Source organism: Nannobrachium achirus, assembly GCF_963921795.1.
Source record: "Nannobrachium achirus genome assembly, chromosome: 5".
Taxonomy (NCBI): Eukaryota; Metazoa; Chordata; class Actinopteri; order Myctophiformes; family Myctophidae; genus Nannobrachium; species Nannobrachium achirus.
The window spans coordinates 32,226,516-32,298,604 of NC_137814.1; the positions used below are offsets into that span (position 1 = coordinate 32,226,516).

The following is a 72,089-nucleotide window of genomic DNA, read 5'->3' on the forward strand; positions in this document are numbered from 1 at the left end:
TGTAGTGGAGTAAAAGTAAGTAAGTATTGAAAAATGGAAATACCCCAGTTTTGTACAAAATGTGTAGGCCTATGTACATGGTTACTCTCCACCACTGTTTAGGCCTACTGTAGATTTGGACCACCTATTTTTCTTGAGGACTTTCTTGAGGACTAACTAAATTATGCAACCCTTTGTCACATGGCATTACTTGCTAAAAATGATGTCAGGCCGATTTAACTGTCATCCACTGGTCAGCCAGCTTGTGCCGCAAAACCTTTCCTGCACTCTTGCACATCTTCACTCTTCCATAAGCTGTGGCAGAAGGAGGTCGACTGGTGCCAGTCATAACATGGGATCCCCCCAGCCCCAGCCGCCATCACACATCATCAAATTTAAAACTCTTGAGTCCTGAGATGTGCCTGTGTGGAGCAGATGAAGAGGTGTGTGTGGAAACGTCTGCCAGAGGGACATATTCTGGGCGTTGAGGATGACGAGGAAGATGGAGATCCAATTGGAAACGTTATGACATTGGTTTTGAAAATATCTTTCCGAATATTATTCACATTTTTCTGAATTCATCATCTCAGATCCACCATAACACGTTCACTCTTCCAATGAAGCTCTGCACCAGCAAACCGCGCAATTACTGCATTTGTGCCTTTTATTTTATACTGGAGGTCAACAGTGGAGAGCAGGATAAACTCCATATTTGGTGGTCATTATGATGTCACAGTGTTTCTTCAAACACTACATCATCACTTAAATCAGGATTTGAACGTCATCATAAAAACTGTGAGAAAGGTTGAAGATGTCCTGGATAAGGGAAGGTGAGCTGAACCTTATAGAGAGACTTGCAACCAACATCCTTAAGGCTGGTCCAGTACCTAAGCATGTGGCCTTTATCATGGATGGCAACCGACGCTTTGCCCGTAAGAAACACATGGAACGCCAGGAGGGGCATATGCAGGGCTTTGATAAACTAGCAGAGACACTACGTTGGTGTTTGCATCTGAGCATTCGTGAGGTCACAGTTTATGCCTTCAGCATTGAGAACTTCAAGAGGGCCCAAGATGAGGTGGATGGATTGATGGAGCTGGCCAAGCAGAAGTTTGTCAGGCTGTTAGAAGAGCAGGAGAAACTGGAGAAGCATGGCGTTTGCATCCGGGTATTAGGAGACTTGACACTGCTGCCGCTGGACCTACAACGACTTATCGCCAAAGCTGTGGTCGCAACCAGAGCTCATACCAAATGCTTCCTGAATTTATGCTTTGCCTACACCTCAAGGCATGAAATCACCAATGCAGTCAGGGAAATGGCTTGGGGAGTGGAGCAGGGGCTTATCAAGTCAAGCGACGTGTCTGAGGCCCTGCTGAGTGAGTGTCTGTACAGCAGCAACTCTCCCAACCCGGACCTTCTCATCCGGACCTCGGGAGAAGTGCGTCTCAGTGACTTCCTCCTTTGGCAGACCTCTCACTCGTGCATAGTGTTCCAGACGGTTTTATGGCCAGAGTACTCATTCTGGAATTTGTGTGGAGCTATCCTTCAATATCAGTTCAATTACAGATCGATTCAGAGAGCCAAGGAGCTCCACAGAGAGGAGCAGGCACGACTGCAGCTAGAGGCAGATTGTGCCTGTATAGCGGAGTTCCCGCAGCATCATGGGAATGGGAAGATGGGTGATGCCCATAGGAGACAAGAAGTACTGTTAAACTACACTACCCGACGGGAGGAACGGACTCAGGACTTCCTAGGTGCACTGGCGCATAAGAGAGACACTTTCTTCACTGATTTATCCAGCCAAACTGCCACGGCATAGATACACAACAAAGGAAAGAAATTGACTAATAGGAGGATTCGTGGGCGGCCGGCCGTCTTCAGATATCCAATAGTCCAGAACCGTATATGGGCATATACTGATGACATCAGGATGGATAAAAGGGACACAGACACACAGACAAAGACATCTCCAGATATGGACACAAAAGGGACACAGACGGGTACAACGGGTACTCTGACAAAGCCCCCAACTCTATGACTCAGACATATTGATGATCGGCAGTGTTACATACTAGGTGTTCAGGGCCGCACATAGAGGTCCAAACCTCTAGTGTTGAAATAGGACAAAGCCCTCTCCTTCCACATCACCACTGTGCATTCGGCTTTGCTAAGTATCTTTTAGTGTGTCCAACTGGCCCATGATTGGGGGAGGAAAGCCGGGTGATTTGTCACTACACAGCACTTGACAGCAGGGAGTGTTGGGTGGGAGGTGCTACGTCCTCCCGGTGGGGGCTTCTCGCTGGCAGGTGTGACCAAGTACACTGAGCAAGTACACTGAAGAAACAGTGTGTGTTCAGGTATCACGCTAAGTACAGTAAGATGACGTATGACGATCATTTATACTGTAGACCCCATGATGTCACATGGTGTACATATGGAGGCACCTATTGGAGCGGCTAGCACCGCTCAAAAAAGGAGTAGCAATTAATGCTTAACAATTAATGATGCATTTAATTAATACACTTAACATGCAACATATGACTTGCACTACAGTATGTCATATCATTTAAGTCATCTCCAAATCTGGGCACAGTTTCAGCCTGATCCAAGCCCGATTGACGTTAAAATACGAAATAATAATATTTCAAATAGTATAAAACGTGAGGGAGAGGGGGGAGGGCTATATAGAGGGATACTTGTAGTGGTTACGCGGGTCCTTGGATCCCCAACAAATGAATGATAGTAATAGGAACTAAATGGACTCTTGCAGGTCTGTAACTTGACAGTAAAATGATTTCCAGTGTGCACAGGAACCTTGGTGCTGATTACAGACCTTCTGAGCCTCAGACAGCTATAATATTGTGGTAATAAAATAAATCACACCCAGTGTGAAGTAAACAGTGCTATTTATCCTGCGAAGCTTGGCCAATGTGACCCTGGGGGTACAAACCGACAAAGCCGATGCAGAAGCTTAGCTCCTTCTAGTAACACCGCTAAAAAATCACATAACATTTAAACAATATTCACAGCACAAAATTGGAAGATAGATTTTACCCAAAATAGGCTGGTTGTATACATTATATGAAATAAAGTAACAAAGATGAAAATTAAAGACAAATGTTTGTTTTTGTTTTGTGAACACAATACAGTTTCAATTATCTTTTTATTACTTGCGCTTGCGTTCTGTGATTTTGTATCCGTATCTGTCCTTGCTTACGTCATCGAATGGGTAAACCCTTGAAGAAAAAAGTGTGTTTACGTCATCAAATGGGAAAACCCTTGGAAAAACACAGGTTAAGACCAGCATTCTTCACGACGTCACCATCAACAAGTGCAACCTGATATAAATAACAGGACACGCTCTACTGCGGCAGTAGAGTTTCGTTCGGCAAGGCGCAAGTTGGCACCTCGACAGAGTGCAGTCTAGTTACTTGCGCCAACAGAGCGTGCAAGTACTGCGTTCGGCTACGTATAGGTAGGTACCGTAGCTGTGTGTCTTATGCCTATATGGAGATAGCCTGACTGCAAGCGTCAGACTCTATCACACACTTCGTTACCAACAGGGGGTGGTGTTGTGCAGTCTGGTTTATTAACCAGGCTAATATGGAGATCCCTGCAGAGACAATGCAGTGGTCTATATAAAATAACAGCAAAACAACAAAAACAACACATCTAAAGATAAAATAATAAGTAATAATAATAATAACTAGAGAAATTGCAATTTGGGAAATTGCGAGTGTGGTTGCCTAAAAAGTTACCTTACTCTTACATCACTAAAAGTTACTCACTATATATGGTGTTTCCCATTCAAAGTCAATGGGAAAGGTCAGATACCTAAAAGTTACCTTACTATATATGGTGTTTCCCATTCAAAATCAATGGGAAAGGTCAGATACCTAAAAGTTACTCACTATATATGGAGTTTCCCATTCAAGTCAATGAGACTAAGAGTTGTAAAAACTGCAAAATTCCCCAGAGTAATAATGTGGTTGCCCTGGCAACCACACTAACTAGAAATACTGTTCCTACGAAACAGTGTGGGCACAAAGGTCTACCCTTTGGCTACTCCTCATTGGCTAAGGGCCCCCCCTTTTTTTAGGAGAATAACCTTGGTCTATAAAGTTTTAACATACTGCTCTCGAGCCCATGCGTTGTTATTTATATCAGGTCGCAGTTGTTGTTGGTGATGTCACCAAGAACACTGCTCCTCATTGGCTAAGGGCTCTGCCTTTGTACTGTCGATCACTTTTAAGGAGAATAAACTTGACCTATAAAGATTTGGTATAACATACTGGTCTCGCCTTTCAGCGAGCCCACAATGACGTAGGAAAGAAAGATTGCAAAAGGCAAAAGAGCAAAGAGAATGAAAAAAGCATCCTCAGCTGTACATGTGCATAAAGTTTAGTATATTGTATACACCAATGGCATTATTTTCCCGTAGTAGCTTTTACTTTAACCTTTTTGTAAACAACTTCACAGTGTGTTCTATGTGCAACAGGTTGGTATATTTAAAACTAGACCAGGTCAACCTGGTTGTGCCAGACCCCCTGTCTGTCATCATCATTTATGACATCATGGACATCAAAGGCATGTCATCATCATGTCATCATCATATATACCCTTTATATAGAAAACCCGGACCGACAGACATTTGCTTATGTAGGCCTACCCATTTCATGGGTCTGGCAAACACAGTATATATTTATTTATTTCTAGTTAGTCAGTTGATACCTTCGTGTCCATCTAATGGGAGGGCCGGCTGGTGGACGGGCGGACCTCTGACTCGGCCGTAACCATGTAAGGAATTCCCAATGCAGCTACGCCCAAATATGGAGTGTGTTGTCTAACCTCACTGTGTCGTCATGGCATCAGCCGCAAAGAAACCAGTCAGCTCCATTTACCGGTAAGGTTCGCAAAAGGGGGCATGCAATTTTGGCATGTACCGAGGACATCAGGCATCTCCATATATGAGCATAAAGGCCAAGGGACAAGTACTCAGTAAATGACATGGAGGTTTTGGGCATGGCTGACATCATAGTAACAACAACATAATGATGACGTGAGCTTTGAGCTGAATGAACTCGGCTTAAAACCAGACTGCAGAGTGTGAATGGCAGTCTGCAGACATCGGGGAAGCCTTCATCACCTACAACAGGAACTGGTAATTAATTTTCTCTGTGACCAATCCTGGATTGTAAGGTCACAAATAATTACATTCTTGGACCTTTTCAGCCAATGCATAGCAGCAGCTTTGACCATGGACCCACTGTTCCCACCAACCAGCCAGCAGCAAGGAAACTCAGAGGAATCAAGACCTCACAGTGGTCAACAGTTTACCAGGACTTTAACACCATTGGAAGTAAAGAGACATCGTCTGGCTGACACAGGAAAGAAGACTCACATCTGTAAACAATGTGAAAAGAGTTTCAGTCGCATTTCCCACTTGAAGTCACACCAGCTTGCCCACACGGGAGAGAAACGTTTCCACTGTAAACAATGTGAAAAGAGTTTCAGTCAAATTTCCCAATTGAAGTCACACCAGCCTGTCCACACGGGAGAAAAACCTTTCCACTGTAAACAATGTGACAAGAGTTTCAGAAGAATTTCTCACTTGAAGTCACACCAGCTTGTCCACACGGGAGATAAACCTTTCTATTGTACACAGTGCGACAAGAGTTTTGGTCAGTCAAGTGACCTGAAAAACCACCAGCGTGTCCACACAGGAGAAAGACCTTTCCACTGCAAACAGTGTGACAAAAGTTTCGCTCTTTTAGAGAGCCTGAAGACACACCAGCGTGTCCACACTGGAGAAAAACCTTTCATCTGTAAACAGTGTGGCAAGAGTTTCAGTCATTTAGGGAGCCTGAAGCGACACCAGCTTGTCCACACAGGAGAAAAACCTTACCACTGCAAACAGTGTGACAAGAGTTTCGCTCTTTTAGAGAACCTGAAGACACACCAGCGTGTCCACACTGGAGAAAAACCTTACCACTGCAAACAGTGTGACAAGAGTTTTGCTCTTTTAGAGAACCTGAAGAAACATCAGCGTGTCCACACTGGAGAAAAACCTTTCATCTGTAAACAGTGTGACAAGAGTTTCGGTCATTTAGGGAGCCTGAAGGGACACCAACGTGTCCACACAGGAGAAAAACCTTTCCAGTCTAAGCAGTGTAATAAGAGTTTCAGTGAGTTAGGCAATCTGATCAAACACCGGTGCATCCACACTGGAGAAAAACCTTTGGTAAGCAGTGTGGTCCGCCCGTATGCCGGCCAGCCCTCACATTAGCCAAAGGATGGACATGAAGCATCAACTGACTAATTAAGAATTTTCTCCAAACACAGGCGTTATCAAATGTAACTCAGTTGGTTAGATCACCTGAAAAGACACCAGCTATTTTTATTTTAACAGCATAGTTTTTTTTAAAAGGCTTTAATTGTTACTTCACTGTTACTCGAGACCCCCAAATTCCGGTCCCCAAAAGATTTCCGGAACAGTGTGGGCTCGCATGGAACACCATGTATGGGCACAAATATCTACCCAACAGCCACTCGAAAACATAGGCTACAGTATGCTATGGGCATAAAGATCTGCCCAACGGGCACTCCAACATTACAAAGATTATATAAATATTTGGGAGAACATACTACAATAGATTTCATGTGGGTGTTGTTGTTATTTATATCAGGTCGCACTTGTTGGTGGTGATGTCACCAAGAACGCTGCTCCTTATTGGCTAAAGGCCCTGCCTTTGTACTGTCGGTCATTTTTTTGAGGAGAATGAACTTGGTCTATAAAGATTTGAGAGAACATACTGGTCTCGCCTTTCAGCGAGCCCACAATTAGAAGGTCAGTTTGTGTGTCTGTAAGCAGCCAGTCTATGACACCTGTTGTCTATCTATGACGTATCTGTGATGTATGACTCCATATTTGGACACGGTTTTGGCCTGGTTTCACTACCATTCTCATGGCACAAATGGATACAATAACTGAGAATTGTACTTAACTGTACATATTCACATTGAGAGCATTCCCACACATTTTAAGTACTGTCGAACAAACATCAGTTCATCTAGACAATTAACCCATTTAGACCGGGAAATGCCAGCGCACCTCATGGCGCGCTCTGCTGGCACACAAGTAGGACTTGTGCACGAGGCGCAAGTTGGAACCTCGACAGAGTGTAGTTCTAGTTACTTGCGCAAGCAGAGCATGCAAGGGCATGCAAGTAATGCGATCAGCTGGGAATGCAATGTATGTATGTCAGTGTCCTCTCTTGTTTAAGCCTGTAGCCCAATCAGGGACGAGCATATCTGGCACCGTCATCATTAACAGGCAATGAGGGACCAGCATTCCTGGTGATGCCAGAGGTGATGCGCACCTCATGACGTCTCTACTTCAATCCCAATAGGATTAATTATTGCAACCGATTTGGTTATGTCACCATCAACAGCCAATAAGGGACCATCATTCTTGGTGACGTAACTAAGGTAAAAATCAAGGTTTGTATAAGGTCAATAATGGGTCTAGAGGATTTAGAACAGCGGTTGTACAAGACATTGCCAGCGGTGAGCGCCCTTTCATGGTGTGCTCTGCATACATGGCCTACTTGTGCACGAGAGGCAAGTTGGCACCTCGACAGAGTGCAGTTATGGGGCTTTTAAGCCGTGACATCATTTTGTAGGCAGAGGAGAACTCTGCCCCAGAGCATTTTCTGTCCCTCGCTATTTCAACAGATCCGAGACAAAAATAACAACAAAAGTATAATTCTAACACTTTCTTTTCAACAACAAAGAGAAGAAAAATGTGTAAATAGTAAAAATAGTAAAAAGATTCACGGAAACTGGGGGTAGAAATTCTCTTCTGCCTACAAAATGATGTCATACTTAACAGCCTCATAGTTCTTTCCTGTGCTTAAGGGCTAATTTATACTTTGCTGCACAACCATGTAACACATTAGTCAACAGATTTTCAGTTAGCGACATGCCCATACACTGAAGTAGAGTATGAATTAGGCTTTAAGGAAGTGTTTTAATTATCTGAATTATTTTATTGATGGTCCAATCTGCAAATCCAATATGCTCCCCAGATGTTTACATGTTACATATTTATAATGTCATTGATTTGAAAGAAGACATTTTTCTGAACTTTTTCTCCTAGACAGACAAACAGGACTGGCATTGGTTGTGAGGCTATCAAAGGTTTTACATTTGCAAGGTCTGTAAACACTAGAGTGTGACAGTTCTGTATTTTCAATTATGATGCACAGAGGAAGTTGCCAAAAACATATTTTAAATATCCAAGGAAAAACTTGAAACATAATCATGCAACCATCAAGTCCCGTCTTTCCACAGTAAAGTAAATGGCACCTGCACCAACATACTCACGTGCGCGCACACGAAAGCGCGCGCGCGCACGCACGCACGCACGCACGCACGCACGCACGCCCGCCCGCCCGCCCGCCCGCCCGCCCGCCCGCACACACACACACACACACACACACACACACACACACACACACACACACACACACACACACACACACACACACACACACACACACACACACACACACACACACACACACACACACACACACACACACACACACACACACACACACACACACACATTATGCCACCTTCAAATAAATAAAGACAATGGTGGTAGGTGTACACCCATACGCAGAATAGAAGAAAGTTGGGTTATGTGATGATGTGGAACAGTGCTTCCTGAAAGCAATAACCATTGAAGGTCAGTTTCATACAGTATAAACACTTTGAACATTTGGGATCCTCCAGCAGAACTTTATACCAAGTTTGTACCAACATCATGCATACAGAATGTAAAATGCCAGGATCATGAATGTAATTCAACCACCCATCAGACTGAAGTACGTTTCTGGGCTCACGGTAATCAGCTAGATTCATGGCAATTGTTCTCGATAAGATGATGCTGGAGGGAGGCTGTGGAGGGGGCTGTTGTCTTTATTTCTTGCGTGGGACCTTGTCGCCTAGCGGAACCTCGTGCCTCAATTTCTGAGAAAAGAGAGACAGTAACACAGAGACTTAGTGCTAAATACTACCATCACATTATATTACATAATAATATTCATACGTATGTAATATATACAGTGTGTGTGTGTGTGTGTGTGTGTGTGTGTGTGTGTGTGTGTGTGTGTGTGTGGCCCCAGAATAGAGATGCTAAGGTTCATGGTGTTAATGTACCTCTAGCATTCTGCTGTAGAAGGTGAAGTCATCCTCTGTATTAACTCTTGCGTCATCTACTTGGTATCTCCTGCAGGCCAGTACCAACTCGTTGGCATTGAAGAGGGGTGCTGGGTCAATGGAGTGTCCATTGATCAGACTCACCAGGTACTCCCGGTAGTGCTTCCTAGATTCCCAACATTGCAAATCACATAGTATATTTATAGTACAATATCAAATGACAATGACATTTAATATATTTGATGTTTTTTATGTCTACGGGTGACTTTGAGGAACCATTCTTTCAAGGAATCAGTAGCCATCTTAGCGAGCAGTACTTCCATTTTTAACTGCTGACCTCTTGGTCAGTAGAAAACTGTATTCTTTCTATATTGAAGAAAAACTGTTACCACCTCAGGGCAGTGTCCACTGAAGACCTTTAAAAGAAAGTGCTGACACTGTTTTATCATTACTTTCCTAAGGGGGAGGTAGTGTTTTCAGCAGTCAAGACCCAGGTACCTGACCCTGCACTGTGAAGCAGAGGCAGGTCGTTTTTACCACATAAAGATGACGTTTTTACCACATAAAGATATAACCAAACAGACAGAAAAGCAAACTCAGATAGCAGCAATGAGCCACTGTAAATAGTAACTAGTGGTGTAAAGTAAGTAAGATTTACTTTCAGTAAGTGCAGTACAATTTTTAGGTATTTTGTACTTTACTTCTACTCCACTACATCTCGGATCCAAATATTGTACTTTACTACACAACAATTATTTGAAAACGTTACCTTGCTGATTTTAAAATATACGATCGACAACACGTTGAGATGCGTTGTGAGCTTGTAGATCTGCTATTTTCAAACATTTTGTACTTTAACTTTTGGTACCGGTACTTTAAGTATAGTTTGATGCCAATACTTTTACTCAAGTACATTTTGAATTCCGGACTTTAACTTTTACTTCTACGTAACAGAGTATTTCAATATTGCAGTATAGTACTTTTTCCACCCCTGGTAGTAACGGTCTGCTAGTCTAGCAATGAATTGTGATCACCTCCAAAAATTGTGATCAGACAATAATGTGATAATTGTGACAGGCCTAGGTTGATGCTAGTTGTAATGTCTTAACTTGACAACATCAAAAGAGGTTTGAGCATTTTCTATAGGTCTTCAGTGGACAATGGACATACAGTTTAAAGTGGTGGTTGTTAGTTTAAAATATATATATAATATGTGTATATCACATTCCCTAATGGAAATCACAACATAAAAAACACTGCTTGCATGGAAACACAATAATGTATTTTTCAGATGTAACTAGAACTACTCTAAGTGGTGGATGAATGCGTACTCGCAGAGGCCAGCGTGGCCAGGCTGAGTGTGAGCCCCACAGGCTGAATCTGACTGTTGTCCTCCCTCATCCTTCTGTTCCAGAACTCCACAAAGACCTGCCCATGGATATATGAGAGAGAGAGAGAGAGAGAGAGAGAGAGAGAGAGAGAGAGAGAGAGAGAGCAGAGGACAATCTCCTTAAATTAATTAACTAACTTTAATCCCTATTCGATTCCCTAGCTGTGACAGTTTTATCTGTCTGCTTTAATCTTTTGGTTTCATGGTGTGTGGTAGGCTGCATGCATAAGTGTGTGTCTCTAACTACTATGGTTGTATGTGTGCTTGTTTACAGTAAGTAAGCAGTAAGCATAAGAGTACATGTGTATGTATCTGTGCGTTCATGTGTATTGTGCACTGTACTGTGTGTGTGTGTGTGTGTGTGCGTGTGTGCGTGCGTGCGTGCGTGCGTGCGTGCGTGCGTGCGTGTGTGTGCGTGCGTGCGTGCGTGCGTGCGTGCGTGCGTGCAGCCCTACCTGTCTGTGTCCCAGGTGGAGGGTCCGTATTGAAGGTCACTGCATTATTCTATACAAACACACAGAACAAACACAGCTTTGGTCAGCTTCTGTAGTTCCATATAACCCCTAAAGTTTATACGGCAGCTGACCAATTGGTTGACCAGTCAGTGCCCACTTCACCTAAAACTCTGCATTCGTTTATTCCAGTTGTCCACCTATCCAAACTCTAAAATAGTTTATAGTTGTCTACCTGTCTGCTAATACTGTTTTGTCTGTCCGGCTTTAAGTTGTCTTAAAGTGCATTCAAATGATACAAATGATGTGCGTTGCTTCAATCGTGAGAAATGTGCAGCTGTTTTTCAGCCACTTTAGCTGCTTTGGTAAAGAATTGGTATTTTAAACATGGAGCCATGCCTATTAATTCAATATAGATTTTGTAAATCGACTGCGCTTCATTTGCCAGTCGACAATTAGTTGAGGTTAGATCATTTCACAACCCTAGAAGGAACTCACCACAAACATGGACAAATTAAATTGGGGTAATAAACAAGGCAAGAAATAAGTAAGAAATAAGAAAACGATGCCATATATAAAACAGCCATAACTATGTTTGTGCATGTGTGGTGTAGGCGTGTGTACAGTACCTGCAGCAAAGCCTGCAGTCTTCCAGGCTCCCAGTCTCTGAGATAGAAGAGGCAGTCCCTGGGGTGATGGGCATGCAACCCTGACACACTGCACTGGTCCACTGCACATGTCTGCACAGGAGAGGAGAGGAGAGGAGCATGCACCAGAGAGGAAGGACAGCAGAAATGGAGAACATGAGGAGACAAAACACGAAGGGACAGATTGACAAAGTAGTCAAGCAGAAAGAGTAGGGGGAGAGGTAGAGAGGTAAAGAAGAGGAGAGAAGGAGGGAGGGAGACAGGAGATGGAAGGAAGATATGCAACTTCAAATTCACTATTGGATTCTATGCACTGCCTCTATTGACTGGTAATCAAACAACGCTTTTGTTATCATGTATTTATTTATCTTCCTTTCAGAATTAATAACTAGGATGGAGGAGTTCCAGGGGGTCACTGGTCAAATGACTGATAGTTAGGAATAGGAACCTAATGGACTCTTAATGGTCTGTAACTCTTACAGACAGAGTTACATTAACACTGAGGATTTTACAGTATAGATTGGGGTTGCAGAGATTTAAAAATATCATATCAATTTGGGGTCTATGTGGCCTAATGCCTGTGAAACCGGAGGCTCTTTCAATTAAACTAGACCAGGTCAACCTGGTTGTGCCAGACCCCCTGTCTGTCATCATCATTTATGACATCATGCCTTTTGTAGGCATGTCATCATCATGTCATCATCATATATACCCTTTATATAGAAAACCCGGACAGACCGACATTTGCTTATGTAGGCCTACCCATTTCATGGGTCTGGCAAAAAGATTGACAATCACTGGTCAATGACATAGTATAGAAACTGTGGCTCAGTTCATTGGGTATCATAAACCAGTAAGACGCCCAAAGGGAGAGAAGCGACCTCGCCCTAAAGGGTGAGGCCACGCTGAAACAACAGAGACTGACACAATATGTCCATTATACATGCATGGGCATTCCCAGATATGGGCTTAATATTGACGACAACAGGGATCTCCATATATGGGCATAAAATGGACAAGGACAGAATTCATTTTCAAGTGTGTTGGTTGGTTTTTTAAGTTGGCCAAAATGTGGCCATATTTTCCCAAATATGGAAATGACTGACGTCTGACATCATAGACCACATGAGACTGACACAATATGTCCATATATGGGGCTGAGGCGTAACGCTCACTCACGCACATGAATTGCAGGTTTTCATAATAAACCCGCAAACCCACAAAAAACAACTAACGTCTCAGTACAGATATTGGGACAATATGACCAGTATGCAGACCAGTGCACAGAGTAACCCTCACCGTGTGGAAGGGGTTGTTACAGCCACTGCAGAACTGGTAGCGACACTGGGAGCAGCAGAAATGCATACAGCCCCCTTTAGACAAGGCATACTGGAAACGACAGTTAGGACACGCTATGAGGGAGAGAGAGAGAAGAGAGAGAGAGAGAGAGAGAGAGAGAGAGAGAGAGAGAGAGAGAGAGAGAGAATGTTAGCAATAGCATCATCATAAGCAGTGGTGTAACTATTAGTACTGTGCTTGAGTACAATTCTGAAGTATTTGTACTTTACTTGAGTATTTTAAATGTTCAATACTTTTACTTCTACTCCACTAGATCTCGGATCCAGATATTGTTAATATTGATTATTATTACAAATCATACATTAACCACTTCAGCCCAATATGCAGTTGGCCATTTGAAAATAGCCCATCTACAAGCTCACAAGCAGATCTACAAGCTCATTGTCAAAATATTTTTATACATTTTATACATTTGAAAACGTGTGAAAGTCGACATACTGCATAATGACTACTATGGTATTTTAAGTACATTTTGATACCAATACTTTTGTATGTCAATTTTGAATACAGGACTTGCAACAGAGTATTTCTTTCTGTATTGCAGTATTGATACGTTTACTTAAAGTGCCGCTGACACGCCCCGCTGCGGGGAGCGGGGCGGAAAAAGGTGGCAAGCCCCCCGCTTTTAGAGCCCCACTTCCCGGCGAGAGGCAACATCCCCTCTCGGTGAATTTTAGCGATTCCGCCATTTCAAATATATTGTGGAAATATATTTTTTATATGCACAGATTTATATACATTTTCGTGTCTTTAGCTTTAGCTTTAGTGCTAGCCCAGTAAGCCCTGTGCGAGCAGAGGAAGTTGCTTTCTGTGGGCTGCGAGTGCGACCCTGCGGGCGATGGGAAGAGAATGTACATTGTAGGTACAGTACATTATAACTCTATGGTACAGTACAGGCGCGCCGTGACGTCATCAACAATTTTAACCCAAAATTGCCAAAGATGTACCTTGTTTTTTCGTGACACGCCCACTTTAAGTAAAACATTTTAGTACTTTATCCACCACTGATCATAAGGGAGGGGAGTGAGAGACCCAGAGGAACAGAAAGAAGAAAGGGAAGGAGGAAGGAGCAGAGATGGTTGAGAGAGGAAGAAAAAAGACATACTGTATGTAATTGAAACGTTTGTTCAGTCAGCAATGCAATGGTACCACGTTTAATGTTAGTGGGTTGTAAAGGAAGGTCTTTGATGTGTATGTGTGTGTGTGTGTGTGTGTGTGTGTGTGTGTGTGTGTGTGTGTGTGTGTGTGTGTGTGTGTGTGTGTGTGTGTGTGTGTTCGTGTGCGACTGACTGATTCCATTGTCTCGCAGGTAGCCGGCCAGGCCTTGACGTTGGTATTCTGGGTCGTTTTCTCTCTTCCATGACTGATACTGTTCACAAGAAAGACCTGCATGCTGAGACTCCCACTAACACACACACACACACACACACACACACACACACACACACACACACACACACACACACACACACACACACACACACACACACACACACACACACACACACACACACACACACAGAGACAGAGACAGAGACAGAGGCTTGTAAGTTCCGAACAGATTCATGCAACACCATGAAAAAGCTGGTCATGGAGCAAAGAAGAGCGCAGTCACTTTGCACATCCATTTCCAAATAGTGGGTCAGCATCCATAAAGAAGGCTACATACAGTACAGTATGTGGTTAATGAAATGGATGCATATTCTAGCACACACACACACACACACACACACACACACACACACACACACACACACACACACACACACACACACACACACACACACACACACACACACACACACACACACACACACACACACACACACACACTACTTACAGGTTTTTTGCACTGAGCACAGAAACTGTTGCGACACTGAAAGCATGTGACCTTGAGCTGGTCTCCATCGTAGATGAACCCATATGAACACTGGAGTAGAGGAGAGAACATTTATTTAGTCGGTCAGGCAGTCAGTTAGTCAGTAGGTCTTATCATATTTTAAATGCTAAATAATTTTAGCCTCGCCACTAGGGCTAGAGTTTGAAGTTTGAAGCTGATTGTCTACTTTTCACGTAAATATTAAACATTTCATCTTAGCCGTCAAAATAAATGCTGCGCAGATATGTACAGTACTTACATGACTACACCAAAGGAACTTGGGGTCCTTGATGAGAGCTTGTTCAGTCAGCTTCTTATGAAAGAGTTCATAGACTTCTGGCTCCAGGCACTCTCGCAACTGTAAGTGAAATGAAATTCAGTTCAATTCAATTCATGTTAGCACCTGGGCCTTCAACCCTACAATTCAGCTAGTTTACACCGATGACAGACCATATTCTCACAATGTATGTGTGCAAGCAGGTTCTTAAGGTGTCTATGTGTGAATATATCCCCTTGACAATATAAATGTGAGATGTTTTATCAAAAGATATACGATTTCCCAATTCACTCCTTTGTTGCCTTCCTTCCCTGGATTCATTGCAAAAAGGTATTCATGCCTCTTTGAAAAGAGACGCACAATGCATTGCGAGAACAGCCAGATACATTACGGGAGTAATGCATTGTATAAGAGCAATGATTGTGTTCAGCATACTGTATGTTACAGATGGTTACCCTAACCTAATCCACCTGGTTCCATTTGTATGCTCTAAGAGTTACTAGACCCCACTTTGACAACCTCTGGTTTAAACCATAGGTCGTAAAAAATATGGACAGTGTCACACCATTGGTTTCTACAGACCATAAATGAAGCCTATTTTGCAGCGATTTTAAATCCGCCATCTTTCCATATCCAGTCTATTTCCAGTCTGAAATGCGAACGGAAAGTAATGCTATTGGCTGCAACTGCAGCGAGGGCGGGTCTTCAATCATAATTTACTAAACGCATTTCATGATGATTTAAAAAAGACTAGCGATTGAAAACATTATGTGTAAAAAGAAAAATACTATGGTAATAAAATCAAGTGTTAACTTCACCCAAAACCTCATTGACTCCCAATGAGATTATAACACATTGACACCACTGAAGGTGAAATAGCAACATCCGCTGGGCCATTAAAAGCTTTAATAGCAGGCTCAACGAGAACCCGGAAATAGACTTACAAAGTTTACTCCTTGGCTTAAACCAACTGTTTGAGTTTTTCCCCAAACTTCACGGCACTTGCGTTGCTCATTTAAGAGTGCACATGGAACAATGTGAAGGACGGAGGCCCTTAGGCTTTACCTGGATGTCTAATGTGGAGAAGTAACTGTTGAGGTGCTCGGGGTCATTTATGTCTGGCTCCCAGCACACGGGACACACCATGTCCCTGATGTGTTTGTCCCTCACGGCAATGGTGAAGTGCTGCTGGAAACAGCCACAGCACACTGAACACTGGCATGATGTCAGAGACTGCATCTGAGAGGAGACCAAGAGATGGGGAGGAATGAGAGGGAGGGAGGGAAGAAGAGGAGAAAGAAAGAGGGAGTGAGGGAGGGAGGGAGACAAGATGACGGGATACAAAGATAGACGGAGAAAAGGAGAGGAGAAATGAAAAGGGAGAGAAATAGGAGGGAGAAAAGAAGAGGAGAAAGAAAGAGGGAGGGAGAGAGGCAGAGGTTTTCACTATGCATAAGGGTATAGCCCTAAAACGAAACCCTAAGATGTATAATCATATATCCTTTATCAACACAAAACATTTTCCCTTCCTTGTAAGAGGACCAGCGACATGTTTTTAACACTTGGGCAGATTTACCTAATGTAGTATGTGGTTAATGAAATAAATGCATATTTTAGCATAGACATAGACAATGTAAACGCATCCTCCGGCTCTGGGGCATCTGTATCGTGGAGCGGGAGCCATAACTCTATGGGCGGGAGCGGAGGGCAAGCATCCGTGTGTGTCACAGAAACTGAAGTTTCTGTGACACACACGGATGAGTGGCAGTGGCAGTGTGCCTTCCACATCTAGCTTTTTATATCCATGTATTTTAGCACACACAAATACACATACACACATACACACGCACACACACACACACACACACACACACACACACACACACACACACACACACACACACACACAGAGTGAGTCCCCATACCTTATTATGTGGGAAGACAGAAAGGCAGATTGGACATTCCTTGGCCAGCACCCTCTTGATGAACTCCCGGTCGTGAGATTCACGTACAGCCTGCACTACATCCTCCAGGGAGTAGGTGGCGCTGCGTTCCAGGAGCAGGGACAGCGCCAGCTCACAGCGGCCCCAGCTCGGCAGGTCGTACACAGCAAGTAGTCTCCTGCATATACGCTGAAGGATGACATAGGGAGAGATGGAATGACATTATTGTGAGACAAGTGGTGCAGTATTTTCTGTTCACTAAAGTGCTGGAGAGACTGGGACACCCCTGGAACAGTGTACGGTACATTTACATGTAGCGCCCTACCTCAACACAAGGCCAACACAAGGCCACTGGCCTTGATAAAATCCCAGCTAGATTTCTCAGAGATTCAGCCGCCACCATTGCTCCAATCATTACCCACATAATTAACCTTTCCATCGAACAGGGTCATGTCCCCCAGGACTTCAAACTAGCAAAAGTAACCCCCCTGCATAAAAAAGGTAGCAAACTAGACCCTGGAAACTACCGCCCCGTTTCCATTCTTAGCTCCATATCCAAAGTCATGGAGAAAATAGTCTACGAACAGATTGCAAGATATCTCGATGAGAATAATCTGATTTACGAGTTCCAATCTGGATTCAGAAAATCCCATTCCACTGACACATGCCTTCTCTATTTGACTGACCAAATCAAACGCGAAGCGGATCAGGGCAAGTATAGTGGCATGGTCATGATGGACCTCCAGAAGGCATTTGACACCGTGGATCATGCTATTCTGATTGAGAAACTAAAAGCCATCGGTCTTGACAGCGCAGCAGTGAGCTGGATGCAATCTTACCTGGTGGGGAGGGAACAGGTGGTGGAGATTAACGGTACCCTGTCCCCCCCCCTCCCAGTAAGCTGTGGAGTTCCCCAAGGTAGCATACTGGGACCTCTGTTGTTCCTAATATACGTGAACGACATGGCATCTGCTTGCGACTGCAACCTGTTCCTGTTCGCGGATGACTCGGCTCTCCTAGTCTCGGGCAAGGACCACTTGCAGGTTGAAAAGACACTTAACTCTGAACTGAGTAAGATCTGCACATGGCTTAACGACAACAAATTATCAATTCACCTGGGCAAAACCGAGTCCATCCTCTTTGGATCAAATCATAACCTCAAAAAGGTAGAGAACTTCACAATCAAAGTGGGTGACAAGGTCATAACACGAAAAAACAAAATCTCCTACTTAGGATGTATCCTTGAAGCTAATCTTTCCAGCGAAAAGATGACTTCAAAAGTAATACAAAAAATCAACCAACGAACTCGTTTCCTACAGAGGATCGCCCCAATGGTCAACTTCAACACACTGAAGACCATAGCTGGTGCAATAATCCAGCCCCTCTTTGACTATGGAGTCCACGTATGGTATCGTGACGCCCCACAAGCCCTAAAAACTAAACTCCAAACAGCCCAAAATAAACTAATTAGGGTCCTGCTTAACCTTCCCAATCAGACTCACCTCACCGCTACTCACCAGTTAAGAGTGGGGTGGCTCAGAGTAGATGACAGAGTACAGCAACTTGCAATGGGCCTGGTGTACAAGATACACTACACCACTATGATACCCAAGTACCTGTCAAAATACTTTGTAAACGTTAAGGATGTCCATAATTACAACACCAGAGGCAGTGCCACAGATCACGTTCAACCCAGAGTCAACTCAAAGAAAGGGTCGAACTCGTTCTTCTGCTACACCACAAAAATGTGGAATGCCTTACCGAAGGCCATAAAGGAGTGTGGATCACTAGCATCCTTTAAAATTGCCCTAAAAAAACACTTACAGGCAGCAGCCGTTCACAACTGGTAAAAACCTAGCCCAACCCTACCCTCCCTGCCCCTTCCTTGTATATACTGTACATACTGATTGTTTAGACTTACTGTTACCTGCCCCTTCCTTGTATATATTGTATATACTGTACTTACTGATTGTATAGACCTACTGTTTTCTTTTTTTCTTTACATATCTACTGCATAGTACTGTGTTCTATTTGTCTGTCATTCAATGTTATATGAGATACTTTAATGGTTTCCTGTTGAAATAAGCTTAGTCTTTTCATGGATCTCCTTTTAGTAGACCTTGTACCAGTGAACTGTACCGTCATGAATCTGTACATTTTCCTATGCAAACTTCTAATAAAGCCTTCAATCAATCAATCAAACATAATGTAATTGTTCATTAAAATGCACTGTCCTGTCCAAATAAACAAAAGAAGTAAAGTAAAATATAGTATAGACATTTCTACCAAAATATGGGGCTACTTAAGACTTATTTGAACAAAAGAAAACCACTTACTGCACCCTTAATAAAGACCAAAAGTCTTTCTTCGCACCTGTTTGTCGGGATGATAGATGTCAATAGGCGGTTCAGGTTCGTTGCTCCACATGCGCTGGTGGAAGGGCTCCAGCAGGGGTCGCTGCAGTAAGGCCAAGGCACCACGCAGCTCACCTCCACTCTGCCTCAACACCTCATGACAGCGGGACACATCATCAAAGCCTAAAGAGCACAACTCCTTGACCTGAGGAGAAGGAACGGAGAGATACAATAGCCTTGCTTCTATAGTTGTAAGTCATGGACCCACATAACTCTGAGTGGTCAAATGTAACTAGGGGTGGGCGATATGGTGATAATTATCGTTGAGACGAAACAATGTCTCCACGATATGCCTTTTCAGAGGTATCGTATATATCGTGATACAATTGAGGGAGCCATGTAAAAAATCCTGTTTAATCGTTAATACAGAGATTCATTGCAGAATTCAATTTAACCTGCATTTAAACTTTAAAATGTCAAGGTCTCCACTTAACTCTGACAGATAACAAATGAAACCAAAGGGACCATTGGTTTCATTTGTATACTGTCAGAGTTACATACTTGTAAAGTTCAATTTAGACCTCCCAAAAGGAACCCAGAGAGTCTAGTTTTTGTTAAAGGACAACTTTAGTTTTTTACAACAAGGGTTCATATTTTAGATTGTAATTAAAGAGTATAAAAGATGAATGTTAAAATGATTTCATTTACTTATTTCTATTGTTTTAGAGATTCTTATTTCAGTGGTTAGGGGCATGCGTACAAGTGGCTAAATATGTCATTTTACACAGAATAAGCCCATTCCCAAGATACAACACAATCTTTCATGGTTGGATGTGACTGGGGCTAGAAGTGTTACTGAAGACATATTTAGCCACTTGTACACATGCCCCCATTTGTACGCATGCCCCACATTGTAGCGCGGTAAACGCAATAAAACAATAGAACGAAGCAAATGAAAACATTTTAACACACACTTTTTCTTTTCTCTAATTATAATCTAAAATATGAACCCTTGTTGTAAAAAACTAAAGTTGTCCTTTAAAGTAACTTGAAAAATAACCATAATAACCAACGTGAAAAAGAATTGTGATAAAATCGTGTAACGTGATACATCGTGATATTGTATTTTTCCATATCGCCCACCTCTTAATGTAACCAAACTGACCTGTAAGGGTCCATTTGGTTCCTAACTATAAATCAGTTCACTGGGGACCCCTTGGAACCCCTTCAAGGACCCCTGGGGTTCCCCGGACCCCCCTTTGAGAACCACTGTTTTATCAAAATTCAACAGGACTTGATGTGTTTATAGAGAGGGACATGCCATACCTTGGCGTCTCTGTCACGGAGAGCCTGTCTGGCAGCTCTCTCAGTGTCGCCCCCTGCTGTAAGCCAAGCCTGTTTGGCCTCTGCTCTGGACAACTGGACTACACCTGGCTCCCGCTGCTTCCCATCATCCTCGGCACTGGGGTTAAACACGCCATTCTATGGTAGGAGTTAAATATTCATGAAGAGTACAGCAAATGAGGTCTGATATGTGTTTTAAAACAGAGCAATGACCGGCTAATGCCTAATTTATGCACCGTCGCACAGCGGCAGTGTGCCGGAATTAGGCATCCTACAAGCTCACAATGTGTTGTGGACGTAAGGTGTTACGAGCTCGTACTGTTGATTATTTTTTGTTTTGTTTTCTCCCTCCCTGTAAAGCGTCTTCTTTGAGTACCTAGAAATGTGCTAAATAAAACAGAGAATATGTTGATATTTTTGGTGTGCACCGCTGTCGTGTATGAATCGGGCATTACGTGGTATTTTTCTTTGACACAAAACGATACAAATACAAACTTACACATATAGTATTTATGGCCCTTACAAATACAAAGGTATGTTTATAGTAAACCCGTCCCCAGTATGAGTTTACAAGTGTCTGATAAAGACAATGAAGCAAAAGGACACTACAGATCAACTGGCACCACATCTACAACAACATTTTCAAATGGTACTTCAACTGTCCCTGCCTGCTTAACACATTCCCCGCCATTTAACAATACCTTCGTACTCTCCCCTGCCTCTGTCTCCATAGACTTCCATGTAATTCATAGTGCACGGATCATGCACACCCATGCCTAGATAATGCACCACGTGTCTGCACATTGCTCACAGCTTTCAAACAAAGAAATCCGAATGGAAATCCGTTCAGGCATTCATGAGATAGCAGCCATTATGTTTTCCTAAAATGTAAACAAAGATGGCTGCCATGTTTGAAAGATGGGGTTGCTATGGGGGTTAAACATGCAATTTCGCGATTGCTATCATGCCTACTAAAGTTTTTGGGGTCCAAATCTTTTTTTGAAAAACATTTTCTTTGATTTTTTTTTTTTTTTTTCTCGGGATTATCGGGCCTGGCGGGGAAAGACATTGAAATAATCTCGGGACTATCGGGCCTGGCATGCAATGAGTTAAGAGGTTTCACCATAGTTCCAGTCCCCAAAAAGGCAAGGATTGTGCTGGCCCACCTAAAGGCAACCACAGAACCTCTGCTGAACCCTCTTCAGCTTGCATACCAAGCAAAGAGCAAAATGTTGCAGTCAACCTAGGTCTGCACGTCATTCTCCAGCACTTGGAGTCATGTGCAAGGATAAGTATCAGGTGTTGAGCTCTGCATTTCATTTATAAAATGAAAGCACATCTCAAGCCCACTGACCCTGAGTACAGGGGCACTGGCAGGCTGCGCGCTCTCCCATCTACTCTACTCTCTTTACACCGAAGACTGCACCTGTGCACAACATCTCTGTCACGCTTCTCAAGCTTGCTGATGACACAAACCTGATCAGACTGATACTGAATTTCCGTACAGACAGGAGGTGGCACTGCTGGCATTCTGGTGCAGTCGCAACAACCTGGAACGCAAACCTCTCAAGAGACTGTAGATTCAGGCGAGTCCCCCATCCCCATCCCCATCACCGCCCCCACTCACAATCAACAGCACACATGACCATAGATATAAAAACCTACCTATATACCTCATTCACAGCTACAGTTCATTGGAGTGACCTGTGAATTGGGAGAGTGGAAGTCACTCAAAGTGACTTCTGGCCAATCACAGCACGTCTTTTCCGAGACTTTACAATCTAGGATGCGTTCGAAGAAACAAACAACCAGAGGGCACACCAGTGCCCTCAGTTCCTATATCCGAACGCACCCTGGGTTTACCACCTGCCTCTGATTGGCATACCTAGCTCACGCTGGGCCTACCGAACTGTTACGAACCATTTCTGTGACGCACGCTAAAGCTTGCCCTCCCACCCAAGATACAGATGCCCCAGAGCCGGAGGAGGCATCTACCTTTCTACAGCATGTCTATGCACACAAAAGTCATAGCTGCAGAGACATTCAAACTAGACCAGGTCAACCTGGTTGTGCCAGACCCCCTGTCTGTTATCATCATTTATGACATCATGCCTTTTGTAGGCATGTCATCATCATGTCATCATCATATATACCCTTTATATAGAAAACCCGGACCAACATTTGCTTATGTAGGCCTACCCATTTCATGGGTCTGGCAAAAACTCAACACAGACCCACACAAGTAACTAAACATACACAAAACGAACTAAGTCAAAACTAATGTAGATTTCTTACCTCAAATGTTACTACATAAACATATTTTAGTGTACTATTTTAGCTTTAAAAAAGTACTGCGGCCACCTTGTTTGTTTATGGCATACAGCACATACTGCACCACCCTCTGGTGTAGCATAATGAATCAAAGAAAAAAAGACAAAACATAATAATAATAAAAACAAAAACTAATAAATAAATACAATAGAAGATCATGAACAATGGCACTGCAATAGTTTCAACAGTGTAAAAGTAATGGAACTTACTGTGTACTCGTTTATATTGTCACCGTTAGTTCCAGAGAAGGCTGGGGATGATGCTACGAGAGCACAGATCTGCTCCAATAACAGAGGCAGCTCAGCTTTCAGCCAATCACAAGGTAAGATGCTGGCGTCCCCGGCTACACGCATGCCTGTGTACACCTCTTCAGGACTCACTCCTCTCTTCTCTCCATCCTGAAGGAGAAATGAGAGGTGGAGAACAACAAAGACTGTAAGCATACAATTATAACTGTCCGACTCTCCTACACCGTCCGTCACCCTCTCAAATTTCCTACCATCTGTCTCTCACACACTGTCATCCTCTCAGATTTCCTATCATTTGCCTCTCCTATACTGCCTCTCAGCTTTCCTCTTTCTTATATTGTCAATCTTTCTTCTTTTGTCTTTAGTACAATTGATGAGGATGAGGATATAAGGGCATTAAATGGCTAGTTGTGGCTGGTTTGTGTTGATAGTAATTACTGTACATGTAGGTTTACGCTGGTTTTAAAGTACATCTCAATATTTCTGACGTCCAGTGGTTTTCATCATTTTCTGTCTGCTGACTTTTAGGATAGCTTTAGCTGACGCTCTTACAAAAAAAATGCGGTTAATCTAAAAGGTTACCCTAATCAGCTGAATCAACTTCAACCCCTCCTCCTCCATTAGCCTTTGTCTCCGCAAATCAGGATCCTCAGAGGGCGGGTCTTTGGGCTTGACTGGCAGTGCTGGGACGCGTCTGACGGGGGACGGGGGACGGAGCTTGACCGGCATGGGGGCAGGCTCAGGACGGGCCAGGTCACACATCTCACACACAGTGGCTGGAGAGTAGTTCAAGTAGGTACAGAACTGACACACCCACTGGAGGGAGAGAGAGAGAGAGAGAGAGAGAGAGAGAGAGAGAGAGAGAGAGAGAGAGAGAGAGAGAGAGAGAGAGAGACAGAGAGAGACAGAGAGACAGAGAGACAAGTAGAAACAGAAAGAGAGCAAGAGATAGATGGGAAAACAGAGGGAGATAAATGGAGAAACAACAGAGAGACAGGGGCAAACAGAAACAGAGAAAGAGAAAGATAAGAAACAGATGGAGAGGGAATGAGACAGAGGAAGAAAAATAAAAAAGGGCAGGGGTTAGGGGAGACAAAAAAGTAGATCGAAGAATGGTAGAGAGGGAGTACTCTCTCTCTCTCTCTCACACACACACACACACACACACACACACACACACACACACACACACACACACACACACACACACACACACACACACACACACACACACACACGCAATAGTTGAAAACCTACTTGGCTGTCGGGGTCACCAGGCATGCCCAGTACAGGTGCGGGGGGTCTGGGTGGAGTGACGGGAGGGTGAGTTGGGGTGACCGGAGGTCGGGTGGCCAGACGAGGACGTTCACACACCTCACACAAGATGCTGCTGGCCGCATTCACCACAGTGCAGCTCTTACACTGCCACTCTGGAGCAGAGAATAGTAATACACACACACATGTTTAACCCTAAAGGTCCTTACACCATGACGATCAGTGCGTCTCAAATATTTCACATCAAACTATTCATTAGGTGATGCCTTGTTCATACAGGTTAATGCTTTTCTTAGCGATGAAAATATATAAATCTGGCTTAACTACACATTATAACTACAAAATATGATAAGATATTACACACACACACACACACACACACACACACCAGTGATGGTGACGGGCTGAGAGTCGTCTGCTGTAGATCCAGCTGAGGCCAAGCGGGGGCGCTCACATGTCTCACACAGCACATCTTGGATGGAGTTGACTTTACTGCAGTGAATACAACGCCATGACGATGAACTACTGACAGAGACAGAGACAGAGAGACAAAGACAAGTAGAGGATGGGGCAGTGAGAGGGGAAAGGAAAAGGCAAGAGGAGACAGAGAAATAGTGGGAGAGAAAAACAGAACGTGAAACAAGAGCAGGGGTGTCGCACCAAATTCTGGGCCCTGGGTACAAGGATTCACTTCAATTAGTTTGTGCTTTAAAGCTATACTGTGTAAGATTCTCAACTAGTGGTCAGTAGCCATATAGCAAACCGCGGTCGCGTTCGCGTCTTTCGCCCGTTTTTCGTACCTTCACACCCCCGCGTCTGCCTCCACAACGCCGAGAGCTATCTTTAGAGGGGTCCCTGGTTCCTGGGCGTTCAGGCATTCCGGAGAAACGGACGACTTCACCCTGCCTGGTAGGCGAGATTACTTTTTGAGTAAAGAGACACACGGCGACTACAAATATGGCGACCCCACTTCAAGACCAGGGCAGATAAGCTGTGATTGGCCGGTAGTGTACCATGTGTGCATGATCGGCGATGTGATTGGGCAACGTATACACAACGTATACAGATGATGCAGATTACGTCATCATGGCGCGAAATTCTCCCCCCCTCACGGCTCATAGAAAACATATAAAGAGAAGGCTTCAGAAGCTGAAAATAACGGAGTGGGTGTTCTAAAACTTTAGCGATTTAACAGTTAGGACAATTTTAAGATTTGTTTTATAAAAAAAGTTACATAGTAAAACTTTAACTATTGAAAAATAACAATTATACAAGCACACAGCGCGGCACCGAGTGCCGTGTTGCAAGCTTGTAGATCTGCTATTTTTGAAAAAATCATGAAAAGTCTTTTTTTTAACCTATGTTTCTATGTCAGTGGTGCTCAAAGTTTTTCATGTGAAGGACCCCAAAAATGTATTTGTATGTATTTGGCCACGGACCAACATCTCAAAATATTTAGTTCCAGGGACCCCCCAGAAGCAAAATTTGAGTTAAAAATGTTCGCTTAAAAAAATACATATATTCAAAGATTTGTACACATTTTCACGAGTTTTCAAAAATAGCAGATCTACAAGCTTTATTTTTTAGCTATTTCATTCAATAGCTAAAGCTAAATAATTAAGGCCCCTCCACCATGGGCCCTAGTAACTCAGTCCCACTTTCCCCCCCCTTGTGACGCCCCTGAACAAGAGGCCACAATAATCCTGTGACTTCAACCACTTATTCAACTCGGCACACCTGTGGCTCTTCCTGCTTCTAGATGACGACGATGACGTCACTGTCGTTCGATGATGATTGGCTCGTTCAGGGTAGGAGTGGTACAGTCTGTCGCATTCAATGCACAGACACTGGACACATGTGGGGCAGTGAGTGGCGACCGCGAATATTCCGCAGATAGTGCAGTTTTCTGGAAAAATGAAAGAGCAGTAATAATAATAAATCTGTCTGTGGGTCTATCTCCAGCACTCCTTAGCACCCCTTAGCACTCCTTATTTCTTTGTATCAGTAGTTATTTCAATCCTAGTTATGTACAGATGTTAGTTATTTGTTCAGACATGCTATTCATGTATTTTAGATACAGTAGATGTATGGTGTTTCTTTGCTTACCGATGCAAAGTATGTTTACAATAGTATGTTATTTAGATACTGTAGGTTAGATTTTATGTCTACCTGCTAACCTAGTAATTTGTAGCACTTTATTGTTTTCCTGGCAGGCTGGCACTCTATTTACTTGATCACTAGCCTCGGAAACCCAGACTTCTTTTGGTGATCGGAAGAAAAAGAAGTCTGGGCAAACCCCCCTATAACTGTGCTGGCTCATGACATTTTAATTGTATAAATAAATGTAGCCGTTCAGATATCTTTTTTTACATCAGTATTGTTCATGTGAACTGGTTTGTTTAGGCTTATCCATTATAATGATAAAATCACTATGATTTATCAGTCATTTTCCACTGGATCACTTCCTCATTTACTCAAAGTAGACAGCAGGGGGAGTCATGTCCCTCCTCATTTACTCAGCAGACAGCAGCAGGAGTCATGTACCCCTCTGCGTCATTTTGAGACGTCGGAGGACGCAGAGAGATCCGCCGGCCAAAAAATAATGTCCGCGTTCCCTCAGAGTGCTTGATCACTAACCCTGTTGTGAGTTGACTAGAGCTCATGCCACTTAGTCTGATTTTGCACTTTGATAAATGCCAAAGTTGTTGTAGATTAATGGATTATTATATGTGAAATAATGCAAAAGCAACTCAGATAATGTGTCTGACCTGGGTGCTTGTTGGAAGATGAGTTGTTATTGGTGGAGGTGGATGCATTGGCTGTAGTGGTGCGCCATGGACCAAAGCTCTGGATAGACCTGGGACTGTTGTGGGCAAGGGACAGTGAACGCCCCTGACTGCTCTCCCGAGAGGAGTGCTGGTGATGGGGGAAGGCCAGAGATTTTGGATGGCCCTCCCGATGGCCCGAGGAGGACGAGGATGAGGAAGATGAGGAGGAGGAAGAGGGATAGATCACAACATCCGTGTTGAGGCCGACATCCTGAAAATGAGATATGAGTCGATCAGACAGCATGTTTTGTGCATATTTATTGCAGTCAGTGTTCACGACACGTTACTGAATTGGAAACGGATCACACAAAAGTGTATAATTAGTTCAAAGAAATTAGTAAATTGGTTCAAATTAAGCCTGAATTGAAGTGACAGTGGATACGATGGAGGTTTATCAGTTTCCTACCTTGTGTCTCAGTGCAGGGATGATTCTTTCATAGAACTCAGGATGGGGATGAGCCTCCTGTATGTGTGCATGTATTGTACATTAGAATGAGATTAAGATGATGCTCTGCTTATCAAACCACTCTACATAACAGCTAGAAACATTCCTACAATAAGTATAAGTTCAGGCATGGGCAATCTGGGAACCCATCGTCAAAGAAAAGAATTCTTGAGAGATTAAGGCATGGGTGAATCAATAATAAATACTGTACAATTAGCAGGGCTCTTCAACTTATTCACAGGTACTTTATGTACGAATGTGAACAAAACATCTAGTCATCTTTGTCACCAAAGCATAAATCAGGCCTGAGACAACACACTGTAGCTGATCTTGCACACAAGAAGACAATGATTCAGAGTTCTATTTGGTTCACTACTTCACCCCACCATCACAGTTTATTAGCAGTACACTACACACGCACGCATAGACATAGACACACCCGCACACATGTGCAGTTTGCTTAAAATATTAGGGGTTGAACGATACGTATCAAATGCAATCTATGACTCATGTATTGTACAGTTGCATATGGATGCTACTGTATTGTCTTGTGCAAGATGTTTCATCATATTGCTGTTTTATTTAAATAGTCTCATTGTGCCATGGGTAAGGCCAAAGATACTCCTTCTGCTTGCGATTCAATACGTTTATGTCTTGTGAGTTGTGACTCAATCTGCAAAGCCGCTGCGATTTCAATCCTTGTGAGGACATTTGTTTCCCACAAAGAATTACACACACACACACACACACACACACACACACACACACACACACACACACACACACACACACACCTTAATAAGCATGTCCAGTTCCATCCTCAGGCTCATCACTTCCAGTGTTACCGTGGCAACCTGGCACACATCAGGCTCCATGACATCATCAGGGAAGCTGAGGCCATCTGGCTGCTGATTGGAGTAACCATAGAGACACAGCACCGCCCGCCCTCCCTGACAAAAGGAAGATGAAGAAATTAAAGACAAAATGAAACCAAGTTTTCCTCTCAGTCCACTTCCTTATAGTGACGCAGTTCCTCCTGAAACGGTCCAGAGAGGAGGTACAGAGCACTTGGGTGAATGTGATTTGACGGTCAAAAAGTAGGCAGGCCATAACTCATTGAAGACATTAATATGTAAAGACGGGCGGGCTGACGATCGGCGCTCGTGCAGTATCACAGCGTCGCGCTAAAGACTGACAAGGCAGCGGCTACGGAAACAAATTTGTGTTCATAGGACATCAGTACCTGTATAGCATCAACTGTTGCCCTGAATACTGGATTGTTGTGTTTGACTGTCCTCCAGTACTTTGGCCTGTTGGGGTTGGTGAGGTTACATCCATACTTTTCAAGGATGTTCAATGCTGTAGACAATCTCTGAAGAGACGCCAAGGTCTGGAGGAGAGGAGTAGGGAGGAGAGGGGAAGAGAGGAGTGTATTTATTTGCCAGATATAGAAGAATGGTGTTTCATGGCCATTATAGTGAATGCAAGCTTTTATACCAGCTGTGATTAGGTCTAGTAGTAGCCCCGCGTATCAGGGAGAGCAGACGAACGAGCAAGGGACCCAGGTCTTCCCAATACAAAAAAAAAGTAAACTGGGTCCCGAAAGGGGCTAGTCTAGTATTTGCTGTACAGCCTCCTCCAGTTTATGGTCAGTTGTAACAAAAAGAGGAAGCTTACACAAACAAAGAATGTTTAAATAATTGTATTATTTAACTTAAATAATAGAATTCCACCATGTTTAGTATGATTATTTAAAGCATCTCCACGATTTTTGACAGGTGGCATCAATTTAACTCATGTCCTTGTGTGCATTGCAGTGCATCTGTCCTCTTTCGTGACAGTATTATCTCACAAAGCAGAAAAGCGTCTAATTTCTCACCTCTTTCCTGTTGCTGCCAAAGCTGTTCTCAATCACCATGGTCTCAGCAGCCATGTGACAATACTTGGAGCAAGGGGGCAGGGGAAGGTTGGCCATGGCTGTCACACCTACCCTCACCTCCACCACCGAACCACCCGAGTACAGACAGGCCTCCGCCCGACTACGCACCTCCTGCAGCTGCTCTGATAGAGACGCCATCCTGAGGAGAGAGAAACACACACACACACACACACACACACACACACACACACACAACTTAGTTTGAACCTCCCACTGGCTTGCATCAAAGATTTTTAATATGACAAGATATTGCATCCTGGTTGGAGCCACTAGAGTGCGACACAAATGGTACACAAAGCCTACAAATAGATTTTCTCCTAATTTTTGTCTCTGAAAAAACGCCATTTAGCATGAAAAATGTGGGAATATTGTGTGGCTTGTTAAGATCAGGTACCAGAGGAGTAGAATATGCACATCACAACTTTGTATACGGTGCTGGATCCAGGAACAAACAGTGAATAAAAAGGGCAATATCCACACAAGATATAATGCTCTCCCGTCTTTTCTTTTATTTCTCGACCAAAACGACGTTTTGCCCAGCAGGGCCTTTTCAAGTTGAAAAACTTGGGCGAAACGTTGTTTTGGTTGAGAAATAAAATAAAAGACGGGAGTGCATTATATTGTGTGCGGACATTGCCCTTTTTATTCATTGTTACGATCCGGTCCAATGTTTAGTAGTTCAGTGATCATAGAGCTAAAGAATGGTTCAGGAGCTGTGTTCACGTTCAATCTCCCATTGGAAATGAATAATCCATCCTGCTTCCTGCCTCCTAAAAAGGTACCCACCTACGTCACAACGCGAATAAGGGAAGTAAACCGGAGATGCCGTATCTTGACATTTCCGTCTTGGCCTGCATTCAATATCCAAGCCTCCCAGGCATCCCCTTTAGGCTAAAGACGTGACCTTTAGCCTAAAACTGTCCCTGAAATAGATCCATGAAGCTACACTCCATGAGTTTTATGTCAATTAACTCACTCTACCAACAGAGAGGTAATAGCAAAGATATCCGAACTACACAATAACTATAATAATAATCTAAGTAGGCCTAATAATCTGCTCCATATAATGTTATTTTGTCCTGCCTGACACCACAGTTGAAATTTCTAGAAGAGTAGTAGGGAGGCCACCTCCAACCACTGCAGATATAGGCTAGTTATATTGTATTAACATACTCTACCCCATACACATTCATTAAATGAAATTGCAACGATTATAGCTTTAAGAAATGACAAGCAGGAAAATATATTTAATTGCCCACAGACACACAGTACATGATCCATCTAGGGCTGAACAATATTTAAGATTCAAGGGACTTTATTTGTTGTCACATGCTCACACATGTACAGTATGTGCATGTGCAGTGTGATGTTGGTGCAGCAGACTCCACCAAGGTGGTGGACAATAGAAGAAATGTCAGGGCAAATGACTTCAGATGCAATGTTAACATTTTAAGCCACATCAGTGGAAATTCATTACACAGTATAAAATGCCCAAATGTACACTCAAAATGTGTTTATTGGTTATATAGAGCAAAGCATTATCTGCAATATCTGTAAAAAATAATTTGATGTGGTCCTGTAGCTTTTTAACCAACTAAGGGTTACAATCCCCATACAGTCCAAACTCACATTGGATGGGAACAAATGAAGAGTACTAGAGAATGTAGCAGAGTGACATGAGAGAGAGACAGAAGACATTATCAAGTCAACAGTTTAGGTTTCTGTTCAGGATCTCATCCAGTGGCTCAACTGTCCCTTCAGTGAACTTGAAACTAATAAGTGGCTGATTATGTCATATTGGGTGATATACAGTATGGAGGCACATACTGTAGTGATAATTCATGGCAACATCTCATCTGTGACTGTGGCCTATTACTCCCAAAGAGCACAAGCAGTCAGGTACACGGGTACTTTCGATGGGAAGCGCTCACTATCCCGACTATCCGCTGTTCCGACATGGTCGGCAGGTTAGTTACTTAGCGTCGGCAGGTTAGTTACTTAGCGTAAGGCAGGTTAGCTACTTAGCGTCGGCAGGTTAGTTACTGAGGTAAGGTTTACTGAGGTTAGGTTTAGGGTTGGGGGTAGAGTTAGGGTTGGTTTTAGTGTCGGAATACCGGCCCGTCGGAACACTGATTTAGATTTGTAAAAAAATCTAAAATAGGCACATTCAAAAATATTTTCTATCACTGCAGTCAGAATAATCGGTAGAACTCAGGAGAAAAAAATCATACATTAATCGAGGCATAAAATGTGATTTACTGCTACGCTGATTGTCTAATCTTAAAACATAATCATTCATAACGTCTGTGATCCACGTTAATGAATGCGATACATATATCATACATACAGTGATCAGCTGCCTACCGACACAGCCGCAGTGAAATCACCGCCAGTCGTCAATTCCTTCTCTTAACTCTCACATTCACCCTCCAACAATGCCTCCCTTCGTTAAATTCAATCCAGACGCAATACTGTGTTTTCTACACATGCCTGACAAGACAAGATTCGCCGATAAATGTTAAAGAATAAAATATTGCGGTCCAAAGGGGCGATCAGCTGAGCTGCCTGAGCACAGGCATGTTGTAAACAAGGAGGTAGACTACATCCCATAGACCCGAGGGATGGTCGCACCGTGATTGGCTAGCTTGTAATCTCGGAAGAACAGATGAAATGAATGAAAAGGAACAAAAATAGAGAGGACGCTGTTTTCTTTGACGATGGAACAACGACAGAGATGTGGAAAAATAAAGTGTCAACAACTCAATCAACTGTTAAAATATCTGCGTGTCAAGAAAGAGCTACTTAAAGATTTAGACTAGAGTCTCCATAGAGACCGTGGTGCCTCCTAATAGCCAATCACAGCGCGATCGTTCCTCCGGCCTGTGGGATCTACTCCAGAGCGTGAGACATCGTACGTAAAGGCTGCGTAAAGGCGGCTCGTGCTGTTCATTCAAACTCCACTGACATCTACTGGTGATGAATAAAATGCGCTTTGCAATCAATCACCGTGGGGGAGGCCGGGGAGGGGGATCTCTCAGCTGAAAGTAATGCAGGTGATTGGCTCCAGCGCTGAGGAAAGGTGATAAGAGTGAGTGGGGGGTGATGGATTGGCCTGTTTTGTGCAGACGCTCGTCAATTAGGCTACAGTACAGTCCCCTTTCATCACCATTTTCACATGTAAGTTGGTTGAAACATGTCAGAACAGATAAGTCTAAATGTAACAGGGACTGCATGGGGATCTTTGTTATCACCGCTCATATTTGGAAGGGGAAGAAAAAAAGAAAAAAAAAATCACCACATACAAGCATTCCTCATAACAACTTTGACATTGTGTGCTATCGACTTGTCATTGTAGACTAATCATTTGATTTTTTTTTTTTTTTTTTTTTAGTTTTGCGGTGTATATAATCTTGTCTCTCTGCCCCTGACAAAACAATGGCAGGTAAGTAGGCCTATGGGTTATGAATGCACCATGTATCTGTAAACCAGATAATGTATTGTTTACTTGAATTATCCAATCCAATGTGAATTTACATTCCAGTTCTGTATGTAATCCATCTTTGGAAGGATCAAGACAATTGGCCCGGTGGTGTCAAGCAAACATCTTTCACATGCTGTTATTTTGTGACTTTTTTAAATATTATTTTCTTTTTTACTTGATCGATTCATAGGGGAAATTGTCCAATCAGAAAAGGGACAGAAGAAGTCAATTGAATTCAATGGACTTTTGGGGTTGTGGATTTACAGAAAACATCCATTGAACTCAATGGACTTCTGGGATTCAATGAAAACGGGTTTACTTTAATGACATAAAAGTTTTCTAACTTAAGTACTAGAACATTAGTTTCACTAAATATGGAGTCTCTATAGTTGATGACTGTATGTATGCACTGTAGGAGATGTTCATGTTTTCTGTCTGCATTTCTGTTCCAGACATGAACAATTTGCACTCTCCGGGATCAGGGCACCACCACCACCATCACCCCACCAGACCCTTTTCATATGTACAACCAGCCAACCAATCTCTCTACACATACCAATGGAACATGAACCCATACAGCCAGTATGGCCTATCAGGTAAAACCAGTAAGACGCCCTAAGGGCTAGAAGTTGTCGTGCACAGGTCAGCTATATCCATAGCTGGAGTCTGTGAGGTCAGATGTAGAGGCATTGGCCAGCTCCGTCATGTATGGAGATCTAGGTGATGATCCAGTCGTCTCCATGTATGGATATCAAGGATTTGATGAGGTCAGAGTTGTGATCTTCCTATATCTAGATCCAGGTGTGTCAGGCTAGGTTTTCATTGTAAATGCAACCTACTGTCCCATCCGTCTTCTATCCCACCGTTTCCCAACAGTGGGTCGGAACCCAAGTTTTGAGCTTGTAGGTCTGCTTTTTTGACTATGTTGGGTCCCGGGCAAACATCAAATATCTCTTTTGGGTCTTGAGCTAAAAATCTTGGGAACCACTGTTTTATCCTAATCATTCTGTATGTGATGTGGTTGAGAAAGGTCTCTGACATAGTGACATTTACTAAATCATTTTGAGGTTAAGATGATAGGACAGTGAATAGAACATACAATACAGAACACGGACTAACTAACATTGTTGTACTTTTTGTCTCTAAACCTAGCTTTGCCATATGTGCGTCAGTATGTGGCCCCATACCCATACATGTCTGGGTGTTCAGGATATGTCATGCCTCAGGCCCCTATGTATCCTGTAGACTACAGATGCATGTTGAACCCTCATCATTATGCAGCTGCTCCTGCCAGTGATCTCCACTTGAACCATTATGTGCGTATGAAACTTGTTCAGATCTTTGTCATTTACCAATTGGTCTATTGAATCAAATACACCTGTAGTATTTTTTTCTCTCTCTGTATACTGGAACTTCATTCAGGTCAGTAGCTCCGGCATTGTTCATGGAATTTGTTCTTTTCCTACATATAGAGTATTAAGAGGGAGACTGCAAGTTCTGAGGTCCAAACGGAGCAGGACGATCCACTCGACAAGCTCATTGGAAGTCTGGATGGCCTCAGTACCAACGAGACCCCAGAGACGGATGAGGTCCTAACCACATCTTTTGCGAAGGATCTCTGCCATGAGACGAAGATGGAGTCTCCCTCTGACAAAGGGGAGGTCAACAGGACAGGTAAATTAATTCACTGATTGTGTGATATCTTTATCTGTGACCGTTTGTAAACGGTCAGTAAGTGCTATATCAAGTTTTTTTTTTTTTTCTTTTCTGTATTGTTCCAGACATGAAACCTCTCCCACAGAGACAGCCACGTGTAATTGGACAGACGGAAGCCTCGTCTAATGACCACATGCCCCAGCCACATGCTCATGAACCAGTTGTCGGCATAGCCAAGGCAAGGTCCTACACGCCAATCCAATCCCAGCCGTTAACATGTCCCCATATTCCACGGCAGCCCACAGCCAGCAACTGCACCACTCCAGAAGTGAATGGGCCAAACTCGAGTGGACAGAGTCTTGGTGACACATCTTGGGCATCAAGGTCTGGAGCTCACACTGGGGATTCAGCCTCACATGAAACCTGGTCCATGGGGTCAGGAATAGATGTGCTTCCCCTCGACAGTTCCTCAATCAACGGAGAAAATGAGAATATGGAAGACTGCTGTCTTGAGACCGAAAATGTCAAAGGTTGTGATAAACTGGGTTCTCTGAACCAAAATCCTGATGAGTCTTCAGAAGAGGGGAACAGTGGGCAGATGAAAAACCAGAACTGGGACATTACTGAGAGTTTGTCTGGGCACAAATTCCTAGGTTCTGCTCAGTGTCCTCATCCACAGTTCCTCCACAATCAGGTCCATGAATACAGTTATGTTTTTTCAATAATGGATAGCAGAAATGTAAATTAATATAGGTTTGATTCACATAGGTGCAGGCTAAAAATGAAAATGACAAGTGAGAATAGTCAATAGGCAAGTGTGTAAAATCTCATCTATGGAAGGAAGTTTTTCAAAGGATTCCTAAGCTATATTAGAAGAAATATTGGCAGCTATTAGTCTGGCAGAAATCCAAAATGCAACATTCTGTAAATTCCCCTAAAGTGAACAAACTCAACATAAGCATGTATGTCACTTTGGCCTGTAATGTACTGCAATGAGAGAAAATCCTTTTCTGGAATATCAACAGTTTTCTTTTTAAAACAAAATCTCAGTGTGTGACTTATTTTTGCCTTCACACCTAGATTTTCACTTCAGGCCTCATTTCAGCCTGACAATCCGGTTTCACATAACATAGTCTCCATATATGGGCAATTGGGCATGCCTGTGACTTAACCAGAGGCAAACTATGTGGCCCAAAACGTGACTATTTGAAGCCGTTAACATTGAAACGTCATGTTTGGGGACATATTGCACCCAACATTGAAATGCGAAAGGCCCATAACCCAAACTGAATATAATATATGATAATGTAGATTAGTGGAAGGGCTCAATCAGAAACCATAAAGTGACAAAACAATGGGCAAGAGAAGTTTAAAAAGTAATATGGTAATAAAAGGTGCTGTCTGTAAATGCAGTCAATAAGTTAATATATTATGATGGCTATTTTGTTTGGGTACAGATGGCATGTATGCTAAAAGTTACTTTCCTTCTTAGGATCAAATGCTCCATCAAGACAATGTGATTGGTGAGGGAAACCTGGGGGCTGAGCCTGAAAGGGAGCTGCCCTATCGCATCCTTCGATTACCCTGTGACAAGGTGAGATATGATTAACTATTAACTATTGATCCCTGAAAGATTGGGGCTTTCCAGCAGCGAGAAATAGGAGGTAGATTAATGCAGTTGTTATGTGTGCAAAATGTGTCCCCACACAGCAAATGTACAGAATATATGCACAGAATGTAATGTACAACAAAATGCTCGTGTATGACGGCATGCATAAATGCATGCATCCAGATAATATTTTAAACCTAATGAACTCAAATGACACAATTATTACAGATATACAATATACCACTTACAAGGATGAGTATGAATTACTATACAAATGTTTGGGTTGATTCCAGGTGACCACAGGCATGTTGGAGCAAGATCAGTCACTGTGGTTCATTGACCCTTCAACCTCCAGCTCTCTGCTTTCTCAGAGCTATGGCTACTACAGCTATTCCACCATGCAGGTCAGTTCAGTGTCATGTCATTTTGATATGCGATGTGCTCAAACAGGTTTCGGTACATTCATATAACACATTTTTGGATGTTTTAATCGTTAATCAAATATTTATCTTAAAACCTTCATTGTTGGCTGTCGTATTCAAAACAAAATGAGTGATTTTGGAATTGCTTTGGCAGAATCCCACGAGGAATGCAGTTCTTTGGTTGTGATTGCAAGCAGGTCACTGTTTAGATTAGAAGGTTCACAGGAGTCATAGGCTACACTTTCTTATGGTAGGGACTGAAAGCGTATTAAATGGTCCTACATCATTATTACGCAAAGCTGCTTCCAATTAGTAATGGGTCCATATGCAAGTACTGTTTTGACATGCTGCATACTTTGAGGTAGGTAGCTCTGGTCCATAGCGTTAGTGGAGTTCTCCCTAACGCTTGATGTTCGTTTACCTCTCTGTATCTCCTTGGCAAAACCGGAAAACCCTGCCGTCTGGTACGAAAATAACAAAAACTGTTTCGCCCCTCACCAAACCAAAGGTATCAGTGGACAGTTGAAAGCTTACTCTACTTAGTGGACGCAGTCTGGGCCCCCCACCACATGCTTAAAATGCATTTCTATAGCAAAATGAAAAATATTCCACCGGATGGAGACTCCATTTCTTCTATTTTTTTTTACTATTTGTCGTCGCCATCAAGGTGCCAACTCACTACTGCCACGCAGGTCAGAGGACCCCATTAACAGAGCATTAGTCTCACATTGGGTGTTATTCAGCTCTGCTACTTTGGAAGTGCTGTTTAGTAAAAACAGTCTTCAAGCTGGAAGAGTGTCTCCGTCAGGTGGATTATTTTTCATTTCACACTAGAAATGTATTTTAAGCATGTCGTGGGGGGCCCAGACTGCGTCCACTAAGTAGAGTAAACTTTCAACTGTCCACTGATACCTTTTGGTTTTGAGAGGGGTGAAACAGTTTTTGTTATTTTCAGAACAGACGGTGGGGTTTTCCGGTTTTGCCAAGGAGGTAGGCGAACATAGTGTTAGGGAGAACTCTACTAACGCTATGGACCAGAGCTAACTTTGAGGAAGCCTTTCTCATAGTAAAAACATAACATAATAAACATTACCTTTTTTTTTACATTTGGTGTACAAACATTAGCACATAATTGACATGGGTTCTTGACTACTCATCAACATCTGGCAGACACAATGTCTTCCAATGATCCTTTGGATGTAAAATTCTTGGTATGCACTGTTTTTGTCTGGTTAACAGGGAGCTAATGAGCGCCAGAGCATTTTGAGTCTGTCCATCGATGAGCTGTCCTCCAAGGACGAGTTATTCTCCGCAGACCTCGGCAATGACCTCAGACGTGGTGGTCATGACCTTTTGTCCGGCAAGCCTGTATACACAGGTGGTGGGAAAATGGCTGCCGAAACGGACTACTGCAGTCAAGATGCACGGTTGGACTCTGGGAAAGAGAATCCCTTTCGGTCAATGCCTCCATCCTTCAAACGGTCGTCGGAGACATCACTCCATACCTGTGTTTGCTGTGGAACCAGTCTGCAGAAACGGGACGAGCGGATGGCTTTCAGGGGAGAAATGGGAGGGAATCTGCAGAGACTAGAAAGGCCAAATGAGGAGGTACAGCAGGGAGGAGAGGAGTATGAATTGAATGATGAAGAATTGAGCGAGAGGGAAGAGATGTATCATACGCTCCCTGATGACCACTATCCTGGAGTCAGACCCCAACCTCATGTTTACCCTTTTTATCCTCCTTACCGTCACCCCTCTTCCCCTTACCTATATCCAAGGTGATGGCGCTTTTAACATTTTGTCAGTTCCCTTTTTCTTGTTTTTGAAGTTGGATGTTTTATAGATCTGTTGCCCATTAGTGTGACTACAACATATAATAGAAAGGGATTGATTTCCTTCTTTTTATGAATTAACGAAGACGTAAATGTTCTAAGGTCCGTAAAGAATTATGGTTATGAGGAGCGCAGAGAAGGACGAGGGATGGGTGTCCACGATGAGCAGCACGACCGTGGTTATGCCAGACACCCAGAATACTGCGCCCCGGCCCCAAGGACGAGCAAAGCTGAAAAGTTTAAAGGGAAAAGGCAAAGAAATGGCCCTTCCAAGACTTATAATGGTAGGATTATTACGGCTGACTTTATTAAAGGTGAATATCAGGGGGGCCATAGTTCTCAGGTTCTCCCTTAGGCTCTAGTTTTACCTTAAAGGGCAACATTGCTAGTTTCTAACCTGAATCCTATCATTCTACTGTAGGGAGGACATGTGAAATACTGAAATGACTCATACCAATTTTTCCGCCTTGTATTTCGGCCCATTTTACATTGGAGTTCCTCCAACACATAGAAGGCAATCGCTCAAGACACAGAATGCATTGAGAAGTGTTAGAAATGTACGTCAGAATGTAAGAATGCAGGTTCAAAGTCATCGATCATTACAAATATCCTTTAACCCTCTATTATAACTTTGTGATTTTGCTGTAGATAAAGCCTGGAGAGAACGCCCAGCTGCATCAGACCCAGACTGCTGGGGAAGCTGTGGAGCCAAATATAAACCCAGGTTGTCGACTTCAAATAATGGGATGCACGAACCAGGTCAGACTGCCTCTCGGACAGAAACGTGTATATATCTTTATTTCTATTTATCATGCTCGTAAAGTGCTGTGCTCAAAGTGAAAGATGCAAAAAAGCAGCAAATGATTCGGTCATAGGACCGTAACATTTTATTTAAACAGTTTATGAATAAAAGTGTCCCTTCATACTAGGTTATCATTCTGGTACATCTTTTCATCCTTGGTATTGTCCCATGTCTTGTCTCTTCAGTGCACGTCCAGCACAGAAGGCCTTCCCGTAAGACGTGGCCTGAACACGAGTACAAGGAGGGTGAGGAATCTCGCTCTCACAGGGGCAGAGGTAAATTAACTACATTTAACTTTGTAAATTACTTCCACGCATGTGTAACAAATTGTTTCATACAAGCTAGAAAAAGGTTAACTATCATGGTACACTGGTACAGCGACTAGGTCTAAACTCACTCCTTAGTTGGCTTGGTTACCAAATGAACCCCAGCGTCTCATATTCTGGGAGCGAACAATCATGGATCTACAAGCATGCAACACAGCGTGTTGGCCTTTTTAGTGAGGGAAAACAGAATGGCTTCCATGCTGTAGCATGCAACTACACCATTTGCCGTTTGTACATTGCTCATAGCAAAATATAACCTGTCACTTCTCACCCACAGGATCCACAAAGAAGAGAAGCACAAGATGTTAACTTAAATTGGCACTGCAACAATATAATTATTCTAAATGTATATCTTAATATCTCACTATGATACGCGCACAAAGCACTTGACTGTATTAACTTGACACTAATAATAATAATGTTAATGGAGATTGTACAGTAAGCAGTATGTGCTGTTGTAATAGAATAGATGCTGTGCTGCATTTTCACAGTTTTTAATGTTGACCATTTTAACCCATATAAGTGAGGTTTATCTTAATAGGCTAATTCCGCTGGACTACTGTATTATTGGAAGGGGTAATCAGGTTTCTGCTAATTCCGCATACTGATTTCCCCTATCCTGCATCTGTCACGTAAGGTTTGAAGCCCACATTGGTGGAATGCTCTCCCAGCATTGATCCAGTATGGATAGTCAAATCTCTAACTAGTGTTAATTTAACTTAAGAGTATGATCTCTGAGTTACACTGTGAGATTCCTGGATCGCAATGTTAATGCTGTATAGTATAGATGTCTTTGGCATTGCCATCTGAAATTGAGGAATTAAATCCAGAGCGCCAATTCAACTATTGGGGTGTAAAATGGATCCACAATTCATGGGTTGCATTTGTAGTCCTACACCAGCCATGTTGAGGACCAACACAGGTGTTCTGATTGGCGAAGAACATTAGTTCTGTGCCAATCAGACAAATTGAAAAACCCGTTTAGGACTACAAATGCAACCCATGAATAGTGGAATGAACGCATCCTATGTTACTGGGTACAGTACGAACTTTACATCTTGTATATCTGAATACATGAACACAGGATCAAATTTAATGAATGGGAAGCTTGTTTCCATTAGGTCAGTGTCCTGCCTGCCTCCTCTCCCAGTGTCTGTGTTACAGGGACTTGGTCTGGAAGGTGTAGACCCAGCCTCTCTTGCACATATCACTCCTAGGTTAACCTGGCAGTACAGAAGGACCTGGCCTCATCCCCTTTTCTGGGGTGTAAATTCTGCAAAAAATAGCAGGCAAACTAAGTGTAGTGCGTAGGGTACAGTTGGTCCTGTCTGGGTTCACTGGATGCATTTGCTGTCATGCTGCTTGTCAGAGGGAGGTTTGAGTATTGGTATGTCTCTCAAAGGTAATGTAGACCACTGGGCTCGGGTCTCCTTCGACAGCACTAACTACTGTAGAACTGTATCTGATGGACCTGGTCCATTACGGGTCGATTTCTGTTACACTGAGGAAAATGCGCTGTTTACCACAACTTGTATCAAATTTAAAAGTAACACAGAGGAATCTGCTGTGCATATAGACCATAAAAAATCGCAGTTTCTGATTTCAAGCCAAAACAAAATATGGTGGAGAGAACTGAACTTGTTTTTATTTTTTTGAATTTTCTTGTTGATTGTACTTGTTCAGGTTCCATAGGTCTCATTATCTGAACTGTGAAAATGCAGTTTGATGTATATTACAATGTACAATATAATGTAACTTGAGGTGTGATCGATTTTTAGTAGTCCCAGACTTTTTAATAGCTCCAAGTGGAGACGCTGTGGGCTATGACCACAAATCTCATGCATCTCATGTTCCCCTCAACCCTAATGTGTGCTTCAGCGGGGGGGAAAAGAGAAAAAAAAGAAACAAAAGAACAATAAACATTGTGAAAAGTGATGTGACATGACACACAACCTTAATTTGTCAAAGCATAAATTAGGCCTTAGCTCATGTCATATTTAGTGTCAACGTGGCTTTATTCTGTCTCTAGTATTAAAATGTCATACATGATGTCAGGCTTTTATACAGTAGGAGTGCCGACTTACATCCATCAGTGCAATGTTAACATGGGTGACATGAATTGTCTGATGTTTGCAGTTGTATTGTGTGCCATTAAACTCCTTGCACTTTAACACTACCAACCTGGCTATCCTTCTATTCTGTTTTTGGGCTGACTGTAGGTGTGCTAAACACTGATATTTACATTTCTAGATTCAGCCAACCAATTTGTACTTTGCTTTAGTGGATTTGTGTGCTTTTCATGTGGCACCTCAATACTTTATTTTGTCTGACCTACATCAATACACATGTTTATATGGTAAGCAGATTACCATCATTTAACCAAGAGCAGCTGAAACTCTGCAATTCATTGACTCAACATTCACAGACTTAACTTGCTGAATGTGCTGTAGCAGCATGAGTTAAAATTCCACTGCAGGCTTTGCTGTGACACTCCATACTGGTGAATAAATGTTTGAGCAAAGCAGATGACTGAGATAATCTCTTTAGCTGGCACTATGACACTAGTTATCTCACTATCTGAGACGACTAAATTGATTTAAAGCTGCACCATGTAACTTTACTGTTCTACCCTGGCTTTTAACTCTGGTCTTGCGCAAGAGCTGCGCAGAGACTGCTTGCTCAGGGAAGAAATGTAAAAAACAGAAACGGGATTGTGTCAAAGGTGGTGTGACTCATGTCCAACCTAAACATGGCATTTAAATGTCTCAATTGAGGAGCAGGGAGATCAAATACAACTACCTCAATTGTATAAGTTGTATTAAGATAGGCCTACTCTACCATACTGATTGGACAAAATACAAATTTATTTGCTGAAACGTTTACATAATACCGTTTTATGTTAACTTCTAGCCTATATCTTAAGCATAATTTGTATATCACACTGCCCAAAATAAAAACAAATGACTATGTAAAAAACGATTTGTTCCTCTTTGTGGCAGGCCAGTGTTTTGTAAATGGTGCATTTATATACGGTAGTGCCTTTATCCAAGGTGCTTTACAATGTGCATTACACTCACCCATTCACAGACACACATTCATACACCGATGGCGTAGGAAACCATGCAAGGCACCAACCAGCTCATCAGGAGCAACTCTGGGTTCAGTGTGACACTGTCTTGCCCAAGGACACTTCAACATGTAGACAGGAGGAGCCAGGATTTTAACCGCCGACCTATGGGCTTCTTAAGCCGTGATATCATTTTGTAGTCAGGTGCCAAGCAGATTTATTGTCAATATGGGCAGTGCTGTGTCCCTCGCTATTTCAACAGATCCGAGACAAAAATAACGACTAAAGTATAATTCGACCACTTTCGTGTCAACAGAAGCTGCAGAAGAAGAAAAATTTGCTTATAGTAAAAAGATTCATGTGCGCTTGTGCCTCTTGGCACAATAACTTCTCCTCCACCTACAAAATTATGTCAGACTTAAGAGGACCATGGATCATTGGCAAACCTGCTCTACCTCCTGAGCTACAGCCGCCCTGCCGTTTTGTTCATGTTACCTGGCTGGCAGTGATTGCACCCGATCCCCAAGTTTTCATCCCATAGATTGGGATGAAATCAGCAGCACATTATCCCATAGCTATGGCCGGTTTGGGCCCAATCGCCCCAGTTAGTTGGGGCTTTGGGTCGTTTATTAGCCTTTCCTAACGCTGATAGAATGTGTTGTTTGGGGCAGATCAGCCTTCATTATGGGCAACTCGGTCACGTGACCGATGTCATCATGTTGGCGGTGGTTCGAATCTACTTGATTTTCTGAAATGATTTCCACCCCTTTTTAATCCCAAAAGCTTTCCTGTGGCATTTTCGTGCCGACGTCTTTATTAGTATCAATACAAATCCAACCCAATGTTTTATAACCACAATTGTGACGTGGTTATTCCTCTGGTTGATTCCCGCACCGCCCCACGGCCTGTGGGCCACGGGATCAATAAAGGAATCTATCTACCAATCAGTCAAGTCTGTACAACACGGCTTTTTAATGTACAGTACTTTTTTTTTTTTTTAAATCGTTTTCGTACGTGTCAGCCTGTATTATGACATTCCAATTCTAATTTTAACATGTAAGATAGTGTAGTGGTCAGTGCTGGTGGCTCTAAGGATTTTTGCCTCTTACCAAATGCAAATGGTAAGGCAGGTTCGAATCCGGGAGAGGAAAGAGGTGGTCATTTAATGATTTGACTGCAGTGTCTCTGCATTGGCTTTTTTTTTGCTTAAAAGTACATTTGATATAACTAATATGTATAAATAATGTAAATATAAATAGATAATTGCGACCGTAGGTCGCATTTACTACCAAAACCTCCACCGGCTGTCCGTCTGTCTGTCTGTGAGTCAGTCACACTTTTGCCCTGCTCATATCTCCACAACCGTTGCCCACATCCATGCCACATTTTGCACACACACTCCTTACCTGCCAAACTACAACCTCCAAGGACCCCCGGAGCTTCAGGGACCCCCAGGTCCCTGGGGGACCCCCAGGTGTAAAAAATGACCAAATGTGCAAAAATGACCAAATGACCACCCCAACGGGGCTGCTCATGGGGAATTCCTGGGGACCACCCACTCCTGCTGCTCCAGAACAGATGCAAAAGTGGTGACGCCCCCAGTGGAGGACCCCCTCCACTGCAGCTCACATAAAATGCCGTAACTCGGCCTAGGAGCGTCCGGGAGAGCCGGGGCCGGTACCTATTCGTCCGCCAAGGCAACGCGGAGACCCCACCCCTCATTTCTCACATGGCCCTCTTCTAGCGCCACCTTCAGGCCGATTTTTAAAACACATTTTTGGCCACTGCTCCTACAGTTTTGGCCCTAAAATCACACAAATTGCTACACAGTATGTCTACACTCATCCCATCAACATGAATCTGTCCCATATAGCGCCACCTTCAGGCCGATTTTTAAAAACACATCTTTGGACACTGCTCCTACAGATTTTGCCCTAAAATCACGAAAATCACTACACAGTATGTCTACACTCATGTCATCAACATGGATCAGGAAGAAGTAGAGAGTGAAAAAAGTATCAAGTACGTATATTATTGCGACCGTCAGGTCGCAGTTACTATCAAAACCTCCATCGCCTGTCTGTCCGGGGGGGCTGTAAATTAAAGTATCAAAGTTCGGTGCAAGTTACACTTTATTCTGACTCGCCTTTTGACGCTGAATCCAACTAACCCGGTCTCGTGTCTCTACGACGCTCCTAACTCCAAAGGTCAAGGAAAGGTCAATCTAGGCTTCAAAACGGGCCCTCTGTCCTAAAAATCAATAGTAAAAAAAAAAAAAAATCCTTCTGTTTCAGGCAGGGCACACTTTTCATGTTTGAAGGATGCCCGATCCAACGGAATTGGTTTCGTGTCTCTCCGACACTTTAAACCCTTTCCGTTTGCAAAAAAGACACGAAATTTGCGCGCCACGAACACGATGACCCATTTTTTTGGATGAAAAACACTTATTCCGACTTACTTTTTGACGCCAAGTCCGTTGGTGCTGGTCCCGTTGTGTGAAAATCTTTCGGTCCGTTTCTAACACTCCTAGAAGGGCTAGCGCGGGTTCTAGAGGGCGTAGAGACAAAAGGCAAACAGATTCTTGATCCGCTCACCGAGACGAACGCGCTGATGTGTGTTTCATTTCTGAGCGACCCCTAGGGAGATAACTCTAATTCCAACTAGGGTTAGCGTTCACTCCGTACAGGAACATCGTAGGGAGATGACACACACATCAGCGTGTTCGTCTCGCAGAGATGAACGCGCCTATATAACTCTCCTCGCACACATACACTCCTGTGAGGAGATTGATATCTTTGGCGTGCTGGCCAAAGCCCTCTAAGGGCTATAGACTCTATGAGCCTTGTGAAATTGGAGATCCCAGGGGAAAGAAGGTTGTAGAGGAACATGTGAGACATCAAAACGTTCGTCTCGGAGAGCACTACAACATATCTCAGAACCGAGTTCTGACGTCTTATCGTCTTTGAGTTGTTAAGGCTAAAAGGCTAACCCTAGGCTAACTAGGGTTGGCGTTGGTTCACGAACCAATGCATCTCATGGGCTCAACTTTTAGTATTTTGTAGAGCGCATTGAGATGCACGCGTGGATATGTTTTTCGTTTCTGTGCGACATTCCCGGTGCGACGTTAGGTTTAGCCTTCTTTTAATTACTAGAAAATCACAATAGAAATATTGGTTTACTGAGTGTCGACCTGAGGCTTAAAATTACATGTAGTTTTGGATAAAAAATATACCGGAACACCTAGTGACCCGGAACTACCTAAAACACACCAGGAAGTGGCTATTTGAGGCACTTCCTGTTACTCGATTGAAATAAAACCTGTATATTCAGATTCAGCGCACCTTTTTAGGGGTGTCGCGTCCACAGGAAGGGGCGGAGCCATTTGCAACCAAGTCCTATATTCATAGCTCCTCATTACCTTTCATTTGATATGTGGTACGTCTCTATCAGCCTTAGTGGTAAAGTGGTGCTAAAATTGGCTCTACATGGTTCTCATCGCGGTTCACTAATATTCTCTGTATCGTTCCAATTTTAGCCCAAAAATTGAGAGAGAGACGTGAGAGAGAGAGAGAGAGAGACAGACAGACGGACGGACGGACGGACGGACGGACGGACGGACGGACGGACGGACGGACGGACAGACAGACAGGCGATGGAGGTTTTGATAGTAACTGTGACCTGACGGTCACAACAATTGACTCTACATGGTTCTCATAGTCTTCTCTAATATTCTCTGTATCGTTGATCGATTTGTTCATGTTTGCACTATTTGGCGGCGGTGGCAGGGGGTCCCTGGGGGTCCCTGGGGGTCCGTGGAGGTCCGGGGGTCCTGAAGGTTGTGGTTTGGCAGGCAAGGAGTGTGTGTGTAAAATTTCACATGGATAGGGGCAACGATGGCGGAGATATGAGTAGGGCAAAAGTGTGACGTGACGTGACGTGACGTGACGTGACGTGACGTGACGTGACAGACTGGTGGACGGACTGACGGACGGACAGACAGCCGGTGGAGGTTTTGATAGTAACTGCGACCTGACGGTCGCAATAATATACGTACTTGATACTTTTTTCACTCTCTACCAAATCTATTTGCCAAAAATAGCTGATCTACAAGCTCACTTATAATAATAGTCTTAGTAGATCAATGCACCATTTAACAATATGGTAAATTGAGAATAAAAGTTATTAAGCCTCTTATAAAAACTCATATTGAATGACAGACACATAACATTCCAAACAAGGGTCACAGCTTGCTTGCATTTATATCTAACCAGTAAGACTCCCTAATCGGGAGATAAGCGACCGTAGGTCACTTATCTCCACAAATAGGGCAAAAATGGGTTTTTCCAAAATATTCCTGATCCATGTTGATGACATGAGTGTAGACATACTGTGTAGTGATTTTCGTGATTTTAGGGCAAAATCTGTAGGAGCAGTGTCCAAAGATGTGTTTTTAAAAATCGGCCTGAAGGTGGCGCTATATGGGACAGATTCATGTTGATGGGATGAGTGTAGACATACTGTGTAGCAATTTGTGTGATTTTAGGGCCAAAACTGTAGGAGCAGTGGCCAAAAATGTGTTTTAAAAATCGGCCTGAAGGTGGCGCTAGAAGAGGGCCATGTGAGAAATGAGGGGTGGGGTCTCCGCGTTGCCTTGGCGGACGAATAGGTACCGGCCCCGGCTCTCCCGGACGCTCCTAGGCCGAGTTACGGCATTTTATGTGAGCTGCAGTGGAGGGGGTCCTCCACTGGGGGCGTCACCACTTTTGCATCTGTTCTGGAGCAGCAGGAGTGGGTGGTCCCCAGGAATTCCCCATGAGCAGCCCCGTTGGGGTGGTCATTTGGTCATTTTTGCACATTTGGTCATTTTTTACACCTGGGGGTCCCCCAGGGACCTGGGGGTCCCTGAAGCTCCGGGGGTCCTTGGAGGTTGTAGTTTGGCAGGTAAGGAGTGTGTGTGCAAAATGTGGCATGGATGGGGGCAACGGTTGTGGAGATATGAGCAGGGCAAAAGTGTGACTGACTCACAGACAGACAGACGGACAGCCGGTGGAGGTTTTGGTAGTAAATGCGACCTACGGTCGCAATTATCTATTTATATTTACATTATTTATACATATTAGTTATATCAAATGTACTTTTAAGCAAAAAAAAAGCCAATGCAGAGACACTGCAGTCAAATCATTAAATGACCACCTCTTTCCTCTCCCGGATTCGAACATGCCTTACCATTTGCATTTGGTAAGAGGCAAAAATCCTTGGAGCCACCAGCACTGACCACTACACTATCTAACATGTTAAAATTAGAATTGGAATGTCATAATACAGGCTGACACGTACGAAAACGATTTAAAAAAAAAAAAAAGTACTGTACATTAAAAAGCCGTGTTGTACAGACTTGACTGATTGGTAGATAGATTCCTTTATTGATCCCGTGGCCCACAGGCCGTGGGGCGGTGCGGGAATCAACCAGAGGAATAACCACGTCACAATTGTGGTTATAAAACATTGGGTTGGATTTGTATTGATACTAATAAAGACGTCGGCACGAAAATGCCACAGGAAAGCTTTTGGGATTAAAAAAGGGGTGGAAATCATTTCAGAAAATCAAGTAGATTCGAACCACCGCCAACATGATGACATCGGTCACGTGACCGAGTTGCCCATAATGAAGGCTGATCTGCCCCAAACAACACATTCTATCAGCGTTAGGAAAGGCTAATAAACGACCCAAAGCCCCAACTAACTGGGGCGATTGGGCCCAAACCGGCCATAGCTATGGGATAATGTGCTGCTGATTTCATCCCAATCTATGGGATGAAAACTTGGGGATCGGGTGGTGATTTAGACCTTTCTGTTTGACTTTAGACCTTTCTGTTTGACCTTATTACTGTCACTTTAATAATCATCTTAAAAAACAAGTTAATATTTTTATGTCATTGTGGGGATGCGCAATTATAAGCCAATCAAATTAATTGTCTGTATAGCCTGACTGTATGACTACTTACTGTACTGGTCAGCTGTTGTTGGGCAGATTACACTGGGACAGTTTCAGACTGTTTCAGGATCCACACGGGAGAGAGAGACCACATGACCTACTGTATCATACTATTATAATTTTGGCCAGTAGCAATTGTAATTTAAGATGATTTGCACTTCACCCACACTTGCATAGAACATAAACAATGTTGGCTTTGCTAGATCATTCGTTTCACATGCGGACAACTTCCTTTAATGGTGATCAACCCACCAAAAGCAGAAGTGAACATTTTCAGTTACACCTCAGTGAGTCCATGGCATATACTACACACGGGCAGCTATGTTTAATTAAACTTTAATGTTTTTTTTAACCACAACACCTAGTTTGTTATGCAATTGGTAGTTTTATGTATGCATGAGAGGGGTACAACAAAATGGAAATCTGAGATGAAATCAAAGGGATTCTACGGCACGCCTCAGCCTATATGGCTAGTGCATCACAGGAGCGGGGACAGCAGTGTGCAGAGGACAGACTGGAGCAGCTTGGACAATTAAAGCCTTTAATTTAGGTGAAAAATAATGTCTGACGTTTTGATGCTACTGCATCTTCCTCAGAGTCATGACTGAGGAACTTTGGGCTTGATTTTCTGTAAAGTCGCTGTGGCCTACTTTGATTTGGGCTTCCTGGCTGATGTTTTGTCAAGGATGCCCACATTATACGTTGTTGTCCAAGGACCCCCATTTGAAAATATTTTGTGCCAGGGAGTCAGGGACCCTCAAAAGATTTGTGTTAAAATGTTTCACAAATTTTCAAAAGATTTCACCTTTTTCTATATGTTTTGAAAATAGATCTAAAGGCCACAACACGTAATGATGCAACACTTTGTGAGCTTGTAGCTATTTTTAATAGTCCATGTAAACTGGAAGAAACTTTAGCCACTGCTATTTAACAAGCCTGGAAACACCGCTGATTACCTGGATCACACCAAGAAAGGTACATTAGGAAAGACCACAAACATCTTCTCTATCCAATTCCAACTGGCTGATTTGTCTCACTGGGTGGCAAACTGCAACCGGGAGTTTGATGGAATGCATTGCAGTCAATGAGGGCCAGGACCTTTGTAAAATACTTAGTCCAGGAAAATAAAATGAGACGTTATCACACATTGTTTTTGCTGTATTGTTTTTCAATGTGTACACTGTATAATTTTGTACACTGTAATATTTGAACTCTTCAAAGAGCACAAAGTAGGCCAAAGAGACTATGTCCATCATTGCCAGTCTGACAACCAAATGAAGCAGCAGGATGGCAATGGTGAAGGCAATGGTCCTTAGAGGTAGCCTGGAACCAGACCAATGCCATTGGCGAATATGGGCCCTGCTCAACTGTGAATCCATTTCCTCTCCTCCAAAAAAAAAAAAAAAAAATCCACAGCTCAATTTTTTTTTATTCCTTTCAGTCTTAGCTTAATGTTTTTTTTCTTTGCTATATTTTTTGCTTTTTAACTATTCAAGTTGTTTTTTATTTGTTTTGTAAAGCGTCTTTGGTTACCAAGTTGCAAAACCTTTCCTGCTTACTGCTGATAATTATTTACGCTCTTCAGGCTTGACTTATACATGGTGGGCTTTATTGTTTTAATGTATTACTGGTACTGTTATTATTGGTAAGCTGCTTGCATACCCAGTGTGCCATGATGCCTCATAATGTTCACAACTGATTGGACGATTAACTAACCAATAGCACGACAGCTCTACCCCCCAGTAGCCTATAGGCCACACCCCTCATAATTAGCTACTTAACATCAGGTGTAGCTGTTCTGTGTTTGATAAATTGATTTCTGCATCATCTGATCTTTGAGTTACATTCTGGTGTTTAAAGGTAATTTGTTTCAGTTGCATTTGTTGTTCTACTGTACAAACCAAACCAGTGGGAATCATAATGGAACATATTTGAGGAAATGATGCTCACAGCACATTTGTCTGAGGCTTATTTCTTTATCTAATGGGCAGCAATTGTTTGCACACAGTCAGTTCCCAACCTTATTCATTATTTGAATTTAACTTTTAACCAACTGATTAGCCACATTTTGGGAGGATATAATTTGGGCCTAAATCCAACATTATAGTACATTTTTTTTGCCTCGGAGTTATAAATGCCTAATCCACATGAATGTCGGCCAGATTTCATGTAGTGGATTTAGTTGCTGAAGTACTAATAAGTTCAATGTCCACATCCACCTTGGCCCATTGTCTTGGTTGTACTATACTTTAAATGTAGCCTACTATCGTATCTATGTCACTCTAAATATTGTAAAATACAACAATCTTATACTGAAGTATACTTCCATGTAGCCCCTTTCGGGACTGTATTTACCTTTTTTTTTATATTTTGAAGACGGTACGGTCTTCAAAATATAAAAAAAGGTAAATACAGTCCCGAAAGGGGCTAACTTCCATGGAATATTATTTGTATAGGCCTATGCATGGGTGTTCATGCTGCATACTGTACACAGTTACCCAGAATGTCACTTACAAACTTATAAACGAACACGTTTTCTTCAACTGTATTCATGTAAAATGGGATGTAATTATAGTTCATGTACATTCTTGAACTCTTGGCATGCATAGAGGCTTTGTGCTAGCCAAACCACATTTTTTGTGGGAAAATGACTTGCTCAGTTTGGACTGGTATTAACATGTAATCTGTGGCCACTATGCAGACAAACCTATCTACACTACAGTAGGTAATGACTAATGAGTCATTTGATCACTGTTTGCATAAATGTTTGCCATCTACATTTCTGATTGGATTTAAAAGAGTGCATGCAATGGAAATGCAGGTCCTGTAGGTGAAGTCTGTTGACATAATGGTTCATTGCACAGCTTGTGGCCTACTTAAAGTTACATGTACTGAATTGTGGTTTGAGGTATTCTGTCAGTCATTCACTGTGGCTATGTGGAAGGCAGGGATCATGTTTGGGTGCTCCTTGTGCTGACATTCTTGTCAAGGTGGCAAAATATCTTTTATGATCAGCTATGTATAGCACTAGCAGCACTCAATGGCATTATTCTATTCTGACAGTGAGCTATACTATAGCACTAACAGCATTGTTGGATGTTATTCACACGGCGACCATCTTGCCATTAAGTTAATGAAATGCTGCCAGGTGAATATGGTCAATAGGCAGATCTTTCTGATAAATGATCCCAGGCTGTAGATGGTGATTCTGTCAGACTGTGGTTGTGATTATGATCAGTAGGTGCCACCGTGCCAGGGGTGCACTTATGTACATCCTAAATGCATTTATAGTCTTGTGTTCTCCATACATGCCAGGATGGTTAAGTTAAATATCTTCAACATTAGCTGTCAGTCTGTAGCTAATCTAATTACTGGTATGTCTAATAATACTTTTTCCACTTTTCAGTGTACTGTAGGTCCGATATTGAGGAAATGCATTCACAAACCATGAACAATCCATCTCATCCACTACCAAATGGAGCACACCCCAATCCTCAACCCCATACTGCTGGCGCTCCACACCTTGGACAGCATGGCCCCCGACACAGTGGTCCAGAACCTTACCCTCCCCTGGACCCCTACTCAGCAGCCCCATTACCACCTTATTCTCAAAGCCAGCCTCCCCGGCCTTACTTTTACGTCCCCTCCATGCCTCCACCCCCTCTAGTCCAGTACCAGTGGCCCATGCCCTACCCACATAACCCTTTCACAGGATTCCCAGGCATGGGTGAGTCTTCTCTTTTTTTTTTCTCACCATTCCATGATATTTACAAGGGAACAAACGCATCTGATAAACCTGACAAACCTCTCTATCTTTCTCAGGCTACGGGATGGTCATGCCCCCATTCCTACCCAACCCCTACATGGAGGCTCCAGGCTACATGTTTCCTCACCCTCATATACCACCGGTCGACTACCGCCGCTTTATCCACCCCCAGGTTCCTGGGGGGAGTGTACCATACCACCATCAGTACCAGAACCGCCGCTTCCGCCCTCCACACAATGTCCCCAAAGAGATGGTGAACTCTGAGGCGCAAACTGAACCGGAATCAGCCAGAATGAGAGGACTGTACATTGAAAGAAGCACAGAATCAGGGCTTGGAACCACAGCGCCGTCGTCCCCAGGCTCCAGCTCAGGAAGGCCGGCCTGCACTGAGGAGCAAAACGACCGCCCCTCCCCAGATCGCAACGTCAAAGATAATGGGCAAGGTTGTGGCAGAAGCGCGGGCCTCGCAGGGGAGGTTTCTAAGCCACGCTTGGCCACGTCTGTAAGGAGATGTGTAGGGAAACCTTTGGAATTGCAGAAAAGGCATAAAGCGAGTGTTGGTGAGGACATCCTTGCCCCAGGTGTTCGTAGGAGCATCGGCAACTGTGACGGTTGGTCAGTGGCATCCAATGACAGCCTGGTGCCTGTCTGTAGCTCCTCTGACCGAGAGGAGGATGATGTCATCACCCAAGAAAGACCAGTCCCCTCGACTTCCCATCATGAGATCAGGGAAACATCTCTGGACAAAATGGTAGACCAGCTGTTGACGACACAGAGTGAGGACCAGATTCCCACACATGATGAAACTGTGGCTGAGCAGGAAACCATGAATGAGAATGTAACTGAGAGGAGGAGCCATAAGTCAGTAGAAGACTATGATGATCATGGTACTAAAGAGAGGGAACCTTTTATCCGCCAGGAAAGCCTGTCTGAGAGTAGAAAAGCAAATGAGTCCCTGTGGTCCGTTAATTCTGTCGCCTCTTACATCCCATGCAGAGAGAGGCTGCTCCAAAATGGATATCTGGATCACCTTAATGAATCTCAAAAGGTTTGTAATGACGAACCTGAGCTTGGTTCACTTGAAGACTCCGTAGATGTCATTCCCCAAATGCACTTTAACTCTGCGAAGAAAAAAATGAATATGTCTGTGTGGTCTGTGGAGTCATTAGCCCCCTACTTCCCTACTGATGAGTGGTTGTTGCGGAATGGCATGTTGCAGCCTGATGTAGTTGTGGAAGAAGTTGCAGATGAAGGTAAAAATAATCTGTTGACAAATGGCAGCAGCTTAAAAGCCAAGAGAAACAGAAGGCTGAGTCGTCGGTTTTCGATGTCGTCTGTCGACTCTGTCTCAGTGTGTTTCCCTTTGGCTGGCCAGTTCGACCAGTATAGCCAAAATATGTCCCCCCTGATCTCCCAGCAAAATTCCAATTTAGTTTGTCTTACCCCAGGTCATGAGCTAGGCCCACATAAGACGTTAGAAATGGAGTCTGAAATTAAACTGTCCGAAAGAATGGTTGAGAACCCAACGCGAGGCCTGAATATGGAGCCTCCAGAAAGGGAGGAGGATTCTCTGGCTTCAACTGCTGTTGTCCGCAGAAAAATTAAGGCATCCATTCCCAGTGCTAAAGAGGGAGAGAAGGACGCCTCTGAAAAAGGGTCTTCTGAAATGAAGCAGACTGAAATAATCGAGAAGGAAAAACAAGGACTTGATATAGAGCCTTCCGAAATATGTGCGGCCAGAATAAGTCCCAATAGAATCCCCCTGACCTCCCAGCAAAATGTTGAGGTTTTCAGTACCCCAGCTATTGAGCTAGGCTCAAATAAGAGACTCGAAATGGAGTCTGAAAAAATGGTTGAGAAGCCAGCACAATGCCTGAATTTGGAGCATTCAGAAAGGGATGAGGATTCCCTGGCTTCACCCGCTGTTGGCCCCAGCGAAATAAATGCATCCATTCCCAGTACTGAAGGAGAGAAGGATGTCTCTGAAAAAGGGTCTTCTGAACCCGAGGCTAATCAAAGCCCAAACCAGGAAGCTCTGGCTGTTGCAGAGCAGGAGATGGAAAGTTCATGCTCTCTAGAGCGATTAGAATCCATCCCCAACATTCCAGCAATGGATAAGAGCCCATGTGTTGGTCAGCCGAGCCCCAACGATGAAGTAGGACAAGAGCCAGAAAAGGAATTTTGTGAGTATAAGCAAATTAAGCTGGAGGTAATGGAACAGAAAATGGACGATATATCTCCTTCTAAGGCGAACACGGTGGACTGTGGCGTACAGTGTCATCTTAAATCCAAGGGCAACAAGAAGAACCAGTATGTGAATCCTGGTAAATGTCTACTTGTACAGTACTCATTATTGTTAAACTGCAGTATGTTGCATTCAGGCAAATGGTCACAAGTTTGCCCAAAACCAACAGCATGAGATTTCTTTGAACCACATAGGCCTACCACATGAGATAAAGCCTTTGTAAATGTGGTGTAATTGGACAACTGACATCTTAAACTTGCTCCATATTCAACTCTTTGAAAATGGAACACCTTTTGGCACTGCAACTACAATTGCCTGTTGCACTTCCTGTTTCTGAACTATATTCTTTTTAAAACCATCACCCACAGACTCGAGGAGGATGTACAAGACCAAGGTTGATGAGGATACGTATGAGATTGGACATGTGCAGAGAAACCCAAAGAAGCATGGGCAACGCAAATACTGGTCCCAGCAGGGTATGTAGCATACTGCATCATAACATGTTGCAAAAATATCATCCTGATGCCAAATGTAAAAGTTTGGCATGTAGAATTCTAGCTTTATTCTATTGGGCATTATATGGAAGTATATCATTCTATTTTTGTCTTGAAAGTCTAGGTCAGGAATCATGAAGTAAATCTGAAAGAACCCCGCCCATTAAACTAGATCAGTTAGGCTATTTATGTATTTTTGTTCTCTGCAGCAGTAGTAGGCTAATTCACTTATTTGACAAAGTCTATGCAAATCCATTAAGTAATCTGAACTTGAGGGTATTGGGGTAGGAGGTTGGTATGGGGGCTTGGGGGAGTGTTGGGTGGGGGTGGTGGCTCAGGCTTCAACTCACCTGGCTGGGTCTGTTCGGGTTGTATTTGAATGATACATTTATTTATTTCCCACTTCTTAGATAACGGCAGACAGAGGGACTGGCAGGAGGAGCAGATGGGTGACCCCTGGAACAGACCTGGGAAACCAAGAAGTAAGTATTGCAGCCACCCCACCCACTTTTTCTTTCATACACAGACCATATTGTCAAATAGACAAACTGTTCAACAAAATTAGTGGAGCGCTTCACCCATTTTGAACCTTCTCTTCATACAATTGGTCCTCACTAATGCACATGATATTAAATAACTTCTAATTTTCAGTGGTAGGCAGATTTTCTGAACCGTCCATAGCTCAACAATGAGTCGAAGAATGGGAAATGGTGCATGCTTATGAGCATTAGTGAGGACCAATAACATGAAGACAATATCTGTCATGTGCTCCTTAAACAGCCACTGACATTAAAAAAGGGAAGAAAAGGCTATTATTGGCTAATATTTTGATCATGTCATTGTGGGAATGCGCAATAAGCCAATCGAATTCATTTACTGTACTTGGTGTACGTTTCTCCCCTCGCCCACAGCCTGCACCAACTTCCTTGCTCTAAACTAGGAAGTGACACTACACGAAAATGTCTTTTGTATAAATCTGTATATAAAAATGATATTTCCCCCAAAATGTCTTTGTTACATCAACATTGTTCATGACATGTGAATGTTTGTTTATGCTTATTTATTGAAATGGCTAAAAAGCTCAAATTGGTGCTCTCTGGGGGGAGACTTGATTTCCCCCGGCTACCATCGCTCTTGATTTACACTGCAGCCGAATCCAGCCTGAATCAGACCTGTGTCACATCCAGATTGGAATCTGATTGGTTTAAATGGTCGTATAAAACCAGTCAGATTCCAATCTGGATGTGACACAGATCTGATTCAGACTGTGGCTGCAATTCAGACTGTGGCTGCAGTGTAAATCAGGCCTTAGAGCGGGCAGAGACGGAACTGGAAGACACAGTGGCTCTTCCTGGCCGTGGAGAAATGCCAACACGGATAGTCTTGCTACACAGCGGGGGCTCGGGGACACCCGCTAGAGGAGGAGCCATGCCGTTTCAAACTGTTTTCAGAGAGACCACGTGACTTTACTGTATCATACATGATAATTTTGAAGTTCTGTTCCAAAGAGATAGAAGTGATTATTAGCTTACTCTGAATATTCCTCGTCCATAAGGGCCTCGGACTCCATCCTCTGCTCAGGTTCGGTCTGGAGAGGTAGGAGCTTGTTGGCATTGTCTGCCCAGTTCTGCACAAGGGGAGCGGGGTCCACGTGAGCGGTCCCGTTCCCCTCTGCGGTCATAGCTGTCTTGGTGAGAACTGGATTATTGTTGGCACGTTTTGCAACTTTGTTTAATCTGCGTATGAGGAACCTCATGTCCATTTGTGCGTAATGCCCGCAGAAGCCGGGCTAGTCTGGGATCACTTCACTTTTCGGGCTTGTAACCGGTCTGGAGCAGAAACCACAACACGTCATGTTGTAGTACTCAAAGGACTACAATTTGCTGGAAGGATCAAACCGGATTCAGTTTTAACCCAAAATATTCTCCTGCGCTCAAGGACATACTTTTAGTGCCTACCTAATAAACTCCTTGATGCGGAGTAGTTTTGCTTTTGAAAAAATCGTTTGGTATATGCATCTTTTAGTCCAACTGTTAGCGACTGGCAAAAGTACACTAGGCTACTCAAGCATTTTAATAGGGATTGGGGAAACAACCAAATCAAAGCGATGCCGCTTCTTCTAGTGGTTTCCGCGATTTAGGTGGAAACCAAACGGCCGATTTAGGTGGAAACCAAACGGCTTTCCCCTAACCTTGCCTACCAGGCTTTCTGGGGGAAAGCCTGGTGAGGGAAAGCCTGGTGAGATGCATATACCAAACGATTTTTTCAAAAGCAAAACTACTCCGCATCAAGGAGTTTATTAGGTAGGCCCTAAAAGTATGTCCTATTTTGGGTTAAAACTGAATCCGGTTTGATCTTTCCGGCAAATTGTAGTCCTTTGAGTACTACAACATGACGTGTTGTGGTTTCCGCTCCAGACCGGTTACAAGCCCGAAAAGTGAAGTGATCCCAGACTAGGGTAGAGTAGACATATTACCGATCCGGTCTGCCTTTGAAGCTCAAAGCGTGGAGGTTATGTATTTTAGTTTGCGGCTCAAACTCAAAACTTGAGTAAATAATTCGGCTTCTGCAGCTCGAAATAATTACCGTGTTTTGCGTTATCTTTCGAGGCTTAACGTAAACTCTTCTAGTTGCTTCTGTAAGCTGACTATGTCTGAGCATTCGGTCGGTAGCGCTCCTGAGACCAAGATTTGACACTTGTCTCAAGGCAAGTAGTTAAGCTACACAACGTACGTTCTGAGAAAGTGTGCTCTGTTAAGAGAAGGGTTTGAATGAGGCGGCGCCGGCTGGCCTGGCTTTTATCAGTTATCTAGGTGCACCGGGGGTGGTACCTGGTGACGCCAACACGCAGTCTTGTCCCAGCCAATAATATTGTCTGGAGTGTATAAAACTATAAATGCTTCTGTGATCACACCGAGAGGGCACTCTCATAAGAGAATATTGAGTGAGTGATATGAAAGAACTGATTGAATCAGGCAAGTTGCCAATGTTGCATAACGGCTTATACAGATCAATTGTGTCACTATAGATTCTAATGTTTTCTGTCTACCAGATGGTGCAACATTCTTGGAGTGCAGTCAAGTCAGCTGTATCATGTATAATGACATAACATGAACCACATGGCTGCAATTGTAGTAGATAGGGCCTATAGGAGAGCAATGGGCTACAGTGTTGCGAAACCGTCAGCAGGTTCCAACTTATCATAAATCCACTGGCATGTACTTTGAAACAAGCACTGTTGCTTAATATGTCATGACTCATGAGTATTAAAGACGGCCTACTGTACATAGCCTACAGTAGCCTATAGGCCTAACTTATTAGTGACTACATTTATGGGGGTCAAATAGTTGGACAGTGATGCTATTTTCTTGCCTGTTTTGGCAAATTATAATCAATTGTTTGTCATTACAGGTGGCAATAATGGACCGAAACAAAGATGACCGACCACTGCATGATCTGACATTATTTGGCATAATTTTTATGTATACATTTTAACCCTAAAACGAAATTTGTATGTCTTCAATAAATGTTGTAATAAACTATTTTCTACATTTTAAATGTGTTTAGTTTTTTGGGTCACTTAATAACGAAAGTATTTTTTGGGTCATGAAGCTTGCAGCCTTGCACTATAGTTTTTTTTTTTTTTTTTTTTTTTTTATCTAGGCCATTTTTTTTAAATCTAGGCCAAAGTATTTATGTGCATATGACATGGTCGACAGACTCTTGTAGGCTACACATATACAAGCTTATAGCCTACTTAAAAAAAAGAAAAAGAAAAAAGGCTATGTTGTGGTAGGAAAGGCACAATATTGCTACATACCTTGGAATGGAAACGCCCCCAAACACTGGAGCACATTTTCTGTTCTGAACAGAGGAGGTGCGGCAAACACACTCACTACACCGGTACACCCTACAATAGTCAAAACAACGCGAGTGTCTGTTTTTTACAAGGCTCATTTGTCGTTTTGCATGGTGTTGAACTTGAAAGGCGAGGTAAGTTTTCGATATGGACACAGAATTTGCTACTTTTGAAACATTGCGTCAGAGTACATGAGTCAGAGGTTACTGCAGGACCGGCTTTGTTGATCAGAAGTTTAGTTTGATTATACATGCAGATAACAAAAACAACACTACTGTCAATTTGCGAAGTTGTAGCCTACAGTGTTGGTAAACATTTCATAAGTGTGTGTGTGTGTGTGTGTGTGTGTGTGTGTGTGTTCCGCTCACATTTTTTGATCCTTTAATACCTAATGCCTGCCTAGTCTTGCATCTGCTTTCTTCTGTTCTAATTAAATTAGATTAACGTCTCATGAAAAGATGAATAGAAAACGCCTACATATTAAAGTTGACGTGCGCATACAAGAACTATATAGCTACCCACAACAGTTAGTCTCTGGTTCATATTGTGCTCAGTGAAGCATTTTGTTAGTAGCCTAGCGTGTAAGAATGTAAACGTTTAATCGTTTCCAGGGTTCACATAACATTCATTTAATGAAGTTAAATGTGGAGCTCATCATGTGAGCCTTAAGTAGACCACAGAGACAACAGCCCAACTATTTTCACGATGTGTTTAGACTCTTGACAAACTGGTTTGTCTGGTAAGTGCATGCAAAATGCATAACGTTTTATTTACATTGCACATAATGTGTCTGTGGTCCACAACACAAGTTATTATACAAGTAATTAGCATATTAATGGAGAAATCCAATCCAGCATATTGTTTCATAAAGCTGGAGCTCATGACCCAATACTGAAAGCATTAGGTGTCATGGTAATTAAGATATCAATCAGATAAAGTAATTTGTTTAGGTTTCAATTTTTATAATGAACAGTTTAATTAAAAGGCTGTCCCAGCAATAAATCATGTATTTGTACAATTTAATTTCTAAATTATAAATAAATAGAATTGATTATTTTATTGATCAATCATCTGTGTGTATACTGTGCGCATGGATATCTTGTTACCACCCAAAAATACAAACTTTTTTGTATTATCTCTGAGTGTTAGTGTGTCAGAAAGTATTCATCTTGAAGATAAAGCCAAAAGAGATGCCTGTTTGTCCTAGATTGCTGGGTGATATTACTTCTGACACTGTGTTGGAAAGAACTACACGTATCTCATCCACACTGTTTACAGGAAAGAATAAACTTGGGATTAAGCTACACCACTGCACTGAACAATGCACATATCTTCTCTTTTGCAGAGCACAGTGGAAACAGAAATACATCAATCAATTTGAAATGGTGTTTCACTTCTCTACTGCATTTTGATTTGGGAAACCACAAGACAAAAGGAGATGGAATATGGTCACACCTGGTGGAGAGCCTTACTTACTGTTCTGACAGTTGTTTGAGACGGATAACTTTATTTGATCCTGGATCATCCTGCGTTTAACCTTGTCGGGAAATTGTCTCTATGTAGACAATACATACTTGCAGAGCCAAGCATTGAATAGCACCTAATCAAGGACATTTCAGGACACTTCCAGGTTCATTTCCTACAGCAACTGTGTCTCTCTCCCCCCCCCCCCCCCACACACACACACAATAATATCAGAAGGAAGAAGTAATTGACCATGGAGGGTGGCCCCTGTAAATGGGAGTGTCAGATCTGTCTGAATGAATACAGTCAGCGTCGGCGGGCCAAGCGGCTGGCCTGTGGGCACACCTGCTGCTCAGCCTGCTTGAGTCGCATGGTCACCGTCACCCACGCTGAGGTGAAGGGAGACCAGAGGGGCGCAGCTGTAACGTATGGACCCAGTCACATGGAGAACACTCCCCATACACAGATTAGCCACCGCATGGAGGCCAGCGGGAGCAGGAATGACGGTGCGGAGAGCAGATGGCGAGATGGGATGATGCAACGGAACGAGTCTGAGAGCAGCGCCCAGCACACAGATGGTCCAGTCAGAAACAGAACTGCGGAGGTGGCTGTGGACAGTTTGGGGACAGTGCAACCGTCAACCGTCATGACAAGGCTGGGCGTCCAGACTTCCATCAGCAATGACCAAATGATCATTGATCAAGGTGTGACGAACTCCGACGGCACTGACCTAACAACAGATCAGAACGGGGAGAGGCCGGGCCTGAGCGAGACATGGCTACGACATCCAACCGGAAATCAAAGCGCTCAGGTTGTTATTGTCTGCCCCTGGTGTCGTGGTGTCACCGTGCTTTCGGAAGGTCCGACCGCCGACCGCCTACCTGACGACGAGGACATAATGGATGCTGTTCCCATGACAACCCTGGCTCACCTGGTGACACCAGAGTTCACCACTGTGTTTATAAGAGTGTTGCCCAGCAGCAGCAGCTCCTCCCTCTCCTTGGGCAGTGACAGAGACCAAGTCACAAACTCCGGTACGATGGCCGGCTTCGACCAGCTTCCTCCAGTTCTTACGAGAGACGCTGTCATGGGAACAGTGCGTTTCCACCAAGGCAGAGACCTGGGGGGAGCTCGCGCCGAGCCCGGCCGAGCTGTGCGGTTTCTTCCAGGGGGATACAGATTTAGGTCCCTGCCAGGAGAAGGATACTCCACGGTGTGGCATGCGATCAGAGATGGAAGGTGGACAGAGAGAGAGATGGAAGTCCACAGAGAAGGACTGGGGGAGGACGAGGGGGGACGGAATGAAAGGACTGAGGAAGAGGCGAAGTCTCGTAAGATCTGGACCAGCTTGTGCGCTGTGATTACTTTGGGCCTGGGCATGTTCATGCTGATTTACATTGTCCTGCATAGCGTGACCTGTTCACCCAAGCCATTCACCATGATTAGCTGCAGATGATAAGCTCTGATGGTGGTGTCTCCCTCTGCCTCCTTCTCTGTAGGGTGCATTTGACTACTTACCTCCATGATCCCCTATCCCCTCTACTGTTTACACTAGCCCTGAAACATGATGGTCGCTGATAACATGACGTACAACCGTCATGGAGGAGGATTTACCTGTGTTGGTGGAGGCGAATTCGGCAGCCTAAACATCCAGATTTCCCAAACTAAATGCTGTCCGGCATTGTATAATTACCCGGAACATCTGTGTTCTTTAATAAGAAGCCTTTTTATCCGTTTATTTTCTGTTTTCCCATGCATTTCCTGGTGTTCCCCACGCGCACCAACCTCATCTATTGAACACTGAGATGTGGACGTGGCCTTGCAAAAATGGGTCCGGAAATACATGGGAGAACAGAAAATGATCGGACCTAGATGTGCAATATCCTGTATAGTCTGTAAATTCAGTGCAATATTCAATGTTTGAGGCAAGGAAAGCTAACATAGAAGAGAGGGAGGGAGTTCAAGCAGTCTGTTCACTGCAAAGTTATGAGTGCGCTCCTCTAGTCAGAGGTGGTGACTGTTCATTTGATGTAATTACCCTTCTGCAAGCAAGTGCCAGCTCTGAGAACAAAGATTGCAACAATGCAGTGTCACAGGATATGTTCTATGCTTAATACTTTTATTAAGCACACACAGAAAATATATACAAAATACAGCACATTTGCACAAGCCACACTATGTGGCTGGAAGACATGTAATGGCTGATAACAGAGGCAGTTAAGATAGGATATGATAGTAATATAGAATATAGAACATGCTAACAAGCAAATGTATACAGTGACATCCTAAATATTGGGCCTACATTATCTTGATAAAGGAGAGCACATGGCATCAGAAAGGCAAGTCTATAGTATATGCCATTGCTTACACAGCTTAAGAGTGATTAAAGTTATAAGACTATGTACAGATACTGGGGATGTGGTGTAACATTTTGACAATTTAATTTAAGATATTTACAAAAACAGAATAGTGGTATGATAAGAAGATATGACCTACTGGTCCCTATTTCTTTAATATTAAAGAACATGGTGGTGTATATTACTGTAGCATGTCTGTTTGTAAACCTTCTGTCTGTCTGTAAACCAAATACCCAATTAAAACTATGTTCCATTAAATTCCACTATATTATACCTTTTGCTCTAGTAATGTGAAACCCATCTGCACTACCTTAAATCCACCATTAGATGACAGTGTTGCACCATAGCAATCATCAGGAAATTAGTAAGAAAGTCTCATTGAAAGCAGCAGTGAGTACAAGTCTAGAACAAGGGTCTTCAACAGGGGTTCGGGACCCCTATGGGGTCCTCAGAGTTACCAAAGGGGGTCCTCCAAATCTTGTGATTTTTTTATATTAACCACTTGAATCTGTCCATATTCTGAGAACTTTAGCCAAAACTAGCAGATCTACAAGCTCACAACGCCTCGCACTGCTTATAGATCGGCTATTTTCGGCAAAGACCTTTGGTGAAATATCAAGTTATATATTGATGGTTCAAGTGGTTAAATACGTATCTGAAAACACAAATTGACATGAATCCAAAATACAATGATGATTGTGCTGTCAAACAATGAAACTATATGGATCTAGTCTGGGATCCCTTCACTTTGCGGGGTTTGATCCGGTCGAGAGCGGAAACCACTTTACGTCATGTTGTAGTTCTCAAAGGACATCAAACCGGATTCAGTTTTAACCCAAAATAATTCCCCTGCGCTTAAGGACATACTTTTAGGGCATACCTAATAAACCCCTTGATGCGGCGTATTGCTTTTGGAAAATTTGTCCAACTTTTAGTCAAACTCGTAGCGACTGGCAAGACTACACTAGGCTACGGGAGCATTTTAATAGGGATTGGGGAAACAAACAGGGGGAACCAGAACAAAGCGACGCCGCTTCTTCTGCTTGTGGTTTCCGCCAAGACCGGATCAAACGGCCCGTTGTAAAGGATCACCAGGCTTTTAGAATTTAGAGGTCAGAACTGGTGGCCTAAGCGTACGATTTCATCCAAGAGGAAGTCGATGTCTTCAGGCTGAGTAGCTGGGTTGGAGAACACACACCTGAAGAAATTGACTGTGGATCCAAAAGGCTGGTATCCAATCATAACCGTCCCCTGTTCCATCATCATGGATTTAATGTGAGGAGCCACCTGAAGACATGTGTAATGTTAATCTGAGGTCCCATTTACAGCTACTGTAGCAGTCTCACTGCTGCATTACTGTAGTATTTAGCAGCATTACAAATATACCTAATTACACGCAAATCGATTGTGATTGTCAGGCCAAAAAAGTTACATTTAAAAAAGATAGAACCGTCACACCGGCTTCAAGGCAACGTTTTTAAATGTATCCATGACACAACACATTGATAAAGTACTGTAGTGAGCCCTGTACTGACCTTGTGCAGTCTTCTGCTCCTGTCAGGGCCAGGTGGCAGCTTCTTCAGACTGGGTGGAATGTACCAAAAACACACATTGCTGTGCTCTGGCTGGAAAATTAAGAAAATGAGGAATAGTGGGAGAGGTAGAGGAACAAGGGATAGGTCGAGAGAGGGTGATGTGAAAGACAGATAAGATATTGACAAACATCCATTGTGTGATTGGCTGAGAGGAATTTAAAAATCTAAAATATGGAAAATACTTTTGATAAAGTTATTTTTGTGCCTGTGCTCCTCGAGCAGTTTGGTCCAGAGTCTAGGAGTCTGGTCACTCAGTGGTCACCCTCTGTCTTCAGCCTCAACTCGAGAACAACCAACAGGTTCCCATCCGAGGACCTCAGGCTGCGTGCAGGCAAGAGCCAACATACAGTATATGTGTTTGTTATGGTAATTAACAAGGACTTACTTTGCTTTTGAACACAAGTTCAAAGTCGTCCCTCCTCTGGAGTTGATCATAAAGATACTCAGCATTCTCCAGACACTTGTTGACCTGGGATCCAAAACCCTCAGTGCCCTGGTAGAGACGGGGGACAGAGGTAGAGACTGAGAAAGGAAAACCAAAATGTCTGATTTATTATGGCCACATTTTGAGCTTGAAGATCTGCACGAGGTAAGGCTCCAAAGCCTGATCAACCCCTACAACCCCACCCGTTCACTCAGATCAGCTAACACAGGGATGCTGACAGAACCCTCACTTAAAAAACCCCTGGACAAAAATCCACTCGTCCAAGACAATTTGCCCTCTTGGCCCCCAAACTGTGGAATAAACTCCCTGTTGCACTTAGAACAACAGACTCGCTCCCTAGCTTCCGCCGTGGCCTGAAGACTCGCCTCTTCAGACTCCATATTGAAAGCTAGATAGCATTTTTTAGGTTTTATATAAAGCTTTTTACTGATTAGGTGCTTGGTCTACCTACGATATTTTGTCTAGATTGATATTTCTATGCATTTGATGTATTGATGTTGATGTATTACCGTGCCTATTGTATTGATGTATTACCTGCTTATTGTAAGTCGCACTGGATTAAGAGCGTCTGCCTAAATTGTAAATTGTAAGGTGGACCTCACAACTAAGCCTAAAATACTGTGAAAGACGAACAGAGACAAGCACAAAGAGTGTATGAATAGAGTATAAAGTAGAGGAGCCTATGTATTTCCGTAATTTTGGAATGTTAATTTTTGGAGACATGTACATCTTGATTCTTGGGGTTCTCAGAATGCCAAAAAAACATGTCTCCAATTTTTCTTTTGGGGTTTAGCATGTGTAATTAGCATAATTAGACAATTAATTGCCCAAAACAGGAAATGGCAATAACTTTGCTTCTAGGTAACTTATAAAGGTGATCTAAGAGTCTAAGTCCATGTTTGTGAGGTCAAGAAATTCATCTGTTACCATTGTGAAGTCATACAACCTTTCCTGATTAGCATAAATTGCATAAATTATGCAAAAATGAGGTGGAAATAAGCAAATTGCTGCATTTTTTAAGTTTTAGTCAACTTTGAAAGCTTCTCACAGACTCTAAGATGTATGTTTGCAAGTCATCAATTATCATCATCCTATAAATAAATCATGCAACACTTTGTCTGTGTAATAATTATGTAATAATCACACCGAAACCAGAAATATCTATATTTCTTTGCTTTAAGCTAATTAATAAACATGATCTTACAGACAGTGTAAGTCTGTTTGCATGTCTAGAAAATATTCTCTATCCATAACTAGGATATTTAACCTTTCCTTATTAGCATAATTTGCATGTATATATATATATATACATATACATACATATACATATATCCGTGACCCGATTCCGGATAAGCGGTTGAAGATGGATGGATGTATATATATATATATATATATATATATATATATATATATATATATATATATATATATATATATATATATATATATATATATATGAGAAATGGTCACAGATTTATCAGATTGTTTATTCTAATATTTACAGAAAGTTGTGAAAACACATTTAAATAGAAGGGTCTCCATCGTCATCATCACCAATTCCCAACAGATGTGCCTTGCTTACATTACAACACACCTATTCATCTGCCCCACACATGCACATCTCAGAGCAGTTAAAACGTTAAGATCGACAAGAACAATGTGACACGCACTGGGATTTCTTGCAGCCACATTTGATCAGTTGGGTATTATGGGTAATGGTGGCTGGAGCTGGGGGTTCCCGTGTTGTGACTGGCACCAGTTGTTCTCCCTCAGCCTCCATCCATATTCAGTTACTGGTGGTATCTGTGGGTTATGTACGTGGTCCTGACTCCTCATACCATATTGCCTTGTAATGGGAACGGGCAATGGCTTGATGTAATGCTCCTTGTGTAGGTGGCAGCTTATCGGCTTCTAATTGGTTCGTTGTGAATAACCTCCACCTGAGCTCACCAACATCCACAAGATTTGTACCGGGCTCGTACAGCTTGCAAACAAATGCTTAAATCTTATTATTCATTTTTTTCTGCGTCAGAACTGAGCTTTTTTGTAGTGCCTAGAGTATCAAATGCAAATACCACCTCCACAGGACACCGGTTTAGAGCTTGCCAACAGGTTAACTTTCCCTTGCCAACAAAATGGCCTGTCTGGTCAGTTCCATGATGGCATGGAACCCTGGTAAGTTTTCATACCCTGGTATGTTTTACTGTACATCAATAGAGTTTGAGTGGACATCTTGCCTTGATTATGATAATGTTGGGTTTTCCCTGGAAGAGTTGGAGGGCTTTCTTAGCAAGATAGACAATCAGCTCATCTTTGGTGTGGATACCTGACAAGAATAGTTTTTCTGACACCTTCCCTATCGGTGTGTTATCTTCCACATCATAAGTGGTAGGGGGCTTGCCACCCTGGTGTCGCTTACATGTGGCATCCTTCAGTGAAGATGCAATGCCATAGCGGTAAAATACTACATGAGTCTCACTATGTTCCTGTCCAGTGTGGCTATGAAGTGGTCAGCCCACTGGGAACATGTCTTGATCCATGATGGCTTTCCCATTTGCATTTGCTACTCTAGGTATTACAAAAAGGCTCAGTTCTGACACAGAAAAAAAGGTTGAAACATTTGTTTGCCAGCTGCACAAGCCCGGTACAAATCTTGTGGATGTTGGTGAGCTCAGGTGGAGGTTATTCACAAAGAACCAATTAGAAGCCGATAAGCTGCCACCTACACAAGGAGCATTACATCAAGCCATTGCCCGTTCCCATTACAAGGCAATATGGTATGAGGAGTCAGGACCACGTACATAACCCACAGATACCACCAGTAACTGAATATGGATGGAGGCTGAGGGAGAACAACTGGTGCCAGTCACAACACGGGAACCCCCAGCTCCAGCCACCATTACCCATAATACCCAACTGATCAAATGTGGCTGCAAGAAATCCCAGTGCGTGTCACATTGTTCTTGTCGATCTTAACGTTTTAACTGCTCTGAGATGTGCATGTGTGTGGTAACAGATTAATTTCTGGACCTCACAAACATCGACTTAGACTCTTAGATCACCTTTATAAGTTACCTAGAAGCAAAGTTATTGCCATTTCCTGTTTTGGGCAATTAATTGACTAATTATGCTAATTACACCAGCTAAACCCAAAAAGAAAAATTGGAGACATGTTTTTTTGGCATTCTGAGAACCCCAAGAATCAAGATATACATGTCTCCAAAAATTAACATTCCAAAATTACGGGCAACAGAATCTGATACATAGGCTCCCCTACTAATATGAAAGGATGTTATAGCTAATAGAGATAATACTTTTTTCACCTTTGCTTTCCACATGAGCCAGAGTTTGAAGGCATCTACGTGTCGGCCACACTGGATGGTCTTATCTCCCGTGTCATAGGAGACGTCATAGTGTTTGTCTGTCTGGAAAAGGTACTGAGCTCCAATCTGGTTACACTCCTGTAGCAGTCCCTAGAGCAGGCAGACAGGGACAGGGTCTATACATTTCACACAAAAAGTACAGCCCATTGCACATAATATCAACAACATAACAAAACTGTAAACCTTTTTCTTTTTTTTTCTTTGTCTATTCACTCTTCAAGGACTAAAAATCTAAGATTTAAACCAAATATCAAATCTTTTGTTTAGTTAGATTTATTTCGGTCCATTTTAGACAAACAGTGTAATACAATACATAGTACAAGCACTTTAAAAATGGTCCGAATAGGTGTAGGATGAAGCTGATGCTTATAAATTATAATTATTGTTGTAGCCTACTCTAAATCTCTCTTTAAGATTCAGTTGCTGAAAATCGCACACCACCATACTGGAGCACATAAAAGCACAATAGTTCTCTAAAAGTAATTTTGTTGCCATGATGAAAGCAAAGCTGCCATAAAAAATGTAGGCAGGAATACAGTGTGTCCCTTCCTGGAGCTCTACGCATACATAAATAGCAAAATAAATTAATTTAAATAATTATTTCTCACTTTCTTCTTGACCAGAATGACGGAACATTGCAGGGGGACACCCATCATTTTGTGGGGGTTCCATGTTACAGACCAAGCTCTGTGAAGAAGCATAAGTAAGGAAATTGTTAAAGTAGGATTTCACTGGACAAATGGTTAAATAAAAATGGCTCTTATTTGGATCATTTTATGCAGACAAATTGTAATGGTAGTACAAATTAAAACTGCAAATTCAGTCAGACAACTTGTATGAAACATCATTTGCAAAGATTGAGTTGTCTGCCTGAACTCACGTCTCACAAGCCTCTCCATTTCCTACTGTCATTGCTGCACTGAATTTGCTTTCCTCCTTGTGGTCGCAAGGATGCAATTTTTTCAGAGGGACTGAGAGCCCTGTACTGTGTCTCAGAGAGACACAGTTGTACATAATTGTTGCGACCGAAGGTCGTTGCGACCGAAGGTCGCATATACTCTGAAGAACCGTGTTTGAGTGACCTTCCGTATCCTCGTGACCGTCCGTATCCTCTGTGATGTCAGTGTGATGTCAGCGAGTTGTGACATCACTTCCTGTACAGGGCGGCTACACGAAATGTGGATAACACTATATATGGAGATAGTCCAGTCCATCATGTCATATGGGACTACCGTCATAGAAAGTAGCCATTGTTAGGCCGGAGTCATTGGCTGTCTAAACATGGAGATGTGGATTACACTATATATGGAGATAGTCTAGTCCAATATGTCATATGGGACTACCGTCATAGACAGTAGCCATTGTTAATCCGGAGTCAATTGCTGACTGTCTGTACAGGAAGTGATGTCACATGACATACTTTTTATGCCCATATATGAGTCCTAACATGGAGATGTGGATAACACTATATATGGAGATAGTCTAGTCCAATATGTCATATGGAACTACCGTCATAGACAGTAGCCATTATTAGGTCGGAGTCAATAAAGTTCATTGCCGCGTGAACATGGAGCAGTATCCCCAGCCACCCATGTCGATGCCCACATGCTCCCATGTTCCAGGGGAGACTGCCGACGAACGTGATGTCACATGACATACTTTTTATGCCCATATATGAGTCCTAACATGGAGATGTGGATAACACTATATATGGAGATGTGACTACAAAGACTGATGTACGTGGTTTTCAGAGTGGAAAGGGAAGATTATTTAATTTTACCATTGCCGATGAAAGTGGAAAGAAGATCCAGATCACTGCGTTCAACACGGAGGCTGACTCTTTCTTCCCTCTAGTGGAGCAGGACAATACATACCGTATCTCCAATGCAACTCTCAAGAAATCGAACGCAATCTATGCCAGCGTGAACGAGTACGAGATTATACTGACCCGTAACAGCAATGTCGTGCTCTGTGTTAGCAGCACAAAGATCAGTACCTTCGTACCCATCAGTGAGATAGAGAAAAAAGACCCAAACAGCCTTATTGACGTGATTGGAATTTGCAAGAGTGTTGAACCAGTGTCAGAAAAGAAAACTAAAGAGGGCGTCAAGATCTGCAAGAGAGACTTCCAGTTAATGGACGACAGTGGTAAAGAGATAACATTCACCCTGTGGGAAGATAAAGCAAGGAAGTTTGATGGGACAAGGCAAGCCATTGTCGCAGTGAGATCAGCAAAGGTGTCAGATTTTGGAGGCCGATCTCTGAGTATGTCATACAACTCAACTATCATGGTCAATCCAGATATAACAGAAGCGACTAGGCTTAAAAAATGGTACAAAAAACAAGGAAAAGTCTTCATCACTGAATCCCTGACAAATTCACAGAATGTCGTGATCAACTGGAAATCCCTGAGCGAGATGAAAAATGCACCAGAAGAAGAGGGAGAATGGGAGAAATACTATGAAGTAACAGCAAAGGTTGCTGACATTGAACAGGACATATATGAAGCGTGTACCACTGACAGATGCAACAGGAAACTTAGAGACCTGGAAAAGGGATCCTACTATTGTCCCAAATGCGAAAAGACCTCTCCAAACGTTAAATACAGACTTCGGCTGAAGGTAAAAATTGAAGAATCTGGAGATGTTCAATGGGTGACATGCTTCCACGAAACAGCTGAGGTACTGCTGGGTCACAACATGACCCAGGAATCACTGAAAATTTTCAAAGAGAATGACAAAATTGCATTTGAAGACATATTGAATAAAGTAATCTCAACAAGTCATGTCTTCATAATCAAAGTCAAGGTGACAACATACCAAAATGAGAAACAAATGAACCACACAGTACTGAGAATCAACTGCTGCTCTGGAACACAGGGTAGTGTTCCAAACATCTAGGCTGATAATCCAGCTTTTGCAGCGTCACAGGTTCAAGTCCTGACTTGCGACCTCAAGTCCCCATCTCTTCCTGTACGGGGCGGCAACACAAGACTAAGAAATACAAAAAAAAAGAGAAGGATACACAAGACTAAGAAAGACAAAAAAAGAGAAGAATAAAAAAGAAAAAAAGAAAGGAGGATAAAGATACCAAAAGGAGAGAGAAGAAAGGGTGGATGAGGTACAATGTGCGGTATCCTCCTCTGATCTGATACGGGCGACTGGACTTAGATCACCTATGAAAGGATGTCCATGAAAGAATGTCCATCCACCTGGAGAAAAGAAAATGTAACAAGGAGGTGGCAACAGGGCGGCCAGATAAAGTTATTAGGCCTGGATCCAACTTTAAGTCGACGCACATGATTCCAGAAGTGTATGTGTCCTTCTGTACCACGCAAACTCCACACAGAAAGGCCCTATCGCTCACACCCTAGGTT

The 72,089-nt window shown here is 42.9% G+C and overlaps 4 protein-coding genes across 5 annotated transcripts in view; 2 read left to right on the plus strand and 2 right to left on the minus strand.

Annotated features, from left to right (window-relative positions):
- Positions 1–790: 790 nt before the first annotated feature.
- On the plus strand, positions 791–1,798 carry LOC308284649 (dehydrodolichyl diphosphate synthase complex subunit DHDDS-like; the record flags this gene model as incomplete). The annotated part of the gene is made up of 1 exon (XM_080725338.1): positions 791–1,798. The coding sequence occupies one exon, from the start codon at positions 791–793 to the stop codon at positions 1,796–1,798; it is 1,008 nt and encodes a 335-aa protein (XP_080581464.1).
- Positions 1,799–8,552: 6,754 nt separating this feature from the next.
- On the minus strand, positions 8,553–32,369 carry rnf31 (ring finger protein 31). Of its 2 annotated transcripts, none has more exons than XM_080726176.1 (24): positions 32,280–32,369; positions 29,856–30,054; positions 29,220–29,366; positions 28,771–28,926; positions 27,938–27,994; positions 27,472–27,742; positions 26,441–26,609; positions 25,092–25,225; positions 24,686–24,858; positions 24,011–24,244; positions 23,390–23,578; positions 20,832–20,987; positions 19,525–19,710; positions 17,134–17,340; positions 16,274–16,447; positions 15,191–15,289; positions 14,893–14,982; positions 14,343–14,457; positions 12,993–13,105; positions 11,676–11,786; positions 11,050–11,098; positions 10,536–10,632; positions 9,205–9,370; positions 8,553–9,015 (listed from the first exon to the last, which is right to left on the minus strand). In XM_080726176.1, the coding sequence occupies exons 2-24, from the start codon at positions 30,051–30,053 to the stop codon at positions 8,965–8,967; spliced, it is 3,342 nt and encodes a 1,113-aa protein (XP_080582302.1). In that variant the 5' UTR covers position 30,054; positions 32,280–32,369; the 3' UTR covers positions 8,553–8,964. The 2 variants fall into 2 exon arrangements, with proteins under 2 accessions (XP_080582302.1, XP_080582301.1); XM_080726175.1 differs by having other exon boundaries at positions 25,092–25,228.
- A 6,390-nt stretch (positions 32,370–38,759) lies between these two features.
- Positions 38,760–40,590, plus strand: buc (bucky ball). Its single transcript, XM_080727245.1, has 5 exons — positions 38,760–38,861; positions 39,018–39,199; positions 39,564–39,674; positions 39,903–39,992; positions 40,321–40,590. The coding sequence occupies exons 2-5, from the start codon at positions 39,064–39,066 to the stop codon at positions 40,350–40,352; spliced, it is 369 nt and encodes a 122-aa protein (XP_080583371.1). The 5' UTR covers positions 38,760–38,861; positions 39,018–39,063; the 3' UTR covers positions 40,353–40,590.
- A 23,813-nt stretch (positions 40,591–64,403) lies between these two features.
- gad3 (glutamate decarboxylase 3) overlaps positions 64,404–72,089 on the minus strand; it is a gene marked incomplete at both ends in the record, with an annotated part of 15,520 nt that continues 7,834 nt past the window's right edge. The window contains 5 exons of the mRNA XM_080725723.1: positions 64,404–64,577; positions 64,826–64,915; positions 65,271–65,378; positions 68,654–68,803; positions 69,322–69,400. Coding sequence (XP_080581849.1) covers positions 64,404–64,577; positions 64,826–64,915; positions 65,271–65,378; positions 68,654–68,803; positions 69,322–69,400 — 601 coding nt within the window. The remainder of the gene's footprint in view (positions 64,578–64,825; positions 64,916–65,270; positions 65,379–68,653; positions 68,804–69,321; positions 69,401–72,089) is intronic.

Coding starts and splice junctions, on each gene's coding strand:
- rnf31 (XM_080726175.1), bottom strand. CDS start 30,053: ATGGCGTCTCTATCAGAGCAGCTGCAGGAGGTGCGTAGTCGGGCGGAG. Junction 25,229..26,440: donor AGAAGCAGGAAGAGCCACAG/GTGTGCCGAGTT, acceptor TGTCTCTGTCAG/TAGTTCATCGTCATGGCGTT. Junction 24,859..25,091: donor TCAGCCCGTCACCATCACTG/GTGTGTGTGTGT, acceptor TCTCTGCTCCAG/AGTGGCAGTGTAAGAGCTGC.
- buc (XM_080727245.1), top strand. CDS start 39,064: ATGGGTGTCCACGATGAGCAGCACGACCGTGGTTATGCCAGACACCCA. Junction 39,200..39,563: donor CCCTTCCAAGACTTATAATG/GTAGGATTATTA, acceptor ATTTTGCTGTAG/ATAAAGCCTGGAGAGAACGC. Junction 39,675..39,902: donor TAATGGGATGCACGAACCAG/GTCAGACTGCCT, acceptor TTGTCTCTTCAG/TGCACGTCCAGCACAGAAGG.